General features: G+C 43.1%; 1 protein-coding gene across 1 annotated transcript; it reads right to left on the minus strand.

Annotated features, from left to right (window-relative positions):
- Positions 1-2,545: 2,545 nt before the first annotated feature.
- LOC109425351 (homeotic protein empty spiracles) lies at positions 2,546-31,339 on the minus strand. The gene is made up of 3 exons (XM_019700602.3): positions 29,601-31,339; positions 9,475-9,629; positions 2,546-3,782 (listed from the first exon to the last, which is right to left on the minus strand). Exons 1-3 carry the CDS (start codon positions 30,304-30,306, stop codon positions 3,582-3,584), a joined length of 1,062 nt encoding a protein of 353 aa, XP_019556147.2. The 5' UTR covers positions 30,307-31,339; the 3' UTR covers positions 2,546-3,581.
- Positions 31,340-72,089: the final 40,750 nt, after the last annotated feature.

A 72,089-nucleotide genomic window follows, 5' to 3' on the forward strand; every position in this document is an offset into this window, starting at 1 on the left:
AGTTTTAGAAGTACCGTCAGTGTACCAGTAGCCGCTCATGACCCAATAGCCGCTCACTGTTGCAAAAATCAAGTTTTCACGCATAAATACCCCGTTTTCGTCGCTGATATTCTTGGACAATATAAATAAAATGAGAGCAAAGCCATTTTATGCGATATTTACCAAATAACTTAACTTTTAAAAACAAAACTGTAGAATTTTTTGAGCGGCTATTGGACTGCTGTAGGAAATTTTATGTGTTCCAATAACCGCTCACGCAAAAAAAAAATACGTGAAAATTGTAAAAAAAAACTGTCGATTTTAGTACACAGTGTATTCAATCACTATTATACACTCCCGCTGAACAGGAAAAAATAATTGTAACAACATAAGAGTTGCAAAAATTATTCACTTTTCCGCAAAAGTCTATTTAAAAGATGGCATACATTTGTCACTGAGCGGAATTAGGACCACTTTGGTCTCACACAAATTGTAATAAAATCATACTTTTATGAAAAGTTCTACATAAGTCTTGTTTTGTATCTGATTGTACTTAGATTAAACTAACTTAAAATGCAAAAACATTACAAATTGGCTTACATTTAACAGATGATGTTTTTCTGCAAAACTGGCCTTAGATGAGCGGAATCTGGTACCCTGATGGTATTTTCGGAGTGTTGTCGAAAGTTTCAGTGGTTCGCATATGCGTTTTAGTGGATCAGAGGCGTTTCATGGACTTTCAGAGGTTTTTCATAAGTTTCAAGAATTGTTAACTGGTATCCCAAGTAACCAAAAGTTTAGATAAAAGGGTACTTTATAAGCTAATTTTGGAACTTGAAAGTTCACATAAGCACGCTGGATAGCCTTCTAAGCAGCTTCAGACAGAACTTTGACAAAATTCATGCAAAAACAAAATTGTGTTTTTCAGAATCACAACCCCACCCCCTGTTGGTGGGAAATTGCTTCTGATAATTATATTTTCACACATGTCGCTGCCATGTAGATTTGAACTGGATCCTCCTGCGTGATAGCCTGCCGACTTACCGCTGCGCTGCTGAAGACACTTGACAAAGTCAAGCTAACTTCACTACTGTACAAATGTGCAAAACTAGCTGCCGTCAGAAAATCCATTCAAGCTAGACTTTACCTGCTGCACTCTCAATAGCAATTGTAATACTGTGGTAGAGCGTAGGGTTCTCACGCAGCGACTATCGGTTCGAATCCGATGGGCGGCAATTCTTTTTTTTTGCTCAAGCCTAGAATTCATTGATTTGATAAATTCATATTTGTCTTTTTTTCGTTTATGCTTAAACAGTTGTTTTCTGTAAAAGAAATAAATTTGATTTTCATTGAAACACAATGCTATTGAACTGAACTTCTATGAACTTGAAAGTTCCGATAAAGTTCCGAGTAGTATATTAAGCAGCTTTAAAGTTCCGCGAAGTTCAGATAAAGTTCCGAATGGAACTTTCTGGCTGCTTAAGAGGCTAACAATGAGCCTTTCCGGAACTTGTGACCGAAGTTCCAGCAAGGCTCATGGTTAGCCTCTTAAGCAGCCAGAAAGTTCCATTTGGAACTTTATCTGAACTTCTCGGAACTTGAAAGTGCATTTTGTCAAGGGAAGCGGAACTTTTGGTTACTTGGGATCGAAGGTGTATTAAAAGGGTTCCGGAGGGTTTATCTACTTGGTGTAACGTCCCCACTGGGACAAAGCCTGCTACTCAGTTTAGTGTTCTATGAACACGTTTAAAGTTATTAACCACCGTCAGCACCACGCTTATGCTGAGTACAAAAAACGAGATTTTTTAAACGTGTACAAAATACAACAGCGCGGACGCTCGAGGGTTAACTGTGAGCTTCCTCTGTCAATGATCATTCTACATGTGTACATCGTGCGGCATGAAGATACTCTATGCCCAAGAAAGTTAAGGAAATACCCATTGCGGAAAGTTCCCTGACCGACCGGTAATCGAATCCTAGAGTGCTTTCATGTGAGCTTCAGGGGGATTTCAGAGACATTTTAAAGCGTTTCATAAATCTTTCAAGTGATATTAGAAGGGATTTAAGATGTTACCGACTGATTACGCCTGTAGGTCATATGGTCTATAATATTGTATGTTGCTTTCATAACAAAACGCGCTGCCAACTTCCAGTCGGCATTTCTGAATCATCGCAACGAATCAAGCACCACCTCTGCTGCTGTTTGTGTTAGTGAGATCAGTGAAACGTCAGACTCCCGCCTGCTGATTAGCTGCGACGACTCTGGCGACGGTTTCATCCGCGACGGATTCAAATCGTCGCGTTCGATAGGGGGGAAACCGTCAATACTTAAGTTTTTGGAGATTCTTTAGCAAACGTTGAACTCACTACTTAACAGCACATATGTAGTTGCATGAGGCTGTACCAGCATGAATTTCATTCAAACACACAAGTTATGCATATAGATTTGATGGCAGATGCTCAGAAGAACTTGAACCTGATAAGTTTCCAAATATGTAAAGTGAGTAACTATTTAAAGATTCTCATTCGGGACACTACAAGCAACACTACAAGGATTGTCATCGAATATATCAAAAAGCTCACATTCATTGTGGAATACTGTGTTTATTTTAATGTCACTATTCTTTCTTCAATGAGAACTCTACAAGTAGACAGTAGAAGGTAGACGTAATTGCTTTACAAACGATGTTCACTTCCATGGACCATTTACACAGTCATTACAGCGCGCGCCACTTACACGATACGATCAACTTAAATCTACATCAACACATTTTCCGCGTAGCCGATTAACAGCATCCAGAATGCATTCAGCGAGTCTCTATCCGTTCGGTGACGTTTACATAAATTAAAACAAGACTGCATCTCAGGTTTTTTTTCAGACGTACCTATGTCGTTGTGGAAGTGTTCTGGGTGGTTTGCGGAACAGACCGCGATCCCGATCGTTGTACAAAATGAGCAGAATAAAAATTAAATTACAGTAAATTTAAGCCTCCTGTTATTATATAGCTATTAAGTACTCATTATATACACATTTAATACAGATTTTCTATCGCTCACTTGCGTTACACTCATTACGGTTAATGCCTGTCTCGCTATCCATCTCTTTCATTCGCACATGTCATAACCGCTCGGGAACTGCAAACCGAGCGGTTCGCTCACAATGATAAAATAAAATCTCTTTCTTGCATTCCTACTTGAATTGAAACAGGGTTAAACAAAAATGCCTACATATAGCTAAAGAAGACAATCACTGGTACAAATTGCAGCTCCTGGAACGGGTTCCCTTTCTCGAACCAAATGCTATTCGCTTTCTTCTTCGCTCCTTCACTCTGGTGCAGCACAGCCGAGTAACTCGCTTAATTGAACGATTTACAGATCAACAACAGCGGCGTCAGCAATCTACATGGGGGGACACGCACTTTACTCATCAATCATGATTCTCCGCGGCTGCGTGATTTCTGCCTCCGATCCAGTAGACTCTATCGAGAAGTCGCAGTCGTCTGAGAATCGCCCGGTTGGGGTTTAGTCTATTTGGCACAGCTTGCTACGTTGGACGTTGACCAATTCGGGGCATAGGAAGACAGCAGCGTCTTGTTGCTCCCTCACCCATTGTGGTGCATGTTCTCCTCGTCGCTCGGGCAGTCGTCCATATCGATGAACTCGTCCTCGTCGTCTTCCGGGCAGCTTCCGCCCGAAGCCGGACTCGAGGTCGAACGGTTCTGATCGCTGGATTCGCCCGACTTGCCCTCCTCCTGTTGCATGCGCTTGTGCTTGGTGCGCCTATTCTGGAACCAGACTTTGACCTGCAAGGAGAAGGAGGGGGAAACGGTCGTTAGAATTTTATCAAATGCTGGGGGAAGGGTCTTCAACCCCTCGAGTCAATATTTGTACAACAAAGTGGTGACAATTTCGTCGGTAACGAGTCGGGGTCGTCAGTTTTTTTTAGTCCGTCGCCAAGCTTTATGATTGGCATCATGATTTATCGCCCGAAATTGAAAAGGGGACGAACGTGCCGAAATTGGGAAGTTCTTGGGTGTCTCTTCCTCGTGGCGGATTAACCGCTTGGGCAATAAATTTAGGCGCAGGAAATTATACCCGGTAAAAATCACAATCGGATCCGGCCATCTTGATCGTTTATCAAACGCCATAATTGTAACTGTTTCGAGTTTGATGACGGAATCGCGGCAATCATTAAATCGTGTGGCGGCCCTGAGATGGGAGATTGATGCAGGGCCTCCGAGAGGAAAGCAGGGCCCAGTCGTTTGATGTTTATCATCCCCCCATCAATTACGGGAGAGCGCCATCATGGGAAGAAATCGTGTTCAGAATGTTGACGCGAGTAAGAAACATCAAGTCGAAGGAGGCGACCCTGTTGTTGTTGGTGGTGGTGGTGACAGCAGAAGTGGTTGAAGCAGCCACTTGTCATCCAAATACTACCCCACAGTAAAAAAGCGAGCCAACATCTCTGACCCCCATTGTGCGTTGAACCCCATTTTGACAGCAAAATTTGTAAACAGTAAACTTTTCTGGACCAACACTTGAAAAGCGCGTAATATTTTCCACAACAAAAAAGAAAATTTTCGAAAATACTAGAGAAATTATGAAAAAATCTAATTCTCTTAGCTGAAATATGTTACAATAAATAAAAACGTGTTCAAATTAGGCCGCAATTGGGGATGTAAAGAACTTTTTTTGTTAAAGAAAAAATATCACTCGTAAACTGCACCTAAATCAAATGTTTGACCTGAAACAGATGATGACTTCAAAAACATGGCCGCATCGCAGCTGGTTGGGTTGAAGCAAGCCGCCATTTGTCGTAATCATGTCACACGGGTGTCAGCACGCTTGTTGGCGGCAACCAGCGGTTGTTACACATTTGAACAAAAACGAGACCGATAGCAGCCGAAATTAGGCGAAGCGAGCGTGACAAGCATGGCAGCTAAGGTGTAGGTATGACTGGTGTGTCATAATTCGTTTGATTTCACTCGGCTGACTGAATGGAACAAACGCTTGAGTGCGCTTGGAGGAAACGTTGTAATTACATATCACCATCGGCCATTTCAAAAAACACGAACAAAGACATGTCTTAGGTGGATATTTAATGTTTTCAATAAAGTCGATCAGTAGCAAGTACGCTTTCACATCGACCTCTAAAAACTAGGTCAACGGGATGTAGAGAGCGAAATTATCAGATTAAAAAATGGCTTAGAGGAAAAAAACGCCCTTTCTGCTACAATACTGCGTCGAGAAACATCTGGAACATTCCGCGACAAAGGGTCACGAATACTCGGCAAGAGATGAAAGGTCAGGCCAGAAACCCTTAGCTAACCCTACGTCTCCACTAGACAGGTCTTGCCATTTTGCTGCCAGAAAGATAAAACGTAACAGAAATGATCAACACCGCTGTTTTCCATGCAAACAGCGAGAGAACATTTCTGTCATAACACATCTGTCCAGCAAAATGGCAAGACATTTCTGTCTAGTGGAGACGTCGGGTAAAGCAAAAGGCTGTTGCACCACACCGCAGAACAGGTGAATGACGGCATACGGTCGAGAGATCTAGGGGCAGCGGGCAGGTGACCTAGAAAAAGGCAGACGAAAACAGGCGAAAGGTTCAACTCCAGAAGCATGACGAACAAGGATGAAGCGAACGTTGTGAAGACCAGTGAGGAAGGTCTTGATGTTCGGTACACCATAAGAAGGCTCAAAAGAACAAAGAGCTTGAAGAGAAGCTCCGGGCGACCGGAGGTGTTCCTCCTATGTGTCGACTCAGTAAAGGGACCTTCCAAAGGACAAATGGCGGTTATCCAGTTTCCAAGGATGCGGCTGACAATGCATTACGAATTGGTAAAGTGACAGTCGATTGGTCAGTGTCGATCGTCGAGTCTTATTTAGCAATCGGTGGTGGTGTGCTTCAGATACCAGGATTTTGGCCGTCTGGTACGAAACTGCAATGGATTAGATAGATACAAACTGTGCAGGAGGTTGGCTGTCGTCCACAAGGCGCGAATGGATCAAAATAAATGATAGTGCATGATACGTGGAAGCAGGGGATAAAACAACCTTTTAACTGGTGGCCCAAAGCGTCCAGCTTGAACAGGCGATGTACGGTAAATCACAGTAGAGGTAAATCTCTACCACTACTGGGATACCGCGTAGCAACTGCTAAGGCAACTACGAACGGAGAAAAGTGCGACGTAGCAATCATCTCGGATCTGTATTCGCACACCATCCGGAGATGGTAACATGGTAGCGGATGAAGTCGCAAGAGCAGCAATATGAACGGTTGGAAACCACTTACAGAAAGTGGCGACAGAGGGCTCCATGACTGCCAAGGTCAACGGCTTCTACATACATGCTTAACTGATACAAACCTCCACGTTGAACGATAGATCGGTTCAATCAAGTTCCTACTCGATCAAATAATGGAGAAACTTAGTGATAGGAGGCCAGTCGTCATTGCCGGAAGTAGATTGGGCAAGCCGTTCCACGAGCCCCATAGGTTCGAACCTGCCGGAAGCACATTCAAGGTTGAACGTAGTCCCAATCAACGAAGGCTTCACAAGCAACTACAGAAGCAATGGCAGGGAGACTATCATGGATGTAACGTTCTGCAGCCCTACATCAGCGAGAAGCACGAATCGAAGAGTATGTAAATACTATCCACTGAAAGTTATCACAAAGCGATTCAATACAGTGTAGCAGTACAGGTATAAGCGGATGCACGCGTGGATAAAACCGCTGAATTCGGGAGAACTGGTTTCTACTCCGGTTCGAGCTTGGGATGCAACTATGCCGAGGAAGGTACAGTCGCGGCACTTCCACCATCCAATTTTACTGGCCAGGTCGAAACTGCCTACGATCTAGGATAAGGAAAGGATGATAAATAAAGGGTAGCACTCAGAGCTCTGTTTAGGGCGACAATAATTGCTTTTAAAAAAGGAATCAAGAAAAACTATCCAAAAGGGTGCCTTCAGATTTGCGATGTCAATGATAAGAGGCCCAGCTACACAATCCGTGAAGTGCCCTAAATTCCTCAAAACGAGTAAATAGTTGACCTCCGGGGGTGGGAGGGAGGCTCGATAAAAGGGGGTTTCAAGGGGTTTCATGGGTGTTTTAAGGGGTTGTTTCAGGGGACTTGAAGTGTCTTCTTATGATATTCTGTCTAGATTTGTAGGCGTGTTCATGGGATTACGGGGAATTTAGGGACATTTAAATAGTATGAAGGGGGTTTCAGGGACGTTTCAAGGGGCATTAAGGGTAATTCAAGGGATCTCAAGAGCCTTTAAAGGGCTTCGGAAGGGGTTTGAGGTGCGTTTCAAGGTAATTCAGAGTCATTTAACCTTCCGTAACTCGCGCGGTTGACTACCTACGTCAGCACCACGCTAATGCTGAGTACAAAAAGCGAGATTTTTTCATCGTGTTGTACAAAATACAACAGCGCGATCGCTCGTGGGTTAAGAGAGTTTCAGGGTGATTCAGGAACATTTTAGGGCCTTCCTAGTGGTTTTAGGGGCGATTGATAGCATTTCAGGGGCGTTTCGTGGGGTCTATGGACTCTTCTAAAGGCGTCCAAAGGGGTTTCAGAGGCATTTCAAATTGATTATGATGATTTCAAGGGCATTTCAATGGGATTACAGAGGTTTTAGGGACGTTTCGAGGCATTTTAGGTCAGGGTCGTGTCAAGAGGTTTCAAGAACACCTTTTAATCAAAGGGGTTTTCAGGGGCGTTTCAAAAGGTAATGTGATGGGGTCTCTAAAAATGCTCTGAAACTTCCAGAACTACCTCTAAGATCCCCCTGAAGCCCCTCGTGATGGGGTCCCTAAAAATACGCTGAAACTTCCTAAAATACCTCCAAGATCCCCCTGAAGCCCACTTGGACCCAATGTAATGCACATGAGAGGCTCCGAAACCTCCAAAAACTCCTCCGTAAGGCCTCTGAATCTCGCCGAAAATGCTTCGAAACTTCCTGAAATGCCCCTAAAACCCCCTTAAACCCCCTCGGACCCCATGTAACGCATCTGAGAGGCTCCGAGACCCCCGAAAACTCCTCTGTAACGCTTCCGGAATGCCTCTAAAACCCACCGAAAATGCTCTGAAACTTCCAGAAATACCTCTGAGATCCCCTTAGAACCCGCTCGGGCCCAATGTAACGCACCTGAGACGGTTCGAAATCCCCGAAAACTCCTCCGTAACGCCTCTGAATCACGCCGAAAATGCTCTGAAAACTCCTGAACCTGAAACTCGGAAACCCCCGAAAACGTACCTGTAACGCATACAACATCCGTCGAAAATCCTGTGAAACCCTCGGCAATGCTTTCGAAAACCCCCTCAGACCGTCGAAAACACCCCCTAAGATCTCCTGGTACCCCGCTGAAACCCCTTGGAACCCCCTGAAATGTTGCAATAGGCTTATTTTTCGGAAGCTAACGATCACTCTTTTCTCTGGTGGTAAGTATAAGAACCCTATGAAAAGAGTGACTCCGTAAAAAAGTGCCATGGCGCAGCATAGGCAAAGTGCACTTTTTTCACTTTTCATATTGAATTCCGCATCGTAGAGAACCAAACGAGCACTTTTTTTAAAAGAAAATTTAATTCTCAATCAGATGCGCTTAGATCCGGTAGGTACTATTTATGTGAATAATTTGAGGAGCTTTAGCTATGCCTCCGGCGGACAATCTTCCGATTTTTTTTGTTAGCTGACTAATCCGGTGTCTGTCGTCGTGGGCATCGGGAATGATGATATTAAAAGCCATAGCCAATGGAAGATATGTACAAACAACCGGTGCAAAATATGAGTAAATTTTGAAGACAAAAAAATGTTTTTTTTTTATGTGAACAAACGATTTTTTTCTTATCTTACTCAGCGCCTCTACAATGGGGGGCCATTCGAATTCTTCTATAGTTTCCGTCACCAAATATTCTAATGCACAATATTGGTTCAGAGTAGCTTTCCCTTTTTTCCATTTGACGAAAAGTTTTCCCCGACTGGAGCGGGAGTCGAACCCGCACTCCGAGGCTTACAAAACGCCTAGACGACTGACGCGCTAACCGCACGGCCACGAAGTCCACTGCGTCCATTATTTAGGAATACAGGTCGGAGGGAGCGGACCTGGTGTGGGGGTTAGAACACAAGACTGTCACGCTGAGGACCTGAGATCGAATCCCACTCCCGACATACTCACATAATGTGAGTTCTTCCTTCGGAAGGGAAGTAAAGCGTGGGTCCCGAGATGAACAAACCTAGGGTTTAAAATCTCGTTAATACTGACAAAAAAAAATATGTATTGTGGTATGGAAGATTGGGCAGACACAAATTTTGATGTTCTCCCCCCTCATGGACTTCTGTCCAAATTCGTATTTTGAGTGCACATACAGCCTTTCAGTACACTTCGGACTATGTAATTTGAAACAACAAGGAACTCCAGTCGCCATCTTGTTCACATCGGACACCCATGAAAAAAAAAACATAATCAAACTTAACAGCTAATTACCTGCGTTTCCGAGAGGTTCAGATTCTGGGCCAGCTGTTTGCGCTCGGCTCCGACCACGTAGTGGTTGCTCTCGAAGGCGTGTTCCAGTTTGAGCAGCTGCGAGGGCGAGAAGGCCGTCCGGACGCGTTTCGATTTGCGGAACGGGATGAGGTAGTCTGTAAAGGATAAAGATGAGAAAGAAAAAAAATTAACGTTTCAGTTCAGTGGCTGTCTGTCACCTGCGAAAACGACGACGACGGGAATCTCCGCACTCTCGAAAATGACCCACATGTGCGCGAACTGCGGGGAGCGAACGAAAGTGAAGAACGACCGATCCGGTCGCCGCCCGGCGGTGGTAATTAGGGTTTAGTGCGAATTGGCCGCAAATTTGGTGGAAAATCGAGGGAAACTGGCACTACTTGATGGACCGCGGTGAAACGATGTAATCGCTGGTTAAATGTAACATTTGCAGTTGAGTCGGTTTTCAGCAGCGAGCGCGCACTCGTTTCCTTCCTCACGGTTCTCTCTCTCTCGCGCGTTCGGGCCTAAGCCACTTGTAATTAAATAATTATATATCATTACGGCAAATATATTACGGCTCTACTACATCGAACAACAGAAACAACAACAACGCGAACGCGGCTATGAACAACGGGCCCAGTGCCAACATCGTCGGATCGGTGCAGTGTTGGTAAACTGAACTGCACCGAGTTTTTCACTGCGAGATTCAGCGAGTGATGTAAGTTGGTGTCTACCCGAGTAGCAATGGAAAAATGGAGTGACAACACGTTTTGTTGTCAGTTCTTTTTGGAGGCTAACTTTTAAATACTCACATGCTTTGAGAGGAATTTTTTTGCAGAAATGAAATTTTGCAAAATATTTATGAACAGCTGAATTTTTACAGTTAAAATAAAAAAATATAATCCATTTTTGGCTGAAACGAAACACTGATTTCGTTTCACTGTTCTGCTCGGGCACTCTCTGTTGTAAGTATGCAGCCCGACAAGTGTATTCCTAAGTAGTCGTCACAAGTTAATTCCAAGCCCCGCATAAGCACACAGAGCGGCCCGCGTTGGAGGCCGGCAATCGGCCAAGGTGTGTGCAGCGGGCAAGAAACAAGCGAAAGCACCCTCCTTGTTAAGGGCAATAATACTACAACACGTTATAAGGCAATGATGTCGGTCGATGCCTACAAACACACTACACCCCCCTAAATGGCGACCGTATGCGCAGAGGTTGCACCCACCCATTGTCGTCATCCTTCGCCCCGGCGTGCACAAACGGACGGACACCGTGAAAAACGGATTCCAAAGTAGCCTGCGTAAATGATTTTTTAATGGAAGTTCATTTTCTTGATAATTTACAACTTTCATGGATCGTCCGCGTTCAATCAATTTTAAGCATCATCGTCGTCGTCGTTGTTGTCGGTCGGTGCCGTGATCAGTTAGTGGTGGTACTATCGGGGCGATAGCGATGAAGCGATGAAGTGTGAACACACTCTACAACGCCGCTTCACGCCGGTAGGCCTGCAAGGGCTGAATCAATTCACAAGTGCCGTAGAATGGGGCGATTTTGATCAAACTTGAACTGGTTGAAAGACATTAAAAACCCTGTTGCTTTAATATGATATTTTGAACCGGTGTAAAGTAAGGCGGTTAGAAAACGAAACAGTGTTACCCCCTTCTACGGTGGAGGCGTACCAAGGTGGTTTACGTCTACAACCAAGGAGCACGATAAGCTTCCTAATGCAGTGAGGAAAGGAGGCTCGAGTCCAATTAAATGGCAATCAACACATCTCCTGATTTCTGACCAACAAACTCCAAGTTCCAAGTTCTGCCGCAGATCTATGTCTACCAACCACTAATCCGCTGACTAGCTGACCTTTCGCGCTCCGTTTTTCCTCCACCGTTAGCCCCCGCACATGGGGGAGAAGTTCACACTAATTACGTTTTAATTAAGTCGACGCAAATTAACACGTTTGCGCTTTCGGCCGACAACACTGACTGCCGCATGTAGTTTGGAGCTTTGCAAAATAAAAAAAACTCACTCTAAGCAACGTCATCAACCTACAGCCACGCTGCTCGAGCCATGTGAAAATGGCAAAAGTTAATTCAATTAAAATAATCGTATCATCTGGCTGGGGCTGTGTAGGGTGGAGTTAGTACAAAAGAGTGATGAATCGCGGCAGCACTATAGTCAGTTGGTAACAGTGAGACGTGACAGCTGGAGTGGTGGCGGAGCAGCTGTTTTCTCGGTTGTCTTAACGATTTGTTGTACACAAGATGGTGTTGTTTTTTCAGTGCTAAATGCTGATAAAACGGGATTTTTTTGATAGTTATTCTTTCGTTAATGCTCGTATTTTCCGTCATTTTACTCTCCAAGAACGTTTTGAACAACCTTCACAGTTTATGCGGCAAGCTCAAAGATGCTCTACCGGAACTTGTTACGAAAAAATACTAATGAAACATTACCAATTTTCGTCGGACGCCATGTTACGAATCAAATCAAATCGGCCACATCTGCATCAGCTGAAAATGGAGAAGGAGCCTTCTTGATGTGCGGAACAAACGTAGCGCCGACATTGCGTCCGATCATCATCTCCTATTCGGCGAGATCCGGCTGCGCATTGCTAGAATTCAACTACAGGAGAAGAAAATTGGGCGCCGGTTCAACACCCGTGGTTCCAGTTAACGCTTCGATGAAGAGGTCCTTCGTCGAGAAACTGCTGAACCGTGCTGCGGATGGAAGCGTAGAAAATCAATTGAGCGCCATCAAGAACGCCTTCATCGCCACCGGCGAGAATAATTTGGGTGAGCTACGCAGAGGAGTGAAGAAACGCCAACGCCGCGATTGAGCGAGCAAAAACACGCGGAGCCAAAGCTGTAACCCGCTAGCGCTATTCGGCTCTCGAGAAGGAAGTGAAACGCTCGTGTAGACGGGACAAAAGAGCGGAGGCGAAGGCGACAAAGCCGCAAACAACTGCGACATCCGTACTATCTACGATGTCTCACGTCGCCTTAGTGAGACTAGGATGAATGCAATGATTCCCATTAAAGACACATCTGCACAGTTGTTCATCGATCTGGCTGACCAGCTGAAACGCTGGTTCGAGCACATTGGAAACCTTCTTGAAGCATCGGCCACGCTATCAACACCTCAGCGCTCATCATGATCCGCCAAAGATTCGGCGCATTACCCGTGTCAACACCGAAGCTCCATCAATGCAAGAGATAGAAACAACCATCCGTTGCATGAAATTGAACAGATCCCCGGGGTCGATCGCATTTCAGCCAAGATGCTCAAAGCTGACCCCGTAATATTTGCACAACTGCGGCATCAAATATTCGGCAACACATGGGAAATCGCGACATTTCCAGCCGACTGGATGCAAGGCGTCTTAGTAAAGGTGCCCAAAAAGGGCGACCTGACTGTATGTGATAATTGGCAGGACATCATCCTGATGTGCAACGTCCTCAAAGTCCTCTGCAAAGCGATCCTTAACCGGATACAGGAGAAAATTGACGCAACTCTCCGAAGACAGCAAGCAGGATTCGATCCTGTGTGGACCATATTGACACGCTCCGTATCATCCTGGAGCAAATCAATGAATTCCAAGAGTCTATCTACGTGGTGTTCTTTGATTACGAAAAAGCTATCGACCGTCTTAATCATGAAAATATGTGGGGCACCCTCAGGCGCAAGGGTGTCACTGAGAAAATCATCGGCCTCATTGAAGCACAGTACGAGGCATTCTTGTGCAGAGTACTGCACAACGGTGTCTTATCCGACCCCATCCGGGTCGCCGCTGGAGTGAGGCAACTATCGCCGTATCTGTTCCTCATCGTAATCGACGAGATCCTGGTAGGTGCGATTGATCGTGAACAAAATAGTGGGATACTGTGACAGCCCATTACCATGCACACTTAGAAATTCTGAAATTTGCACGAAACGGAATCACCAAAGAACGTAAACGTTTTCAAGACTGAATCATAATTTGGACTCAATTTTACGCGCATCATGTAAGTGCTGGTTGGTTGCGTTAGATGTCAACAAATTCGTTTCACCAGAAACGTAGAACCAGTATCACGTTCATCAGCCACCTTCTACCTCGGTGAAATAGCCGAGAGGTAAGAGATGTGGCTCACGATCAGGAGATCCAGTGTTTGAATCCTTGCATGGCGTTATTTTACTTTTCTGTGTTTTATCTGTCAAATCGGTTTTAGCGATTGCTAGACGCTAAAAAATAAGTTTTATTTTGGGGTGTCTTGAAAGACGTAAATTTACATGTTTCAACCTCTAAATTTGTGTTTTTGGAGATGCTCGTATATGTCAGGTTCAGGACACTTAAAATTACATGATATTTTCTAGGTGTGTGGAGAAACTAAATGACCTCGAATCGACTGATGACGTTGCTCTCTTAACTCAACGGTGCTCTGATATGCAGAGCATACTCGATGATCTTGCCGATCGCTCCTCAATGGCAGGTCTTGTCATCAACGTCAACAAGACTTATTCACTAGATGTAAACACGGTCAAAACTTCTAGTTTAACGGTAGGTGGGAAGCATTGGAGAATGTTGAAAGCTTCCAATATCTTAGTAGCCAAATGGCGGCCGATGGAGGCACCAGGATCGACATAGGTGCACGGATCTAGAAGGCGAGTTTAAGAAATGTATGAAAAAACAACAAGATTAGTCGACGCACCAAAATCCGATTTTTGACCTAGAACGTGAAAGCTGTGCTGCTGTACGCCAGTGAAACTTGGTGTGTATCAGTGGAGAACACTCAACGGCTGCAGGTTATCTACAAATAATGCCTGCGGTATAAAATTAGGTTCAGAAGCGGAAGGTGAGGTGGGTCGGCCATATTCTACGCATTGGTGGGAACGAAATCTGCAAGCAAGCGTTAGATTGGAATTCAGCAGGACATCGCAGCAAAGGCAGGCCCAGAGGCTCATGACGGAGCAGCCTCATCAACGAAATAAAGCAAGTCGACAGCAAATTTGACCTGGCCACATGCCAAGGTGATGGCGGTAGATCGCCCAGGATGGAGATCTTTCAATTCGGCCTTCTGCACCACCGTGGGTGCTCAGGAATGAAAGTTAAGTATTAAGGTGAAACGTAGCCATGTTTCGAAACATAACACAGAACACTACAAATGTACAATAAAATTAGAACACCACAAATATACACAAACGCTCCTGATTGAAAGTTTAGGGTCACCTCCTCAAAAAAAAAATGTATTTTTTTTAAGTTGTGTTGTAGATAAACTACCCAAGTAACAGAAATGTATAGATGTATGTCATCGACCAACATTTGAGATCACCCACCAATATGGTGTATGTAATCTTCCCAAGCTTGGCATCTTTGGCGTAGGCGTAAAAATGTGGTGCGTGTGAAGCGAACTTGTACAGGCCACGCGCGATTTCTTCCAGTTAGATATACCGTCAGTGAGTTGCTCCATGACCACATATCCCCTCCACCCCCTCGTAAAAGGGACCCAGTGTCCGATGATCGCATGTTTGTTGTGCTATTGTGAATACAAAATATGTCAGGTTAATTACGAGCCCACTACTCTCTTGGTTGGTAAACACGGTGCAGTGCGAAGCGAATCCGTGCGAGGCAGTCGGGCAGCAGCTAAAATGATTGATTTCGCTATGGTCTGTTTGCTTTGCGCGCCGCTTGGTCTTAAAGCGTATGTCGGGCGGCGATGGATGGCTTCGTACGGTTTAGATTCGGTGGGTGGGCGGCGGTGGAGCCTACATTAGAGATACAATTAAAAACGCATAAAATAAGAGTCGAGTGCCGCTGCCACTTTGGCTGACTGACTAACTGCGCGCAGTGGATCCCAGTCAATATGGTAATTGACCCTTTCGGGCGGATTGTGTTAGCATGCGTGCAAACAACAACGGCGCGGTCGGCGGCGCAACGGCGGCGAACACCTTTGTGCGAAACAACATTCATTGCCTACCGATGGATACCTAATCAACGTCAAAGAATCGGACTGGTGTTTGGATTTCCAGATGATTAATGAAGCCATGTAATTCGAGGGGAAATGATCCATATCTGGTAATTAGCTAATAAAGACGAAAAATCGCAGTGTAGACGTTACTGGAGAAATCGAATAAATTACTTAATTTGCTAATTAGATTGTAACAAAGCATAGCTTTGCATTGTTATTCGTAATGAGTATAAGCACATAGTATAAGCCACCCGTTATACGGGTGATAGGGATCAATCTGGGTATGATGCAGCATTTCTCACTCTTGGGAGCGGGCCTGGTGTGATGGTTAGAACACTTGACTATCATGCCGTGGACCTGGGATCGAATCCCACTCCCGACAAATTCACAAAATGTGAGTTTTTCCTTCGGAAGGGAAGTAAAGCGTGGGTCCCGATATGACTAGCCTAGGGCTAAAAAAAAATCTTACTCAGCCGCTAGATGCCCGAACAGACGCTGTTTGAGCCGCACCTTCTTGGTGAACAGACGCCCGGGTCGTACCTCCTCGATCTAGGTGAAGTCAGAAGAACAACAGTGCCCAGGCTGCACTACCAGCTAAGCACACAACTCTTAGCTGGAGGTCTTTGTCGTCATCGATTGACCCGTGGAAGCATGAGGTAGAAACTTGTGAGGACCAGAGCTGTGTTAGACGCTCCAGTTGTCAACTTACCATTTTGCAGTCCTCTCCTAGTCTGAACAAACCTCTACGGTCTACGAAGCATGGAGTGCAGATGGAAGGCGGGACTTGGAGAAGGTGAATGAACCACGAGCTGCATCAGCTGCTGAGAGAACCAACCATCGTCCACACCGCGAAAATCGTGAGGCTACGGTGAGTCATCAGGATGTCGGATAGCAACCCGATAAAAAGCTTTGTGGATCGATCAAGTGGAGAACGATTCGCGGACCTTTCGCAGAGTACGGGGCTGGAGACGCACATCCATAGACCCAGTCGAATGGAGACAACTCACACGTACAACAGAGGACACTTAGGCCTTAGTCTGACCGGTAAAGTAAGTAAGCGTCGACTTATTAAACAGTTTTTCCACACACCATCGGCCGCCATTTTGGTACCAAGATATTTGAAGCTTTCAACCGGAAGTATGTATTGACCGCTGCTCAGAGCTGCTTCACGAATATCTAATAGTTCTAACACTCTCGGGCCCCAGTTATTTACGAGATCGAGAATGTTTGTCAACCACCTGCGTCCGAAAAGTCCGTAAATTTCTATCCCTGGTGGCAGCAACAGCAGCAGTAGCAGATCGGAGCGAGGGTGTCACTTCGCGCAATTACTCCATATTCCAAACAAGCCGCCCACTCGTCTACCGTGTCCGCGCAGAGAACGATCGCACGCTGATCGCGCGCGCGGGTCGGGTACTGAACCTCGGTTGACAGTTTCAATCGGTCGCAAGCAACTAGTAGATAGAGTACCAAACGACGACGATCCCATAATAAAGGGGAGCAAAATTCTCCGCAACGCAATCGTAAAAGCGCTCACACGCACCCATGACTCAAGACTCAAGAGATTCAAACGCCAGTTGGTAGGTAGGTAAGCAGAAGCGAAAATCCATTTTATGGCCAACCAATTTCACACGCCTCGAATGCTGCCGCCGGAATTTTAATGGCCTGTGGTGCTGCTGCTGCTCTTCAAGCAACGCAGCTCCGGTATCTATTGAGGTTTGCCACTACAGTGGGTATATGAACAACCTGATGGCTCTACAGCCGCGCGGTGGCGGCGATGACTTCACCGCAAACACCATCCAGTTCAACCAGAGTCTCATTAGTCGTCGCGTTGTTGGCTTTAATACTGACCGCGTGTAGTTTACTCAATACCCATAACTTAAAGTTTAAACAAGCAGTTCGCTTTTATAGAGTGGCGAAACATAATTGAATTGAATTATCGCTAAATGAAGCAAACACCTTTTTTTTGGTTCGTATTTTGACTTTGTCATGTCGGGCCGCGAAAAATCAGAAATTCTCCTGCTGTTTTGCAGTGAATGAATGTAATTTCTGCTTGATGAGGATTCTAAGCAAATTGGACGATGAACAATTTGTGATACTCTTATAGCTTAATAACCATTTCAACCAGGATGCGAATCTAGATAGATATATTACAAAAAAATCTACATTTATGACTACAAATCAGCAATCTGCGAATTTAGTACACCTTACAGCCTTACGTCTATCAAATGGTGAACCACGAACCAAGGTGAACTAGTGCCACGCACCCATTTCCAGCACTCACTTCGACTTCTGCAAATCATTAGCTTCCAGCGATCTTTTTTGATGTCAGAAGCCTCCAATGCCCAGCAGAAAGGCAGGACATCAAGTTCATCCGATGACGAAGTAGTCGATTCTATTGTTACTCGCTAGGTGGCTCAAGTGAGTCTCAGAAATCCTATAAAATATAAGATTTAATCTTTATTTAGAGAGTTACCCTACATAAAATATGTTTATATTCAGCAAAGTTGATGAGAATGTCAAGAGCCATCCTATGATGAACCACCGTTTACCCCCGTTGGTTTGAACGACACCTCATGCAAACAAACGGGGTTCATTTTTAATTTGTTCTTCTAGCAACCTTGTGGGCGTCGAAAAACACGTTGCTGGCAACCTTGTTTGATGTTTTCTTTTGATTATACGTTCCGATTCACTCCGTTCCATGAGCAGAATGACGTTTGAACCATTTTTTAATTTGAACGATGTGCAGATAAGCGGGAGTCAAATTAAAAAGTGTTCAGATTAGATGAGGCCAAACCAACGGGGGTATACGGTAGATGCTTCTCGGTTTATCGGCTAGGTGGCACCAATAAACCTTGGTCATTTAAAAAAATCTTTATATCAAGACACATCAAGACACGTCTACGACAGAGTTGATTAGGATGACAATGACAGGAGCCATCCGATGATATAGGGTATCGCGCCACTTGGGCGGTGGCTTCTATATTCGTCTGTTTTCCACTATAACTCAGTCAATTTTGAACCAACTGACTTGAAATGTTGTACACGGGTAGATACTATACCTATCTCACCACATTTCAAAAGTTGTGTCAATTGGTTCAAATTTGACTGAGTTATAGTGGAAAACAGACGAATATAGAAGCCACCGCCCAAGTGGCGCGATTCCCTACTAGTTGCACAGACAAACAGACGTAACACTCTTCAAAACGGCACATGCATTTAACAATCAGTTCAAATTTCATTTGATTTGCGCGATCGTTCCACCAGATGCGCTAGTGTTCGATCGCTTTGACGTTTGCCAGTGTACACGTTGCTGAATGATGCAAACGAAAATTACAGGCAATTTTTGTAGTAGTGTGCGTGTCAGCAAAACGTCAAATCCACGTCTATCATGGCCGACAGTGTCGCGCGCGGTTCTACCAACAGGTGGCAGTGTGCTCACAAAAATGACACTGGGCAAAATTTTTTGATGAATTTCCTTTAAGAGTTACGTATGTTTGTCTGTGCTAGTTGATTCTGGTTTTATCGTCTTGGAGGCGCTAACTAATCTTTGAAGTTTATCAATTTCTATACCTCGAGAATCCCATTACATTGAAGAAAAAACGTCTGAAATAACATTTTATCAGAACATCAGAGCTGTCCAATTATTATGATACAGTTGATTTTAGGGTTATCCGTCAAGTGGCGCTAGTGAGTCTTGGAAATTTCAAAATTCTATTGACAATCTAACGCAACGATTAAAAGCGCATGGGGCACTTTTCTAAAACAGTAATTTACGCACCCTAGACTGAATTATCAATGATTCAAATGGTAGAAATATGTGGTTTTTTGCGGATTCTGGTAACGTATTGACCAGAAATATTTTATTATTGCTTCCAAATTTGATTTTTTTCGTTGCCCAACCTCACATTGATCGCCAGGGAAGTTTTTTTTTTCATCTGTATTAACGAGATTTTTAGCCCTAGGCTAGTTCATCTCGGGACCCACGCTTTACTTCCCTTCCGAAGGAACAACTCACTATTTTGTGAGTTTGTCGGGAGTGGATTCGATCCCAGGTCCTCGGCGTGATAGTCAACTGTTCTAACCATCACACCAGGTCCGCTCCTCGCCAGTAAAGTTTTAGATTTTCAGAAAATAGGTGGCTATAAGTGAATCAACGAAATTTAGAACTTCTGTAGAAAATAGAAAAGAAAGGGCTTCACAAACTTAATTGGGGTTTTCAGAACTGTTCGATGAAGAACTTATTGATTCTGGATTTATTGCCGCGTGCTGCCGCTATGGAATGAACAGATAGTGCCACTGTAGCCTTGTATGTTTGACACAGCTTCACTGATATAACAATGCTAATGCCCACATACCGTGGCGCTTTTGTTTATATGTGGCGTATGCTAGAAAAGTTCGCTTCATTTATTACTACATCTTTGTCAATGTCAGGGGTATAACGAAGGGCCAGAATCAGCATCCCAGCATTCGATTCAACATGGCGTCCAATGTTTTTTTTATTGCTTATTTCGAGGCAAAAATACGCTTGATACATTGTCACTGCTTCGCTGCTATGTATAATATCGTGCAAAGTGATAAACAAGGAGAAACAATCATTAAAAGCAACAATTTCGTTTGAAATGTGTAATTTCCGAAATAAGCACTAGCAACACACGAGCCACACACCCGAAAATCAGGAGCAAGTTAGGGTAAACCGACCAGAAAGTGGGTACCAAAACGCGACGTACCAAAAACGATAATGGTTAGGGCGGCGATGTACCGAGTTTGACAGCTGCATCACCCTACTGGTCAATGTTGATCGTGTTGATCCAGAGATCAATCAGACAATAGGCCTTATCAGTTGACAGGTCCGTGTATGCCACTGTTTACAACTGCCGAACAAAGGCGCAAACGCTGAACTGTCATTTTCATTGGAGAACTGTCAAAGGCCCCCAAAATCATCTGATTTTAAACGTCTTCTGAATAGGGCACTGCATGAATTTCTCTCCTTCTCTTTTCCTCTTACAGAAAATTTGTAAACAACTAGGCCAAGAAACGTCAAAATCCCATACACAATCAAAACAATACAGTGCCCGATAGGCCTATATTTTGGATTCATACTCCAGGTGACAGTCTAGGTCGAGAACATAGTAGACGTTGTTGCGTGTAGACGTGTTTCGAGTTGCTGGTCACATTTCTTTCGTGCACGTTTTTTGTTTTGCGATTCTGTTGACGGTTTGGGCGGTGCTACGTCATTCGGATAGTTCTTCCGCGTGTAAAGAGTGTTTGTTCTGTGCGAAGTTTGAGGAAGTATAAAGAATTGTTTTCAAACTTATGTCGAATTCGTTTTTGAACCTGGGTTGGAACTGGATTGGCGGAAAATGTGTAAACAAACAAACGTCAAACAAACTCAAACAAACTTTAGTACAAGCGAAACCGAAGTCGGGTTGGGGTTGAAACTATGATCTCATCCAGTTCCAACCCAGGTTGGAACTGAATCAAAAACGAAAACGACATTAGTTCCACGCTGCTAGAATCGCGAAACGGATGCTATCCGACGTTTCCACTTGATAGAAATGTGTTGCTTTTTTACGGATAGATGTGTCATGACAGAAATGTTCTCTCGTCTTTTGCAAGAAGAACAATGGTGCTGTACATTTCCATTACGTTTTTTCTTTCTGGCAGCAAAGCGTCGAGACATTTCTGTCTAGTGGAGATGTGGGGTTAGCGCTACGCCATACGGAGATGTTTTAGTGTCGAAATTTGTCGTCAAGTTTTGCTTTTCTGTAGTTTTTCGATTGTAAAGTGTTTGTAATGTTTGTTTGGCTTATGCGTTCTGGTGTTTTTTTTACGTTTTTAACGAATACGCTATGCCATCAGAGATCCGCAAGTAGTTTCCAGAATCAAACCTTGTATCGAACAGTGTGGTGACGAGTGTTCTGATGGTGATTAATGGCATACGCGACGGAAGTGGGACGAGAAATAAGCCTGACTGCGCTGTAAAGACGTTCCCATGGTGACTGCAGCGCTACTTTGGATGGTTTTAGGTGAGATTGTTCTTATTATTGTTAGTACAACAAATTGAACTAAATACACGTGTGTCAATTTCGAAGATAATCTTTGAAACAGGAAGTATTATTGCATTTCATACATCCATTTGATGTATGGATGCAATACAGGTATTCTTCGATATAGCGTACCCTCGATATAGCGAATTCGATATAACGTACATTTTGCTTCGATATAACGTACAACATTGAGATTTTTTTTCCCAGGAATAACCCTCAGACAAACTACTCACACGACACGAAATCACTCAAATCAATGTTTTGTTGCAGCATTAGCCTTTTAACCAAAATTAGCGCAATTTGGGGAAAAATTTGGTATACGTTATATCGAAGCAAAATGTACGTTATATCGAAGCACAAAAAACGAAATGAGTTTTTCATGAAAACTCATGTTTTTCATTATTGGTTTTGTGAATTTCACCGAAATCATTAATTGGGGTTAATTTCACGTCGAATACACATCAACTTTAGCATAAAAAAATATTACTCTTCGATATAACGTACAAAGAGAATTATTTTTTGTACGTTATATCGAAGAGTACCTGTAGTGCGGAGCTTGTTGTATCTAAAAGTGATCTCAGGATGTTGGTGTATGAACAGGCATCCTCGAAATGAGTCGTTTGAAGTACAGCAGAGCTATCTCATACAGTCATGAAGTACAGCAGAGCCATCTCATTCCATCTCCAGGACTAAATTTGCTTACATCTGTTGATACAAATGTATAATCAAACAGATGCAGTCAGGTTTCTTCCATAAAAGCACTGCCGGACAGTGAGCGTTGGATTGTAAATACTTTCTGAAATTTTTTGAAGTTTTTTCAACAATTTTTCAGAGAAATTCAGAATGCAAAAAAATTGCTAGAATTCAGGATGGTTTATTTAGTACCTATCTATGTCCCATAAGATCCTACATCGTACATTTTTCCAAGAGTCTCTTTCTGAAGCATTTTACATGGGATCCAGCAATCCTAATCGAAAGTTGGTAATCTCCATGTTTTGCAAACGTTTTGCCAAAGATGTTGTTTGCGGAACTCCTACGCCAGTGATTGGAAGTTAGATACTCAGAAAGATATGAGTGCTACGCTAGATGGATCGAAAACCCGAGGACAGACGAGGTGTCTACCTTGGGATTTGTGGCGATCCTCTCCTCATGATATAGGTTGGTGCTGAAAAACGAATTTAGAGGCAGGTGTCAGTGACTTTATGAAAGAAGACCCGTAAGGGTTCGGTGAAATCGGAGGTCCATAGCCCAAAATCGACAAAGACGGAACTTTACTATATGCACGGCGCTGGAGTGAATCTACGCTGTAGCCATCAACGTTTCAATGTAGGATTGTGGATAACTTCCGTACACTTATAATAAGGCCAACCTATCAACAAGTATCAATAAGTTGTCAGGAGGGTTCTGGATCATTTGGCCGAATGTCATTTTCTGTAATGCCGTTTGGTCGAACGTCGTTTGGTTGAACGTCATTTAGCCGAAAAAGGAATCACCGTTGGTTACCAGCAGTTTGTTAGCCATTTGATAGCCGAAGTTTGAATTCTCTTGATCATTATTCGGCCAACAGCTAGATGTCATTCGGTGAAGTGGCGTTCGAAAAAACGGCATTTGGACAAATGGTCGAACACCGTATGGCAGAAGTAACAGAAGAATAAATCGATCAAAACAATTCTCGTGAAATTACTAGCTCTATCAAAATTTTATACAAACATTTTCAAGCAGAATTCGCAAACTTCTACCGTATGAACTGCACAAAAACCCTGATTAGCCCGTTCGTTCCAGGTGGAACAACGTGTGACGGGACCGAGACGGAAAAATTTCTCGCGGGACCCACATTCTCGGAAGCGTCGGATTGCTCGTTGAACACGCGGTCCGAGCTGCAGCCGGTCGGTCGGTCGGTAGGCTGCATCATCATGCAAGGAAAGACAAGCCAAAAACAGAGGAAGCACCAAACCATATATAAAATCTTATTAATTTATATCATCGCCGCGAGGTGATTTCGAGTTGTTTTAAATATTTTCCTCCGCTCCGTTCTCCTTCGTTCTTCACCCATCAAGGGGTCTCGCCGTCGCAACGCACGTTGCGAGGTCCGAGCCGGGCCGAGGTAGACCGAAGAGGGCGAAACACATTTGTTCACGTTTTCTGCACCACCTCGCTCGCCGCCACCGCCGCCGGAGAGTTGTTGTTCTCCGAGGGCCCTTTTCATCGGCTCGTTCGTCCCCTTGTTAGGGCTCGTCATTTCGTGTAAAATCTCCTAAATTAAAATACTAAATCATATAATTTATGCTGCAGTCAAATATGTTATGAATTGTTAAATCTGCTGAGCCCTGCAGTCAGTTGGTTGGTTGGTGAAGTCCTGAACTGCGAAGATGCGCCTCAAAAGGAGGAAGCGCAGAATAGCGCAAGGAAGAATGTGAGAAAAGTCCGATTTGGAGGTAATAACTACCGAGTGCCAGCGCGCGATTTCGGGATCATGTTCCACGAGGGTTTCCCGGAACCTCGTTCGGGCGAGGAGAGGGGGGGGGGGGGGCGACAAGGTAATTTGCACACCCCTCGGCTACGAGAGTTTGAATATTCGCTCTGTGGCGCATTCTTTCGCGCGCTCGGATTGTTGCTCGATCGTGGTGGTGGAGGCGAAGGATGCTGTGGAGCTGGACGCTGGATGCTGGCGCTGGGTGGATACGAATGAGACAGAGAGACAGGGAGAGAAAACACAAAACCGGAGGTACCGAGGTATAATCACATCTTCACGATTTTCTACGCTTGCCTCCATTATGTCCTAATGTTTATGAGTTTACTTTTTGCGCGATGTGATAATTTACTAACAAGCTTATGATGGACGGTGGTCGGTCAGCGCTTCTGGGATGATAATGGGATGAAGAAGGAGGGTACTTGGCGTGGTTGCCGGCCGAAGCACTGCCCATCACGCGATCATAACTCGGGGTTCGGGGACGACGCAGCTGACTGCGCGATTCGAGCGAAGGTTTCAGCCTTTCAGCGCCGAGGTTCATCGACTCTCGCAATTTGGCGTTGGCAAGATGATGGTCAGGATCGAAGGGCTGTAACAATTACGTTGTTTCGAGCGTAATTACGTACTTAAAATTCTTTCGCATTAGCAACATCTCCTCGATCGAGGTTCGATGCGCGAATTCGGCGAAGATAGCCACGGACGAAAGTGAAACTTGGAAGTGGAGGAAGTATCCGGCCTTGGCGCGTAACTAGTAGTATTCGTCGTTGTGCAGCTCGATCTTCGCGTTGATCAGCGCAGGTTAGCAGAGGCGATGGACCAGTGCATAAATTATCGCTCGATAAGGTCGGAGCCAACACGCATAAATTCGTTCGGGTCCAGGTGAAGTCCTCGGGTTTCGGTAGCATCGGCAAGGGTGTTAAGCTGAAGTTTTCCAGCGAGCAAAAGAGAGGTTAGCCGAACGATCGTTCGATCGAGACAGGTTCGTATGGGTGTGAGTGCGTGTTAGCACATCACAAGTGATAAATTAGCCATGAATGGGCTTTTATTACACACCAGCCAGCCAGTAGGTGACGCGATCGTCGGTAGCAGAGACGCGAACTGCAGACACACTTTTAATTAACTTTGAAAAGCGAAGATCGCGATCGTCGTCGGTTCTCTCGAGGAGATTATGGTGATCACGTTCGCGTCACTCGTGCATACATGTAACCTGGATGACAGAAATTAGTGCTGCGTTGATCGATACAGTGTTGGTGAACAGGGCGAGAAACATCGATGGAAACAGAGGGTGTGAAGGTAATTGGATAGGTACGAAAACTTTGGTAGTGACACAGTGAAGAAGTCAATACCACAAAAAAGAGACGTTTATGCACAGAGAACAGACGTTTAACAAAAATACGTCGAAATCGTGTGTAAAGGATTTAAGTGTACCTCAACGCCACCAACGGAGACTGTCTCACATATAAAGTCGATTTGACCCCACGATGACAGTTTTTGTCGTTAAAATACACTAGCCCACAAAGCGAAACGAGCGCCAAACGGCCAAAAACGGCGAGCACTGGATACAAAAATGACAACACTGCAATGTAAGTAATGGGACGCTAGCGCCACGCAACGGGGGCATAACCACATATTCTGTTTTGACCGTTACAAAGTTTTACACAAGGCAAAAAGCAAAGATAGACGTCTGTTCTCTGTGAAATAACCTCGATTTGGCAACATGATGGCGGTGTTTATCGTTAAAATACACTAGCCCACAAAGCGACATGACGCTCAAATGCCTAAAACGGTGAACCCCAGAAACAAAAATGACAACATGATAATGTAAGTGATGGGATGCTAGCTCCACGCAACGGGAGCATAGCGACATACTCTGATATGACCGTTACAAAGTTTTACACAAAGATGAACGTCGGTTGGCGGTAGTGAGCAAACGTCAAACAGGAGCAAAAGCGATGCGAGCGCCATGAGTGAGCAATTTGCGAACTACGGAATATTTGAATAATCCGTTAAAAAGGGGAAGGATGGGAAGTGAGTAGAGTGAGACGTCTTTTTGTCTGTGGTATGAGTTTCTATGGGAACAGTGAACTACCCCTTCGATTTTATCCGTTCGTGGATTTTGTGAGATACGGTGTTTGGTAAAGTTAGGCTTGATTTACAAAAAGTGTCAACAGTTAAGATCTGAGAGTAGATCACTAAGTTATTTGTTTTTTTTTGTGTATATGAAAGTAATTTTGATAGCTGTTCTCTAACAGGCGTCTTTGCGATTATTCAATGGTTTTTCGTAGCTAAGAGAACGGTCATATTTGCTTAGTGACAGCTTTAGTGTCTGCAGTTTGTTTTTTTTTTTTCAATCAATAGTCAATTGGATATTCTTGGTAATGCTACTTTTACCAATTTTGGATAAAATTTTTGCCAAATGTTTGCAAATTTTTGACTCATTCGAAAATGACAGAATTTAGATTCCATTCCATTCCAACACTTTCGTATTCTGAGAGACTTTCTGTAGGGATGTTCCAAAAATACCTGGTGGAACTTTTGAGAACTCCTGGGTATTCTTCGAAGGATTATGCTGAGCTAAATAAATAGTAAGACATAGTGCGAAATTAGCAGAAAGGCAAATAAAATGGATCTTCGAAAAATCGACAGGCAATTGTAGTTGATAAAGTTTGTAACACATTTTCCTCAGGATATTTTTTTTATTCATTTCAAAGACCTAGAATTATTGAACATATTTGAAGCAGTTCATTACATTTCTTGGAAGACATTACAAGTTTGCACGGAATATATGTATTTGGTATGAATTGAATTTGATGAAAACGAAAAACTACTACAGAATGGCATAAATAACTTAAGGCTAATTTTAATCATTACTCAAGAATTTTTTGCAGAAATTTGACGAATCGTAGCAGGCTGTGCGTGCGAGCAGCTGCATTTTCAAAAATGTCACACGTTTTCTTTGTTCCGCGTTCTATTGAATATGGCCGGCTGAATTGAGAAACGACTGGTGGTGCTATGTTTTCCGCAAATTTTACATCGGAAAGTGTATGCAAATTAATCTTCTGTGTTCAACTTATTTCTCTTACTTGACGATTCAGCGGATCACGTAGAGTTGAATAGGATAATTCGCGATTGACACCATCGGGATGTCGAAATTCGTCTTAATTTTTGCGTGATTTCCGTGTAGTTTTTGGTGATATTGCTGCTGGATATCTGGGAAGTCCACAGTTCCGGCTCCAGTGTACTGGAATGCGTATTATTTTGTGAGTTTGGCGTATTCTTTGGACTACTAACAACACCCGAGTTCTCGTGACAACTTGGCATGAGAGCACGTACAGGTTTCTACATACCTTTCTTGGGTGTTCAACAACATTTCCTCAACATTCCCATCAGAAATTTACTTCACATTCATAGCACCAATGTTGTGGAAAAAAATAATATTTTTTTCCTAAAAATCTTTCATGGGAATGACTTTAATGTTCCATAATTTTTAAACGAACTCAATACAAACGACAAACCCATTCAGATAGACACTATGCATTTAAGATTTAGGATTTTTTGAAGCAGTTCAGTCTCCATTTTGACAGAATTGACCATTCTGTGTCAAAAGTTCTGTGAAAAAAGTTAAATTTAAGGTGTCCCTTGGAAAGTGGCGTATTCAAAGTATTCTATACGTTACTAAGAACAAGTGAAACAATGTAATAAAGAGTTTCTGGAAGTGCATGCTTCTTAGAAGCATCCTTCATGCACTATATAATACCGCATGGTTTTTTTTTCGTTCCGCACTTAGTCGTTACATATAAAATGAATCAAAAATATTCGCCAAACAGAGGTAAGCAATCATGGCGGACCTGAAATTTTCAACTTTCGTTGAGCAAAGCTATTCATCTATCAAAACTACGAACAAGAGCACTTTGCTGCGATAAAGCATTATGTACGCACAACTAACAAGTAACAAGTTCCCGTAAAAAACCGGATAAAGATGAGCCTGAGGAAAGTTTTACATACAAAACGGACTGAAGAAAATAACACTAAGAACAGCAGTGTCAATGCGTCGAACTGTTTGGAACTTGACTTTTTTTTTTCCATACCTTGTTAGTGTTGGTGTATAAACGGGAATCTAAAGGACAAACGCGCTCCAATTAAACAATCTTTCCTAATGTGAAAAATCATCGCTTTCCACATTTTTTATTTGAATATTCTTTGCATACATCGGCTTGCCCGGCTCAATTTTACCTCTAGTTGCTTGCATCGGATGGATCTTCAATTATGTATTGAAATAGCGTGAGGGCGGTGCGGGGGTGCGTATTACCCCAGGTTACCCTATAGCATTGGAACTAAAATTGCACAACATAGATTACAGCAAAAACTGAATAACTTTATTTTCTTTTTTTTTAAACATTCAAGTTTCTAAATACGGTCAGCTGATCAAATCAGCTGAAATTTTGATTAGTTCAAGTAACATTGTTTCGAGCAAAACTAGCCATTTCAGATTATAAATTCAAACACTTTTATTTTCAAATCTACAATGCACCATTATCACTGCATAACGATAGCGCCCCCAAAATGCACGTAAAACTGTCATTCTAAATTGACGATCCCAGCCTCACAAAAGAGCAACCTTCGGTACGAATATGATCACTTTACGATCGCTCGCGCGCACCTATAAAATCAGTCTCTCTCTGTAGTCCGCCACGCAGCACAAGCGATAGAAATCCCATAAAAACAAACCATTCTTTCCCAGAAATCACCAAACAATCAAGCTGTTTTATGACAGTTTTCTTGGGTCGTTCTTCGGCGGCCCTGGCCGGCAATCGAATGCAGCGCGCCCCGGAATGATCAGTTTCCAATTAAGTAACAAGACAGAGACAGAGACTCTCCGAGCACACCGGGCGGGTATCATCCTAATAATCATCGTCGACCCTGGGCTCTTCGGATGCCCTGAAGTAGATGATTCGATAAAAGCCAATTCAAACAGAGTAGCAGGGGATCAAAAAGAAGTTGCACGGTGTTCAAAAGATTCCAGCACAATAGGCTACTTAAACAGGCTCTTGTCCCTGTGTGTTAGAAATTGTGTAGGCAGCCGATTGCCGCTTTTGGCTTTTGGGATGCTAAGGTATTGAGCGTCGTCATCGAGTTGAGTTGAGATGCTAACACCCGATCGAACAAACGCGCTCACAGCATGTGTGCGGCAGGCGAACAACGACGGGATCTTCGGCGAGGAGAATTATGACTCTCGGACCGAAGGAAGAAGCAGAAGCAGACGAACCGACTGCATGGGAACTTTTGGCTCCTACAGAAGACTGCACCGGAATCGTTTTGTGAAAATTTAGCGTGAAACATGTTCCCGGACTGCTGACGACGCGATCAGTAGAGTCCCGGGTTCGAAAATTGAGCTATTAATAATCTACCCACGGTTCAAGAACTTAGAGGCATAAGGAATGAGACCACTTGAGAGTCGGAGCGATTAATTTGTTAAATAGGCTATTAAACTTTTTAGTAGGATCCGAGACCTACCGACGGCGGAACGAAATTAGTCGGTATTAATGGGTCGTCAATCTTCCGGACGTGGATACAATGTGGGATGATGATTTGCGATAGTTGCCGACGGTAGGGGCGGTGACTCGTGGAGGCCAAATCACTCGTTGTAGTTGATAAGAAAGTGGTACTTACTGCCAGGGAATCCGATGGGAAAGACGCCACGGCCATGCCGACTGAGTAGCCACGGGTACAGCGGGTAGCTATCTCGAGGTGGAAGATTTGGGTTGTGCAGGTGAGCGGCAGCCGGATGTGGAGGGAAAGGTTGACCAGCTTGAGCATGTGCTAGGGCGGCTGCTTGGAACTGGGCGGCGAGGAAGTGCTGATTGTGCGCAGCCTGCATCATCTCCGGAGTGTGCATGAAGGGTGGCAGGGTCTTGATGTCCGGATTCTGAGGAGGTTGCTGCTGCGGAGGACTCACGGGGAAGGGTCGTATCAGTCCAGCCGGTAGTCCAGGTACAACTATCGGTCCAGGAGCTCCTAGTGGAGGCATAGGTCCGGATGGAGAAGACGGTGGCGATGGGCTTCGGGGTCGCTTCGCAGAAGGATGATCATCGGGAGTCAGGCGAGCCTGTAGAGCAGGACTGGTAGTGGGATGAGGTTCCAGGCGAGTTTGTGTCTCCGGTATGCTTTGCGGTGATTCCGGAAGCCGAGTGATGCTATAGTTGTGCGGCGGCGAAAGACTCTGCAACCGATTCAACCGAACCGAGTAGGACTGCGGTGGACTTGGCGATCGCTGCGAGTTGTTCACCTTCGTAATCGCATGAGGCGGCGACTTGGGAGTACTATTCCCTACTATAGAGTCAATACTAAATCCTATCCGCGGTTGAAGCGTCGGCATTTTGTAGGTCGAAATTTTGTTACTTTTATTTGCACCGAAAATCACATAAAATTCTCTTCTTGCGTTTCTAGCGCTGAGTACCGCGTAGAACCCAGAGCTTCTAGCAAAACTTTTCAAACACTTCACAATCTGATTAACTCGTTCCAAATCTCTTCACTTGAGTTAGTCAAAAACGCACCGAAATGCTAACTCACTATAACTATATATCTTCACTAAACAACACGTTTGCGTGATCATCAATCACCGGGCCACACCAATTAGCGTGTACGATATTTTATTGTTGTTGTTATTGTTGCACTGCTGTTCGAAAGCACACTTTCTTCAAATGGCTGGATATCCGACGACGGCGCAGAACTTTACACGATACACGGAAGCGACGGCGGAGGTGGCGCGAGAAACAACGGTGAAGGGACCTGAAGTCAAGATCAAGCAACGAGCAACGCACACGGGAACTTTGCTCAACGAACGCTGAACACGGAATGAAAACTGGTAGGGTGACTTTCCACAACCTATCCGCACACTCCGCTATGAATGAGCTAACATGGGTTATGGCACCAATACACTCTTGGTTGAACGAGCTTTAGTTTTGTATTGCATGTGTTCCAACCCCCATTCGCCAAAACAACTGCACAACTTGGCGCATCAGCTTCCTGCTTTGGTATTGGTTAGAGTACACAACAAACAGTAGGCGTGGCTTACGGCTCAATTCGAAAGCTTTTCGCTGTCACCGTTCCGTCTCGTTGAGGTTTTGTTTTTCTTTCAGTGTGAGTTAAGCCGCTTAACACCCTGTCTATGTACACACGTTTCTACCATTAAATTGCACGACTGTAGATGGGGGAAAAGCAAATTAAATGTTTATGGGTCTGCTGCTGTCCTTGTTACTCTTCAGCCGAATTCAACCAGCTCTTTCCGTTTCTTTCGATGTCAATTTAAAAACAACATTACCCTGAATGGACGCTACCAACAACTCCGTCTACCGATGTTGCTCTCGCGCTCGTTTAGCGCTCTTTGTTCGCGTTAATGTACTTTCCATTTGCGCTGCATCACAATTTCTTCTTTTTCCCTCTCCTATCCGTATCTTCTCACTCAGTCAGCTCCGCCGAGGTGAGAGATGGCCCGGTTTCACCTTTTTTTTGTTTCGTTTCTTCAACCATCATCTCGAAACCCGTTTCGGTAGTGGTGGATGTTTACTTTATTTATTATATATTATTAGGAGCTTGTTATAAGTCCATTCGATAATTGGTGTACCCTATTTGTGTTTATTTTCATTATTATTATCTGTGTTTTTATACCCTCCTTGTCCTCGTATCGCCGTCGCGTCGCGCGTTCGTCGTCGCCGTGCTACGCGCGTTTGCTTCGATTCTCACCCTTCTCTCATCGAATCTCATGCGAATCTGTAGATTGCTGTGCACTCTTGTTCGCGCAATGATGAACTTTTTTTTTTCGAGAGAGAGCATCGGTCGGTCTGATTTTTTCCCTTACGGGTTTCTTCATCGCGCGTTCAAGCTCAAGTGAATTATGAATTTCAGTAATAGGATTGTAATAAGAGCAACGCGAGTATTTCCCAAGCAGGTTTGATTAATTATGCGCTGTTATGGCGGTTAAGTGGCAGCTTTGGAGTTTTTCTTCTATCCCGATTTCGACCAGTAGAGGCCGATTATCATTAACCATCGCCGGCTGTTCGGTTCGAGTAAAATGTTGGATCAATTTGTTGAATCCAGGGTGATAGATTGCCCATAACGATTAACGTCGAACAGTCGAGCCGAGGATTCGGACCATGCGTTCTCACGGAACTTGATTTGATAATTTTCGCGGTTTAATTGACGAAGCGGTGACGCAAATGATGTTCTGTTATATCAACCCAATTTCGGAGGTGATATTTATTTGAATGGCTATCTTGACCTTTAATTGTTGAACCGTTTTACTGTGGCCTATTCCATATGATAAGCACTGGTTACTTTGGATGCTTATTTTGTGCTTAAAGTTTTACGATAACGGACGGGAGCGGTAATTACACTAGTTACAGTTTCTCTAGTTAATTGTGCAAATAACTGGAACTCAGACCCTTCTTGGAAATAGTTACTATAACTTTCAGGGTAATAACGGTTGATCAGAGCAATAAAAAAGTAACAACATGTCTTTCGACAAATACTGGGACCTATGTTATACATTTTTTTAAAGATTGCAAAAAAAAATCTTCTTAATGGCAAACAAGGGAGATTTCTCCAAACACATACTTTCAAAACTCAACTTTTATTGTATTTCAACATAAGCAAGGAGCTCGTTATTTGAGTTCTTTATCTGGGAAATTTTGTCAAGTGGTGTCATCGAGGTTACTCTATGTTACGTGTTGAGTAGGCAGCTCTTGAGATAAAAAAAAATAACTCACAGTATAAGCGCCTTTGAAATAACATCTGTTTTTTTTTTCAGTTTTGCACTATCATACATGTAATGAATAAGCTTCTCAGTTGAATTAGTTCCTAGCTAGGATTTTTACGCCCTACTAGATAAAACAAAATCGTTATCATAAATTTAAGAAAATTTTGGCTTTCCTATACTTGAATGAAACATTTCTTTTGTGGTATTGATATTTTATGCGATTTTTCGCTTACTTATTTCAGAATTTCTTTTTTTTTTGCGAAAAGTCTTATTCATGACATTGAAATTACTCCTAAATATATAAAAATAGCCTATATGGTAATGTTCAAGTTCTTGTGCCCTAATATGTGCAAAAATTACTGTGATGTTGGATAATTTTCTTCCGATAACCTCTCAAATATAAGGAAACCTCATTCATTTATTTTGTTCAACATCAAATTCGTTATCCTTTGACAGATACAACATAGAACATTTCGCTCTTAGCACCAAATGAAAGCATAGACCCTTAGCTTTTATTTGGTGGGTGACTTAGGGATACAGACTTTTTTCTAATAATATTGTTCTACCATGGACACCGTGTGTCGTCCTTAATACGAACAGCGAAGAAATGGCAGTCATTTCTTCCGCTGCTTTGACCCCTAGTGCTTACATTTTCTTTCAGGGACTCGTCAAAGTGCTGCTTCCACCTTTCGATCACCTCACGTTTGTCCGTCAGGAGGCTCCCGTCCTTATCCCTTGCAGATTTTGACTCGCGACACGAATCCATAAAAAAAACCATTGCGGGATGCATTGAGCTTCTGGTAGAACTTTTGTTTTTCTTGTGAATGACACAGCTGTTCCATTTTCTCGTACTCCGCTTCTTCTATCAAAGATGCATTCGGATTTTTTTATCAGTGGATTTTTTCAGTTCAGGGATTAATTAAAATAGTTCAGCTTTACAGCTGTACAGCTATTACTCAGAAATTTCTCAAAAAATTGTTTTAAAAAATCTCACATAGATTCCTTCAGAATTCCTCGTCGATTTTTTTCAGTGATCCTCCAAAATTTCGTTTGGAATTTTCTTTATCGAATCATCCAGAAATGTCGCCGAGAATTGCTCTAGGAAAGTTTCACTTTTTTTATCAAGATCTTTCAGAAATCCGTAACATCTAAATCATCCATGGATACCTTCAGAAATGCTTCCAGCGATTCCTTCAGAAAATCAAAAGTTCAGGATTCCTTCGAAAATTTCTCTTTATGATTTCTTTGGAAGTTTTTTCATAGACTTTTTTTAGAGATTATTCCACATTTTTCTTCAGAATTTCTTCCAGGGATTCCTTTAAAAACTGCCCCAAAGATTCCTTCAAAATATTTTATGGAATTTCTCCATAAATTTCTCTTTATGGGTTCCACCAGGTATTACTTTAGATTTTTTTGGTATTTGTTCAGATTACCCTTCGATTTTTTTCCAGGGCTTTCTTCGGAATTTTTCACAAGATTTTTTTAGTTTTGACTTATGTGTATTTAAAATTTAAGCTAATCCTACACTTGTTTTCTACAGGAATTTCTTTAGAAATTATTTCGAAGATTGTTTCATAATTTTTTTCAGAACTTTCTTCAGAAAATTTTCCAGAGATTTCTTAGAAGCCCACCAGGGATTTGATCAGGTAATGGTCTAGGATTCTCTTCTGAAGTTCCCAGAAATTTCTATTGGAATTCAACCAACAAATCATATAGAAAATTCTTCATAAATTTTACAGAAGTTTCTTCAGTTATATCTATAGAGATTTTTCTAGAGATCTTTAATGAAACTTATATCCAGGTCAATGTTGGTAAATACTCAAATTATTCTGAACTTATGATTGAGTGTTTTTCACGTGCGATTTTTGACTCGCCAACATAGGAATTAATTCAGAAGACCAGATTGCTCCAGGTATATTTTTAGAAAATCCTCCAAGAATTCTATTATTGGGTTTCTCTAGGAATTTTCCTTAACATTCCTTGATAAAATTTTCTAAGAATTTCACCAAGCGTCACCTGAAGTTTTTCACCAGTTATAGCTCTAGCAAGTTCTTCAAAAATTTCTTCTAAAGTTCCTTTCCTTTTTTTCAAGAGGAATATTCTGAGATTTCTACATGGACTCTGCTGGAGATTTTTTTTTCTGAAACTCCTTCCGGGTTTCTTTCAGAAATCCCTTCTTTGATTCCTCCTGAAATTCTTTCAGGAATTTCTCCAAAATTATCTCCAGAGTCAATAGGGGAGCTTTTCAGAAATTCCTTTAGAATTTCTTTAAAATACCTCCGGATATTTTCCCAAGGGTTCCTCCAATATTTTTTTTAAGAAAGTCTTTTACAGATTTTTGCAGAAGTTCCTGCAAAGATTGTTTTTAGAAATTGTTCCTGTGCTTCCACCAGAAACATCGCTTGTGGTTCTTTCAACGATTCCTGTAAAACAAATGTCGATTTCAGCGATACGTAATAAATGGATGCTGCCTTGTAGCTTTCGAATGATAAGTTCAGGGTGTTTACCGGTAACTATCACTAAAATGTGACCGATGCAAACAAAAATTTGGACGCCCTTAGGTAGTGTCTGAAATGCTCCGTTCATTGAGACCAATTTCTGGTTCCCGATAATCACCTGGAAGGTGAGACCGGTCAGAAGGTTCTTCAGCAATGCGAACATGTTCCCTGTCATACCCCACGTTAATAAATTGCTTAAGGACGTATGTTTTTTTTTTTTTTATAAACTTTTACCAGGTTAACTTCAGCTACTTCAGCATGTTTCTCCAGTGCACTTGATTTATGAAAATGTTGGCTAACGAGGCAAAGTAGTTTCCTGTGCTGAAAGCATGCTGCCGTCGATCGATTCGTCTATGTGTATCAGGGTACTCCATTAACTTTCGATTGACTCCCTAGTTTTTTTTTCCTGTGTTGGGGACTTGATACTATTGCGATCATTAATTTGATCTCAGTGGGGTTACACCTCTGTCAAACGCGGTACATAGCCGCTCTCACCTTCATCGTTTTTGGTACGAAGCGTTTTGGTACGCACTTTCTGGTCGGTTTACCCTAACTTGCTCCTGATTTTCGGGTGTGCGGCTTGTGTGTTGCTAGTGCTTATTTCGGAAATTACAAACATTTCAAACTAAATTGTTGCTTATTTTATGATTGTTTCTCTTTCTTTACCACTTTGTACGATATTATATGTCACAGCGAAGCAGTGTCGATGTTTCATGTGCATTTTTCCATGAATTAAGCAATCAAAACAAAAACATTGGACGCCATGTTGACCCGAGCAGAAGAAAATAACAGTCGCATAACAAAATGCGACATTTTGGCAAAATAACTGAGTAATTAAATCAGTTATTTTATTGTTATTAACATAATATATTCTGTTATAAACTCGCGTGTCATAAGCGGCAAAATAACAAATATCATAACAAAAAAATGTTCCTGGAAGCCAAATTTAATAACATGTTTTGTTTGTGTCAATAACAACTCAATAACAATGAATTTAGAAAATATTTCAATAACAAATTTTGATCTTTAAAAGTTATTGATAACAAACCAAAAGCATTTTTTTTTTGGATAGAGTTATCCTAATTTCGAATTATTATAACATATGAGTCTAACTATTTCCGAGGAACTACTAATCCACCAAGTATTACAACATTCTGAGATTTTCTATGGCATGGATACGACTATATGTAACTGGATACAAAAAATGATAAAAAGAACAGGACATAATTTTCGAAGTGTTCATAAAATAATAAGCTGACAAGAATAATAATTAGAATTATTTGATAATATGTACGGAATGCTGTAAAGAACGTAAATCTTCAATGTTGTAGTTACAATTTAAAAACTTGTTATTGTTGTGATATTGTTTATCCAATATTTGTACACTCTCAATATCACAATAATAACTTAGTTTGCTCCATAACAAAACATGTTATTTAAATGTTGTTTAATGAGTGCCTATCAATAGCTGGATAATAACAAATAATAACAGATTGTCCAACAAAACATGTTATGGAAAAGTTATTCCTTGATAAGTTAATAATAACAAAACAAGATATAAAAACAGGTTGTGTTATTTTGTAGTTATTATTTTGCTATTCTCTTCTGCTCGGGGAATCGGATGCTGGGTGGCTTATTCTAGCCCTTCGTCATCCATCCCCCTGTTTGATCTATTGATACCAGGGGGGCAGCGAAAGCCAAAATCCCCGTAGCTCACAACAAAAACACGTCCAAAATTGTTTGTGCTGTAAATCGATGCATTACACAATTTCTTACTGATTTATTTGCTATCTTCGCGTTGTCGTGTAATTTCGAACGATTGCACGCTAAAATTTTGATAACCTTTTGCTAGTTTTACACGTTTTACTTAAGTAATAACTTATGGTAATGACTAATTCGCAAATGTCGTTCACATCCCAGATCTGTCAGGGTGCCCAAAAGTGTCAATTTCCCAAACATGTCAAATTCATGTGGACTACGGCTCATCGATTCGTGGTTGACGTCCGCGCTGCCCCGCTGATTGATACTCTCTGTTGATAGTGTCTAAGAGTGCCGTTCACCTATTCGTAGGTAGGAATTTTAGCATTGGATATCCCACTTGATCTAGGCCATCTGACTTTCCCTTGGCTCTTGCAGAGCGTATTCGAGTTCCTTCAACGTAAAGGAACAGTTCCACACCGACGGTGTCATGACTACTTTGACAATTAGCTAGGGATTTGAGGGACTGGAAAGTTATTTCCTTGTGTCCTACTGTGAAGGTATTCAGATGCCGGAGTTTGCCCGCCAATAAGGTTGGGGTGCAACTTCCGCACTGATGGAGTCTCGATTATCCAAGGCCTCTACTGTTGTACTTCTTGGTTGGTGATCTTGGTTGGGTGATCTCATGCTCTTGTAATGTTTTTAGTTCAAGCTAAGTTGACTCGTTTTCATTATTCACAACGGTAACTTAGGGATTGGGTGTGAAAAAAGTTCTATCAGATTCTATGAGGCCATAACAGTCTTCCTAACCGAAACTGGTCTGGATAGTAGTATCGACTCTCTTCAGCTATTTGGAACAATAGTAACAAAATTAGTTTTGGAGAGTGCTTATCGTCATAGCATAGCGATTTCTAGTTCTATTGTGAATGTTGAACATGGTGATCTACTCCAATAAGTCTGCGTTTCCGCGGCTGTAAATAAGATGATAATTGTGGTCAGATTCTGAACACGGCTTCGAAACCTTACTATGATTGATCGAAAACACGAGGAGCCAAAGCCGTAGCCCTTCGGCACTATACCCAAACCTCCAAGTGATTAATGAGTCGGGATTCCTTTTACATAAACGGATTTAGTTAATTACCTAAATTAAATTTAAGATTGCAAAGAAGTTAAAGAAGGACGTCACAGGTAGATTCAGGACGATTTCGGGGGTTTCGGAGGGTCTCAGGTGAGCTCAACGGTGCTCTGATATGCAGAGGAAGCTCGATGATCTTGTCAGTCGCTCCTCGGCGGCAGGTTTTACCATCAAAGTCAACAAGACCAAATCATTGGATGTAAACACGGTCAACCCTTACAGCTTTATGGTAGTTGGGTAATCAGAGAATGTTGAAAGCTTCCAATATCTTGGTAGCCAAATGGCGGCCTAAAGCGGCACCAAGATTGACATAGATACACGGAAGGTGGAAGAAGGCGAGGGCTGGTTTTGCAAGTTTAAATAATGTATAGTGAAATCTGTGCTGTTATACGCCAGTGAAATCTGGTGTGTATCAGTGGAGAGCACTCAACGGCTGCAGGTCTTCATCAATAGATGCCTGCGGTATATAATTCATGCTTGGTGGCCTCACAATTGGATTTTTAACGTGGAGCTCCATCGTCGATGTCATCAAAGGCCGATAGCGACAGAAATTCGGGAGTGAAAGTGGAGATAGGTCGGCCACACTCGACGCAAAGGCGGAAACGAAATCTGCAAGCATCGACAAGCAGGACATCACAGCAGAGGCAGATCTAGAGGCTCATGGCAGCGAAGCCTCAACAACGAAATCAAGCAAGTCGATAGAAATTTGACCTGGCCACAGGTCCTTGGCAATAGTCCAGGATGGAGATCTTTCAATTCTGCCCTCTCCGTGGGTGCCCAGGACTGAAAGTAAGTACTTAAGTAAGTCAGGTGTGTTACATGGGCTCCAAGGGGGTTTCAGGGGACCTTTCAGGAAGTTTCAGAGGATTTTCAGCGAGTTTCAGAGGCTTTACCGGGGCGTTTTAGAGGACTTACAGGAGGTTCGAGACGTTACCGACGAGGTTCCAGTGGTTCTCTTGTACGTTACAGAGCGTCCGAGGAATTTAAGAGGATTTTCGGCTGTTTTTCATAGCCGTATCGGGGGATTCCAAAGGGTCTCAGAGGCATTACAGGGGTTTGAGGGTGTTCATGGGAGGCTACAGTTTTTGAAACTACGTTTCGGAGCGCTGCTCACAGCTGAGCTTCAGGAAGATTTCAGAGGCGACCCTGGTGGGTTCTTGATCTTCAACGAAATCTTGGGTTACTATGGCAAGGAGCACCTAAATAACTTCCTACTGACTGATTAGTGATGACTTTGCTTTCTTAGCTCAACAGCACTCTAATATGCACAGTTGGCTCGTTGATCTTGCCAATCGCTCCACAGCGGCAGGTTAAAAAAAAACAGTCAGTAACTCAAATGTGAAATCCGTGCTGCTGTACGCCAGTGAAACCTGGTGTGTATCAGTCGCGAACACTCAAGGACAGCAGGTTTTCGTCAATAGATGCATGCGGTATATAATTCGTGCATGGTGGCCACACAATTTTATCTCCAGTAGTGTGGAGTGACAGAAATTCGGGAGCAAAGGCGGCGGTGGGTAGGCCACAATTTACGCAGGGGCGGAAACGAAATCTGCAAGCAAGCCTTAGATTGAAATCCAGCAAGACATTGCAGTAGAATCCAGCTCGGAGGAATGGTAGCGCAGCCTCAACAAGGAACTAAAGATTCGACCAGCACTTAGTTGATTTCGCCCTTTGTAGCAATTGATAACTTTTTGAAATTTCAGAAACGTTCAGACGGATTCTCTACAAGGAGGTCGAAACATGTTTATTAGAAGAATGGAATATTTTTCAAATGAAGAAACTATTTTCAGAACACTAATGCTTGAACAACTTCATCCATTCAACCATACCAAAAGAAGATGCCACAGTTTATCGCCCGCCACAGTCGTCCTTTTTGCATGAATAATCAAGCTGTTGGAGCACTAATTACTACTAGTCTTATCAATTGTTAAATTACACCATCTACGGCATGAAAAATGACCCACAAAGATGAGCGTGACTCCACCCCGGAGAAATACATCATAAATGTTAATTATTTTTCTCACTTTTGACCACTGCTGTTGACTGCAGCAAACACGAACCTGCTCGACTGACTGTGCTCGGTCTGTGGGCCCTGCGCTGGTTGGCTGGTTGGCGACGGGGCGGCTGCAATTCAACGCGCAAACGCGCCCAGCATGAGGACGACGAATTGCCCGCATATCATCAGCATGTGCCTGTCTGCCTGCCCGGGTTTGGCTCGACTCTATTCCTGCCCAATGGCAGCAGCAGCAATAACAGCAGCGCACACACAAAGGAGAGCAAAGCCATCAGCAAAAGTGCGAGATAAATTAAGCAGTTTAATGGTGCAAGATTTATATTTATGTGCAATGTCTGACATAACTACCGAACCGCGTGTGCTCATCGTCGCCCTACTTCATTCGGGTCCGTTTCCAGTAGTGCGGGGTTGCATTAGCTGTTACTATTGGCGTATCAGTGTTGCAGAGCTAGGATCATGCCTGAAATACCGTGCACCGTAGGGAAATTGGATACTCCGGAACCTATATTTGGAATTCTTCTTGAGAATGGTAAATTTTTATCATTCATTTTTATTCGAATTGACATCAGGCAGACCTAAAGCGCCATCAAATCATGACGAAACCTTTTCCTTCCTACCGTCACTTTTTTTTTTTTGTCTGCATGAGCATATCTCTTCCTTCTCGAGAGTCGGACAGCGCTGGCAGGCTAAGGCTGTGGCTCCTAGTGATTTCGCTCGCTCTATCACGACTTTGGCGTTCCTCCGTTGTTCTACCTTTCTTCAGCTGTCTTCTTCAATCCGTGGTATTCTCTGGGTACATAGCTCTTCCAAATTATTCTCGCCGGTGGCCATGAAGGTATTCCACAGAATCCGTCCCTATTTTCTGGCTAATGCTACCTTCTTTCAGTTGCTGAACACTTTTCCCCCACTTTACGGTACTATACTAACTACTACAAAGCTGCTCCTGCTACTGCCATCTTTCAGTTGCCTGTTTTGCAATGGGTCATTTGTAACTCTAGGAGGGCAGTGATATCCATCTCCACACCGTAACTTCGAATGCATGATGATGATTATTGGAACGAAAAGGGCAACGCCAATGGGTTTTGCATTCGCACTACATTGTAGCGATGAAGTTATTGAAGCACTAGCTAATGTTTGTTGATTCCTCTCGGTCCTCAGATGACCCAGAGTAGCGGAATGGTACATAACTAGCGAAATTGTTGATGGTTGACGAAGGGTGGGGGGGGCAGCACAGTGCGAATTAACGCGTTGAGCTCATCATGGCTGCTTGCGCACAGGAACCGGGTTAATTTGTCAGCTCACTCGCAGAGAAAGCTGACGTGTTGGGTTAATTAAAGTCGGCGATGAATGAACGGCAATGCTGAATGTTAAATGTAATGTGAATTTGTTATTCATAGTACCTATCACGAATCCCAACTGTAAATCAGGGTAATGGGTGTATTGTAAGCCACCTAGACAGTTTTATTCGATTTATCATATAATGCCAACAAAATTTTGTTAAATAAACTGTAACTGATACACACAAAATATTCAACTATGCAAATTGAGCTGAAAACACACGTTCAAGAAATCGACTAAAATGTTTCCGGTGAATAGCCCGTGAGACATTTTGTCATGCCTTGTGAGAATACTATAACAATTCTCTCATATTTCACAAATACTTCCAATAAGTTTATAAGGATATAAAGAAAGACGTCAAACGAATTTACATATCTCGCTCAGTAGTCCTGTTCAACGACGCAGGTTGAACTTGCTCGAAGTTGCTGCATCTTGCTCTTACCCATTTGTCATCAAACGGGTAAGAGCGGGATGCAGCAACTTCGAGCTAATTCAACCTACGTCGTTGAACAGGACTAGTATGATCAGGTATCAGTAGGTCGGCTCCAGAGGCACGTTCTCCTCCATTTGGGAAATTTGTGTTTAGTATCATACTGTGGAGGTCAACCCACTAAAAACTCATTCTCTCTCTCTCTCTCTCTCTTCCTTACCTTCGCGGTACGCCCGTTAGGGATGCCTTCGAGAAGGGGTGGACCGTACATGAGTACATACTCTCTGTTGGTAGGCGTTCCACCAGCTATCGCCTTGAGCTGTTCTCTCTCCCCTGGAAGATTGGGCCAGTACTGTGGACAACCCGTTGGACTCAAGCTCCCGGATGGGGAGGGGGCAACTCAACTTGCTGTTGGTCGGCCCGCCATTTTCCCTGCAGTTCAAGTACGATTCAGGAGACCATGTAACGGTCCTGCTAGTCCGCTCCCAAACACGTCTTTTCCACAATGATGTCTGGAGTGATATCTGTACTGATATTTCTCCTGCATACCCGACTTTGCTCCACAAAGCTTTGAACATTCAAAAACGGCCAATGCTCCGCAGTCTTTTTGCAGTCTGCGCATTCCGCACATACGGAGCAGAGCTGCTCTCTGTCACTATCAATGGTAGGAAAACCGCCGATTTTGATAGGCTGACCGGCTGACAGTGATCCACACGCAAAAACGCCTTCGCTCAAAAATGTGTTCGGCCTGCACATTTTTAGTAAACATCCATGCCGCACATGACTGTGTTGGAGACACACATTTTTTTGAAATTGCTCGTACGCTCATATGAGCATGTATTTTGCAATAATTTTAAATCTCCAAAATATCAGTTCAGTTGCTATGATAGTGCTCTGGAGTGCGAGTCAGTATGAAGCCGTTGCTGGTCATTATCATTTTGATATTGATCGGCCTACAGTGATAGTGACGGTGGTGCAAAATCAGTAGTCAACTGACATGACTGATATTACGCAGTGCCAGTTTAGCCGCTCTGTATGCCTTACTTCATTCGATTCTACCATCATCGGTGCGGGCTCTTTGCATCCTCCTTCTGGCTTTTAGATAGTATGCGTTGAGTTCTTCAATTTCTGGACACCACCAGCATACCGGTTTGCGTCCGTTTCTGGGTAGGGATCGCCTTGGCATTGCAGCGTCACATGCTCGGCTTAAGGTTCCGATTAGATCACCGCTGGACAGATCGCCGGTGTTACCCTCCATAAGTAATCGCTCCACAAATGTCGGCTTATCGAAGTGCGAGGTCAACCATCCCCGATGACGGTCGATGACGTTCGGCTGTGGACGTCTTCATTCGTGTTGCACCCTGTATCGAATCGCCTGATGGTTACTGTGTGTGTATCCATCGTCGACCCTCCACTCTGAGCAATGATTCAGACCCGGGCCGTTAACATCGCGCCCGAGTTCAACGTGTCATCGTCGTAGATCATCCCAACGAGCACGTGAGTCACCGAGTCGCTGAGCAAGTTACGCCCGCTCGGTAGGTGGATTGATCCCGCACGCCGCGCGGATTGCATTCCCGTTTCATCCGACGGTCTCGCGATTCGATAGGCCAAGCATGCGCGCTGTCGAACAATAGACCCAAGCCACGCCGTCAGACAATAGCGACCACCGTCGACCGCCTTGCAGTCGGCGCAGCCACCGAGCCGTACTGGCAATAGAATGCGGTAACCGTGAGTAAATGTAAAACCATATGTGCACATGTGACGTCATATTCTGGGGAACACGTTTTTAGCAAAGGTAGAGAGCACGCACGCAATAGTAGGGACGTAGGCCTATAGTTAAGCAGACAGTGATACTTCCATGGAGAATGATAGGTAGGAATAAAAGCTCTAAATGTTGAATTTGCGTTGTACCCTATCGAACGAAGCCCCTACCTACCGAGTACGTAATGTTCTCTAGTCTATGGTTCATACGAGCGATCTCCTTTGCCGCGTACGTAGTTCATTGATGGTTTTTTATTTTGAGTTAAATGATGAGCTTTCTAATCGGTGTCGCCATCTTCGGGCGGGTGATGAAGTCTTCCGGTGATGAAGGAATTTTATAGTGGAAAGCTACTCTCAGTACGAGCAGTTAGGGTTGCGTGAGTATTGTTGACCTCTGGTGTTTCGGAGTCTAGTAAGACGGACGCCAGGAAAGTGGAGTTGGCGGGATTGTTTTTCGAACCTTGAATCGAGGTTCTACAATGGACCAGCTTAGGTGGGTCTCAGACCGGGCAAACTATTAAAACGAGTGGGAGGTCCTCTAACGAGGTGGCGCTTAAGCCTCTCATTTTACTAAAACAATCTGGTCAGCCCATGGTGGCGATAGTTATTTGCGGTTATTTCCAGCCAGCCACGAACTTGAAAGCTCGTGCGGCTGCATTTGGCGCCCAACCGTAAGTTCGAACCTAGGAACACATGAATAAATTATAGGATTTTCAAATTGATTATGGAAATGAGTCATTGAAGGTGTTTTTTCGGAGTTAAGGCTTATTCTGGAGTTGATGCTTATTTAGGAAATTAATTGTTTCGGAATCATTGATTTTTTTTGTTTAAATTACAGTTTCTTTTTTCTCATTTGTTACACTACTTTTCTTGCTTAGGATATATTTATTAGGATATTCAAATTATTGCGTTTAATACTATTTAAGAAGATTCTTCATATTTTTTCTTTCAATTTTTCTTACTTTATTTTTGTATATATTTTATAGATAAGCTTACATATATTTGAATTTGAATTTTGGATTTGTTTGTATAAATAATGGATTTGTTGAAAGTGAACATGAATTCGAGATTTCCTTATGCAGGTCATTTGACCATGGATGAAATTGATTATGAACTTAAATTACGTAATTATACTGAAGATTTGGGAAAGGAATTAAACTTTAAACAAAGGCTACTGAGGAGGTTATTTGATGAAGATGAAAACGAAAAACGCGATTACAGAACATCTTTGAGCATCGACCAGGAATTTGAATTAGTTGCTGAACGTGTGAATACGATCAGAGGTTGTTTGGCAAAAGAATTTGATATTAGGCTTCTATCTCGTCTCAAACATTACTACCTGCGGGTGCAACGTTGTACCGCAGGAGACGAAGAAGCAAAGAAAATGAAGGAATTGTTACTTGGCAATATTGCAACCCTACTTTCAAATCAAAACACATTGCAGTCGAAAATGCCTGCAGATTCAAATAACTTTGAATCTGTAGAAGAATCTGAGTCAGACCAGCAGGCATCAGAACAGGCAAAACAGGACAGTAGATTGATGACCCAAGTACCATCTGTGGTACCATCACTGGGTCAATCTTATACTCAACATGCATCGGGTAGACCCAATCAGAACGTAGAAAATTTGGGAGCCCGTAAGAAAAATGGGAGTAAGTCTGCAGAACCAACAATACCAGGGAGAAATGAAGAAAACAAAGAAGGTAGACGAACGAGTAGTAGTTTTCAAAAAGAAACTAGAGGGTTTGAACAAAAAGTGACTGAAGAACCAGTAGGCTGGCAGGAAAAAATTACCAAATTAGAGATTCAAATCAACAAATTAACTGAGATGTTCATGACATCGATCCCCAGTTTACAACACGAACGACAAATGGGAAATGAGGGATTTTACCAGCCACTGCAAACTGGTTCGAACCAATTTGAGTTGGGTAATGCTGGGTTCCATAGGTCAAACAGATTTGAAAGGACTTCAAATTTAAATTTCGAACCTCGGGATATAGGGAATTTACGTACTCCTCCGAATAATACAGGAGCTAGTGGTATTAACAATGTCAGATATGATGATAGTAGCAGCGGAGAGGACACGTCAAGGGAATTCCCAAACCTAGGTGTGCGGACAGCGCACAGAGAAGATAGGGTCCAGTACGACAGAAAGATGGAAAAGTGGAATTTATTTTTCACAGGAGATTCAAGGTCGACCTCTTTAGAAGACTTTATTTTCAAGGTAAAAGTATTAGCAAGCATGAACGGCATACCGAACGACAAGTTGCTCAACAACATACACCTGCTGCTAAGAGGGGAGGCATCAAATTGGTTCTTTACCTACTACCAACCCTCTTGGACCTGGGAAATCTTTGAAACCAGGATAAGGTTTAGATTCGGTAACCCAAACCAAGATCAGGGCAATCGCCAACGGATCTATGACCGAAAGCAACAAAAGGGTGAGACCTTTATTGCATTCGTCACCGAAATTGAGAGGATGAACAAACTACTTAGCAAACCACTGTCGAGTAGAAGAAAATTCGAAATTGTGTGGGAAAACATGAGGCAACATTATCGCTCGAAACTTGCCTGTTTTTCAATAACAGATCTAGATCAACTTATCCAGGCCAATTATCGAATTGATGCTAGCGACCCTTCGCTGCATCCAGTAGGTCCGAAACTCGCGATTCATAACATTGAGGGTGAAGAAGAGGGAGAATCAGACGAGGAAGAGATCAATGCGATAGACAGAAGACCAAACAGAAATCATAGTCAAGGAGGTAGTAGAGGTAACCAAAATTCAAGGAGGGAGGAACGGGAAACGTCTAGAGTACCAATGTGTTGGAATTGTCAACAGCAAGGCCACTTCTGGCGAAACTGTAGAGAAGCCAAAACTACATTCTGCTATGTTTGTGGTAACCCTGGCAAGATTTCCTCGTCGTGTGATAAACACCCCAGACGATCTCCACAAAATCAGACAGGGGAGACTCCTTCGGGTTCGGGAAACTAGGTAGGGGATGCGGTAAAGGGAACACTGCCATCCCTAAGAAGCAACCTGTTTCGAATCCAAGTTCCGTTCCCTATGTTGATCCTCTAGAAAATATTTTAGAGATTAAAATCCAAACCAACAGTTGTCCTCACATAACAGTTCGTATTTTTGACGAAAATATTGAAGCTTTGTTAGACTCGGGTGCTGGCATAAGTGTAACCAACTCCAAACAACTCTTTGAGCAACATGGGCTAGAGGTTCCATTTCCCGACCATTTTGGTTGTCCCGGGATTCGGGATAAAATTTGTTGCTTGTCCCGGGAAATCCCGGGATCCCGGGAAATTTTTCAATCTGCTTAAAAACACATTTTTGCGATCAGAAATATGTTATATGTATTCATCATATCAAATGTATCATGTATCATGTATCATGTATCAAATAAATGGTTCACTTTAAGTAACTGGTCTTATCAATTTGAATTCGTTCTCTGAAAATACGACTTCAAGAAGCAAATGTTTTTGATGATTTCATCGAACAGTGAGGGTCGCTTTTTAGAACGGATATATCCGGAGTTCGATTTTAAGATTCGGGGTCAACTTACCATGTAGCTCAAAAAGTGACAACTCTTTCGCAATTACTTTCGAAAATTCAATCATTTCCGAATCAGTCTAAGACGGGTTGCCATATTACTTTATAGCCGATTCCAGTTCTTCGCGCATGCTCGATGGTGTTATGCATACAAGACAATCCAGCATTCAACTCGGCAGCATCATTATCGGTCTGTCTTTGGCAGTCTCGCAACAATCGAACTCCCAGTTTCTTGATGAACTTAATCATTTGCGTTTTCGATGAGCTTTCCAGTTCTGCTGGCACTTGCGTTGACGATGGAAGACCTTGAAGGAACTTTAGTTATTATTTCCTTTTGGCGCCGATTGTTGATTCTTTTCATGTTTGCATGGAAGAGGTCGTTTCCAACATTGGAGTTACTTTTTGTAAGCTTCGTATACAAGAAACTCAAGCTGCCTTCCGTAGTCAATAATATAGCATCTCGTCTTCCCCATGCTTCCGAAGCGAGTCTGATTGGCTGAAGAGCTTCCTGATGATTTTTTGCAGCTTCAAAATCATTGTCCATGTCCAACATAAGTCTAGAAAGGCCTATGTCGAAAAATTTCTCTTTGATGCTATCAAAACCGTAAATGAAGTGCTCCAGCATTGTTTCAGTCGAGTTTCAACGAGTTTTGGTGTCCACACACAGTTGAAATGGTTCATGTAACATTTTCGTGATTTTTTGTTGAAGGCGATATTTGAGAAAAAAATTACGACTCTTCGAATACGTTTCAGAGATTCTCCAAATTCAAATCAAAGCGAAAAATATGTGTAAGAAATGTGCGTCCCGGGAATCCCGGGATTTTCGGGACGGTGAAAAATGTTATCCCGGGATTCGGGAAATCCCGAATTTTTCAAGATCCCGGGATTTTTTGTCCCGGGATATCCCGGGTTGGAACCTCTAACATGGGCTGAAAATTCTACCGTCGCCCATTAAGATTTGCACAGCAGATAAAACAAAGTATTCCTGTGTTGGTTATACAAACTTGCCCATAACATTCAGAGGAATCACTAAGACGATTTCAGTAGTTATTGTACCAGAAATATCTCGAAAGCTTATCCTGGGCGTAAACTTCTGGAAAGCTTTTGAAATCAAGCCAATGATGCAAGGCATGAATGGTTTGGAAGAAATTGCTGAAATTGGTCAGATTGAGACTACGACTGAGTTGTTCCATTTTTTTATACACCCGATTGAGACACTACCAGCAATCGGACTTTCCTCGCCAGATAGAACACTTGACATACCAGAACTTGACTTGCCCGAGACTTCAAAAGTTACGGCAGAAACAATGGAAATTGAGCACGAACTAAATGAAGATGATCGGAAGGAACTTGAAAAGATCATTAAAACTTTTCCATGTACAACAGAAAATCGCTTAGGCCGCACAACATTGCTAGAACATGAGATTATTCTTAGGGAAGATGCGAAACCTAGACGGCAGCCTATATACAAATGCTCACCAACGATACAAGCGGAGATGGATCGAGAAATTGAACGCTATAAAAAACTCGATGCCATAGAGGAATGTTCAAGCGAATGGGCCAATCCTTTAGTTCCCGTTCGAAAATCGAACGGCAAACTGAGAGTGTGTTTGGACTCGCGCAGAATTAATGCTTTAACTAAAAAAGACTCTTATCCCATGCGGGATATGAGAGGCATATTTCACCGCTTGGGCAGTGCAAAATTTTTCTCTGTAATCGATTTAAAGGATGCCTATTTCCAGATTCCTCTCAAGGAGGAATCACGCGATTATACGGCATTTAGAACGGCTACAGGGTTATACAGGTTTAAAGTATGCCCGTTTGGTTTAACCAATGCTCCATTCAGTATGTGCAGGCTGATGGATAAAGTAATTGGTTTCGATTTGGAACCCTATGTATTCGTCTATTTAGACGACATAGTGGTAGCCACCAAAACATTAGCAGAGCATTTGAGGTTACTGAAACTAGTAGCTGAACGCCTGCGGAAGGCAAATCTAACTATTTCCTTAGACAAGTCAAGATTCTGTCGCAAACAAGTAAGCTACCTAGGCTACTTGTTAACAGGAAAAGGCGTGGCAATTGACAGTTCCAGGATCGAGCCGATCCTAAACTATACGAGGCCCAAAAGTGTGAAAGACATTAGGCGTCTTTTAGGGTTGGCAGGATTCTATCAAAAATTTATTCAAAATTACAGTAAAATCGCTGCACCAATTTCTGACCTTTTGAAGAAAAACCCGAAGAAATTCGTATGGACAGAAGCAGCAGAGGAGGCATTTCAGAATTTGAAGTCGGCTTTGATATCTGCGCCAATATTAACCAATCCAGATTTTTCTTGTCCATTCATTATTGAATCTGACGCATCGGACAATGCTGTTGGCGCAGCATTGGTTCAGAAAATTGATGGAGTGACAAGAGTAGTAGCATATTTTAGTAAGAAGTTGAGTAGCACTCAACGGAAATATGCTAGTGTAGAAAAGGAGTGTCTAGGTGTACTGATGGCTATTGAACACTTTCGTCACTTCGTAGAGGGGACAAAATTCAAAGTCGTTACAGATGCCCGTAGTCTACTTTGGCTCTTTACGATTGGCATCGAATCGGGCAACTCAAAGCTACTTAGATGGGCTCTCAAGCTCCAGTCCTATGACATAGAGTTAGAATACAGGAAAGGTAAACTGAATGTAACTGCGGACTGTTTATCCAGATCCTTAGATGCCATTTCCACAATGGACCCCGATTATGAGGATTTGATCAAACAAATCTCGAGAGACCCTCAAAGTTTCCCAGACTTCCGAGTCATAGATAATCGTGTATATAAATTGGTGAAAAACCAAGGAAAGGTCGAAGACACTCGCTTTCTATGGAAGCAATATCTCCCATCCTTTGAGCGAGAAGGGGCGATAAAAGCTACTCATGATAAAGCTCATTTAGGATTCGATAAAACTTTGGCATCAATTAGAGAAAGATTCTATTGGCCACGGATGAGTTCTGAAATTAAGACCTATTGTCGCAAATGCTTAACTTGTCAAACAAGCAAAGCGAGTAACACCAACACGACAGCACCGATGTTGACCCAGAAAAAGACCGCCGAATACCCCTGGCAGTTCCTGACAATGGACTATGTTGGACCTTTACCAGTCTCTGGGAAAGGTAGAAGCACGTGTTTACTCGTCATAACCGACATTTTCAGTAAATTCATACTAGTCCAACCTTTTAGACAGGCTACCGCCGATTCGTTGGTACCTTTTGTTGAGAACATGGTGTTCCAGTTATTCGGTGTCCCAGAAGTCATTTTGACGGACAATGGGACCCAATTCCTTGCCAAATCCTTCCAAGACCTGCTAGAACACTACAACGTAACACATTGGCGGACCCCTAATTACCACCCGCAAGTAAATGACGCGGAACGAGTAAACCGAGTTTTGACGACCGCCATTCGCGCGTCCATCAAGAAGGACCATAAAGATTGGGCGAACAACGTACAAACGATTGCTTGCGCAATCAGAAACTCAGTACACGAAGCAACCCACTATTCACCCTATTTCGTTATGTTTGGGAGAAATATGGTTTCAGACGGGAGAGAATACCGTCACCTAAGGGATAATGTAGAGGGCAACGGAACTGCCAATGTAGAGGAGGAAAAACTGTACGCGGACATAAGGGAAAACCTCAAGAAAGCCTTTGAAAAACATTCAAGGTACTACAACTTGAGAGCCAATAGTAACTGTCCCACGTTCACGCTGGGAGAGAAGCTATTGAAGAAGAACACAGAGCTCTCAGATAAAGGGAAAGGCTATTGCGCTAAACTCGCTCCAAAATATATTCCTGCAGTGGTAAAAAGGAAAGTTGGGGAACACTGTTATGAGTTGGAAGACGAGAAAGGAAAGCGTCTTGGGGTGTACAACTGTCGTTACCTCAAAAAGCTTAACTCGTCTTCATAATTAGATATGCGTTAAAGCTATGCAACCTTATTAAGGCAACGATGCACGTTTGATTGCACGAAAATACATGTTTGGTATCTCACCTTGCTCCTTGTGAACGAGATGAGACGTTGGTTGATTCAGCTATGGTACCTTTTTTCAAAGGGAACTAGACTCTAACTGTAGAGTACGAAAACCAACCAAGTTGCATAGCAAACAACCTCCTCGAAGATCGAGTCGAGCTATTTTTTACAAAGCTATGAATACTCGTAGAGTGGACCACGCAGCTAACCCCTGCATCAAAATACAACCGGCCATTCTTGAAGTGCTCCTCAATGAGTTGAGCCGTCCCACAACAACATTCAATCTACTGGTGACGAACTTCAAGAATGTGCATTGGTAAAGGGGATTACTCCGAAGTTTGAGTAGGAGGAATCACGGGAAGCAGAATCCAGAATGATGGACTCTGCACAGTTCCTACTGTAGGTTTATTTTGTCTCCATTGATGACGGGACTAAATACCACAACTGCGCAGCGCATCCAGCATAGGAGAGAACTGGTTTATCGGCCATCTGGGCAAGGCTTAGGATATGGCCCTTCACTCCGCATTTCCTGCAGAGTTTTCAACCGTCAGGGCATTAAATTTTACACATCCACGACTTGTTTCCTTGCTCGAAGCATTTTAAGCACGCCTCTGGCGACTCGTAGTAACTGCGCAGACTAATTCACCTCTCCTACAGGGAGCTTTTTTTTTCCTTCTAAACCATAGGGGGATAATCTGCTCAACAGACACCCTAACATAACAGAAGGTTAGGGTAGTGTAGGTCTGACATGCCGTCTTCTACAACAAAAGTAAAATCCAGGACTACTCTCTCCTCGTACCCACTAAACCATTCCTATGGTCGCGAAACCCTACGTCTCTCCGGAACCACCAAGAAGGTATTGCTTCAGAGAGGGGCTAGTGCACATCGCACCCACAAGGTTAGCTGCGTAGCCTGCAGCAACGAACATCGATGACTCGCTTTAGAGAGTCCATCACGGTAGCATGCTGGCGCTTAGCCAGTTTCCCGAGTGGTCCTCGCCACTCCCTTTGTCCTCGGAAGGCGGGCAGAGTCAACCCCGCCCGCGCCCTACTGCTGAGCGGACATCAAGAACTGATGCCCACATGCAACCCGATCTGACCTGCCCGCAAAGGAAGGGTATCACTACCCTTCAGGCCCTATCAGATGCATCCGTAAGTTGCTGACGGCGGGGTCTCCACCTGCCCCGACCCTTGCCGGGGACCCCTTTCCAACCGCGGGCTTGGATCCAACCCAGTAGACCGACGCCACGACAGCACCGCTACCGGGACTTCCTCTCCGCGGCCACTTAATCGCTGTAAGGGTCGATCTCGACCGCAGGGCACCGGTATGACCTACGAAGCCGACTCTGAACCCCTGGACCACCTCTTGTACTGCATCTGGACTAGCCATTCTCCGAGTCCACGCGCCACCTCCTCTGTAGCTCCCAGACGATGTGGGTAATAGCCGTTGAAACGGCGTTCCAGCCAAACTCATCCCTACACATCCTCTGGACCAAGTTGTTCGGAGTTGTGTCCTCTCCGCATGTGGCAAGCATGCGGTCACGCATTGTGCAAAAACGCGGGCACACGAACAAAACGTGTTCCGCCGTTTCCTCTAAACCATTGCACACTGGGCATTCGGGAGAATCCGCGTGCCCGAAACGGTGTAGATACTGTCGGAAGCAACCATGACCTGTAAGGACCTGTGTCAGGTGGAATGTAACTTCCCCATGGCGCCTATTAATCCAACTATCTACCCTCGGTATCAACCTATGGGTCCACCTTCCTTTGTTGGAACTGTCCCACGTGCGCTGCCATTTGACCATAGAGGCCATCCTGGCAGTCCTGCGTATGCCTCTTGTGCCGCGCATTTCGAAGCACTCCATGTCCTCACTGATAAGAATGCTGATAGGCACCATACCAGTAATGACGCAGAGAGCGTCGTGTGACACGGTACGGTACGCGCTCGCAACCCTCAGGCACATAAGCCTGTAAGTACTTTCCAGCTTCCGTCGGTAGCATTTAGTACTTAGCGCAGTGCCCCACGCCGGGCCGCCATACCTAAGTATGGACGTAGCAACACTAGCCAGAAGCTTGCGCTTACTGGCGTACACCGCAGAGCTATTGGACATCATCCGGGACAGTGGCGCAATAGCTGTGGAGGCTCTTTTACAGGCATAATCGACGTGGCTACCGAAGGTAAGCTTATCGTCGATCATCACGCCCAAGTGTTTGACGGAGCGCTTTGACAGGATAGTACACTCTCCTACACTGATCTCCGTCTGCTGCTCCGACTTCAGGTTGTTAACAACCGTCACCTCTGTCTTGTGGTGAGCTAGCTCCAGTTTCCTGGACCGCATCCACGCCTCCACAACCTTGATCGAGTGGTTGGTAGTCAACTTTACCTCCTCGATCGTTTCACCGTAGACTTCGAGCGTAATGTCGTCGGCAAATCCGACAATCACCACTCCCACTGGATACTCTAACCTCAACACCTCGTCGTACATGACATTCCATAACACCGGACCCAGGAAGGAACCTTGCGGGACTCCTGAGGCTATGTGAAAGCACTTTCGATCCACCTCCGTGTCGTAGACTAGTACACGATTCTGAAAGTAACTTCCGAGAATCTTGTACAGGTACTCCGTTATCCCCAGACGCAAGAGCGCATCGGCAATAGCAGACCAGCTGGCGCTATTAAACGCATTCCTTACATCCAGAGTCACTACCGCGCAAAAGCGAATTCCCCTCCTCTTAGGCTCGAGTGCTTTCTCGGCGGTTTTTGTAACCGACAAGATAGCGTCTACGGTGGACCTCCCCTTCCGGAAGCCATACTGGTTGCTCGAAAGACCATTTACGCCCACAGTGAACCGCAACATTCTATTGAGGATGATCTTTTCGAGCACCTTCCCCGCCGTGTCAATCAAGCATATTGGTCTATATGCCGACGGATCTCCGGGTGGTTTCCCCGCCTTTGGCAATAGTACCAGGCTCTGCCTCTTCCAAGCTTCTGGGAAAACTCCCTCGTCCAGGCATTTCTGCATAGCAGACCTGAACATCTCGGGAGCCTCTGCAATAGCTACTTTTAAGGCCAGGTTCGGAACTCCGTCCGGACCTGGGGCCTTACCTACGCTAAGGGACTTAGCTATCCCCGCAAGTTCCACATCGGTGACCTTCTCCTCATCGCCAGCCCCAGTCCCCGGCTGTCCTACGAAAGGAGGCCAAGGACTAGGATCATGACGCGGAAAAAGTCCTCCAATGATCCCCTCCAACATCTCTGGAGATTGCTCTGTAGGAGCCATCACCCCTCTCGTCTTGACCTTAACGATCCTGTAAGCGTCACCCCACGGGTTCGTATTGGCACTCTGACAGAGACCCTCGAAGCAGGCCTTTTTGCTTGCTCTTATCTCGGTCTTGAGCGCGGCTTTTGCAGCGGCGAACACCACCCGCCGTTCGTTTCGCTCTTCCTCTGGACGTGCTCGCTGCATCCGCCGCCTAGCCCGTAGGCAGGCGCGGCGCAGGTCCGCAATCGCGTCGGTCCACCAGTAAGCCGGTGGCCTCCCATTTCTAGGGTGGACTCGCCTAGGCATGGTCGCATCACACGCACGTGAGAGCACCGCTACCAGCTCGTCGCCGTCTAAACCGATTAAGTTTCGCTCACGGCGGAGCGCTTCCCTAAATACCTCTTCGTCGAAGTATGATGTCTTCTACCTACGAGGGCTTGGCCTTGGCCTAGCCGCCTCTTCTTCTATCCGCTGTCTGCTGTTGTTGTAGTCGATACTGTAGCGAACCGCCAGGTGGTCGCTATGAGTGTAGCCATCATCTACTCTCCAGTTCGAACTACTTGTTAGGCCAGGACTACAAAAGGTCACGTCAATAATTGACTCCGCTCCGTTTCGACTAAAGGTACTCTTGGTACCGACATTAGCCAAGTCGACATCTAAGATGGCCAGTGTTTCTAGCAGGATCTGACCCCGTTGGTTCGTGAAACGGCTTCCCCATTCCACGGCCCAGGCATTAAAGTCGCCCGCTATTACCACCGGCCTTCGCCCTGTTAGCACGGTCGTTAATCGTTCCAGCATTTGCGTGAACTGCTCGATCGGCCACCGCGGAGGCGCATAACAGCTGCAGAAGAAGACCCCGTTTACTTTGGCGACCACGAAGCCCTCATAGGTAGTAGACACCAACTCCTGAACGGGGTATTTACCCGTCGTCCATATCGCCGCCATTTTTCTGGTCCCATCCGCGACCCAGTTGCCGTTGCCGGCGGGTACTCGGTATGGGTCCAATATGATGGCGATATCCGTCTGCCACTCAGAAACTGTACTGTAGCCACACTCGTTATCACGAATTAAGTAAATATTTAGTTGTTTTTTGTAGTTTTAATTTTTTACTGCTATGTGAATCCCTTCAAAGGAACTAAGTTCCACTGAGATTTCACCAGGGGGCTCGATATGTGAGCTCTTTGGTGTGGGGGTCAGTGGAGGGTAAAAAAAAAAAAACTGCCTGACAAAGCAGTTGCTGAGCCGCATCACAGTGGTTCAGGTTCAGCTGCGTTACCTGCACTGTGATTTGTTGTTCACTGCGGCTTTCTTGAAGGCCGGGCACCTTGGACCACCCATCGGATGTCTGTTGTTCGAGGATTTCCCGGTACAGATCATGCAGATGGGCGGACTCGTGCAGCTTTGGGCCTTATGATCTTCAGCGCCGCATCGCCTGCACAGTTTGCGCCTGTCGGGGCCTTTGCAGTCCCACGACTTGTGTCCTGGTTCCAGACACCTAAAGCAAACCTCTGGTGGCTCGTGGAATGTCAGAGGACATACGCACCAGCCCACCTTTATCCGCCCTCCTACAGGGAGCTTGATCGTGGCGATCTGCGTGCCTGCCGGGCCTTTCCTCAGACGGATCGATGCACTTGGTGCATCAACCAACCTCTGCGTCGGTGATCTCGTCCACGTTTTTACACTGAAGAGTTGCCTCCGCCGTCAGGGCTCTCGCCTAGTACCTCTTGGGCTTGTGCCTTGTAGGAGGTGTTCTTCTTGTCCGCCTCCATCTACAGCAGTAGCTTCATCCCACCGGTCCTGGTGCGCCGGATGCTTTTTACATCCGCTCCCTGTGGTGAGGCACCATTCTCGCACCGCATGGTATCCGTCTCGGTTTTGAAGACCAGCGCGTCACTCTTTTCGCGCTTGCGAGGTGGCATCGCTTTTCTCACTTCTTTTCTCTTTCCGACCGTAATCCAAGGGTTCTTTTCCCGTGGTCCGATTGGCGACCGTTCCTCTTAGGTTCTCTTCTGCTGGAGGTTCGACTGTATGGTTCCAACAATTAATTAAAACCGGCTACTCAGTCTTGAACTAACAAACGTTGTTTATTACTTGTCGAAACGTTGGGCAAGTAACAAACATTGTTAGTTCAAGACTGAGTAGCCGGTTTTAATTAATTGTTCCTCTTAGGGTTGGCCTCTTGGGACTTGGTTTTCTTGCCCCTTTCGCGTTTCGCAACCGACTTGGCAGCTTGGTTACTCGCGCAGGCCGTCCTCTTCTTTCTCTCCTCTGTAGGTTTCGATCATGCAGCTCGAGCCGTGGTGCGGTTTGACCTCTCTGCTACGGCTCCGGTGAGGTGCATGGTTTCGTGTTGCGTCGTAGCGTTTCCAGCAAAGAGGAAGCTGTACATTTGGGTGCACCACTCCTCTTTGTTCGCATCAGCCGCATTCCGCTCTTCGACCAGGATATCATACTCCTTCTTGGCCAGAGCCAGCCATTAGCGGAGCTTCGGCCCGCCAGAAACAGGGCCTTGCTGATATTATTCCGCCCGCTCCTGTAGCCGATCAGTTCGTCCAGCTGTTCGGTAACTACCAACATCTTTGATAGTACACTCCTGTTGCGGTTCAGCGCCCGCTTGAGGTCCGCGCCAGTGCATCCTCGACCGGCGCTGCGCCATCCTCAGTGGCCTCTGCTGTACTAGTAGCCGTCTCCATTCCACTCGGTCCATGGCTGTTTGTGTCCAGTTCCGCACTCTGCGTAGGGTCCGCAGATCGTCCTCCACTTGGTCGACCCACCTAGCTCGCTGCGCTCCACGACTTCTTGTACTGGTCGGATGACTCTCGAGAGCCATTTTAGTCGGGTTGCTATCCGACATCCTGATGACGTGACCCGTCCACCGTAACCTGCCGATTTTCGCGGTATGGACGATGATTGGTTCTCTTAGCAGCTGATGCAACTCGTGGTTCATTCGCCTTCTCCAAGTCCTGTCTTCCATCTGCACTCCGCCATAGATGGTACGCAACACCTTCCGTTTGAAAATTCCAAAAGCGCGTTCGTCCTCTGCACGTAGGGTTCATGCTTCGTGTCCATAGAGGACTACCAGTCTAATCAGCGTTTTGTAGATAGTTAACTTCGTGTTACGGCGAACTTTATTCGATCGTAGAGTTCCGCGGAGTCCAAAGTAAGTACGATTTCCTGCCACAATGCGTCTCTGAATTTCTCTGCTGGTGTCGTTGTCAGCGATCACCAGTGAGCTCAAGCACACGAATTCTTCAACTGCCTCGATTTCATCACCGTCGATATAAATTCGGGGAGGCAGGCGAGGTGATTCCTCCCTGGAGCCCTTTGCCATCATGTACTTTGTCTTCGACACATTAACGACTAATCCGATTCGCCTGGCTTTGCTCTTTAGTCGGATGTACGTTTCCGCCATCGTCTCAAATTTACGAGCAATAATATCAATATCATCAGCGAAACCAAGCAGCTGAACGGACTTCATGAAAATCGTTCCACTCGTGTTTATCCCCGCTCTCGTAATTACACCCTCTAAAGCAGTGTTGAACAGCAAGCACGAAAGACCATCGCCTTGCCGTTGCCCTCTGCGAGATTCGAAGGGACTCGAGAGTGTCCCCGATACTCGAACTACGTACATCACTCGATCCATCGTCGCCTTGATCAATCGTATAAGTTTATCCGGGAATCCGTATTTGGGCATAATCTGCCATAGATGTTTTCGATCGATTGTATCATAGGCCGATTTGAAATCGATGAACAATTGATGTGTGGGCACGTTGTATTCGCGGCATTCCTGTAATACCTGGCGTATGGCGAACATCTGGTCCGTTGTAGCACGTTCACCCATAAATCCAGCCTGATATTGCCCCACGAACTCTCTTGCAATCGATGATAGACGGCAGCATAAAATTTAAGAGAGTATCTTGTAGACACCCGGGTAGACGTGAATATCATAATCATATCTTAAAACGATCAAATTTTGATGTCATATCTTAATATGATATTGATGAGATATTCAAAAAGTTGCCAAATATCTGCTCAATATCTCATCGTGATATGATTTCAAAATTAGTACTTAATTTGATCTTTGGAAAGCCTAGTGCAACCCGCTGTAAATTTCGAAATTTTCCAACATTGCGCATAAAAACCATTTTAAGTTTTCAACTTTCATTATGTGCCGTCCCCAAATAACGTAACGCTTCAGGAGATAGGGGTTCAATAAATTCCGTAACGCTCCAGGGGAATAGGAATTACAGCCCGTAACGCTAGGCTGTACAAAAAAGTTGGAGTTATCATACAAAGGCACATTATGGATTCCGCCAGATCCTAATGAACCAACCACCGAGTTCAAAAATATCGAATTTAGCGTTACATAATAAATAGATGTTCCCTTGTGTACACCACAAACGAGCACTGGGACAAAAAGGAAGTAGAAGTGGCCTTCATTTTCAATAAGCGGTTTTATGGATGCGGCAATTGAACAAAAAAAAAAACAGAGTAATCGGCACAAAAAATGCATATTATCGATATTTGCATTTCTTTAAAAAGGCATAAAAATATATTACTGATTTATTTGATAGATTTCTTAATCCCAGTTTATAATTATTTTATTTCACTGTGAGTAAACCAGCAGAGGCTTTCCAATTGAGCCCGATGGCAACATGAGCTGGACCTCGATGTCAAGCTTGCATTTGTGGTACGAATCCAATAAATGAATCACCGGACAATTTGGAAACTTTATCGGCCCGCTAAGCAAAATAAAGCATTTCGAAAAAACGACCGTTTGATTCTAGATTCAACAAAACATACCGCTGCAGACGACAAGCTTTTTGAGTTTCAACCAACGAATTGCGTAGCGATTCTGCCTCGGGTATACGAACAGACGAAAGTCGTGACGACTACGATCTTCTAAACTGCCGTGTGCAGCATAGTTGTCCCATGTTAATAGGGATTCCCATAGAACATGGGACAACTATGCCGCACACGGCAGTAAATGTTTCCAAAGCTTTTCTGGGCGACAGTTCACAATAGAGCGCGTTCAGTGAAGTACATACTAGATTTTTAGCTGTTTTTATGGCTATAAGGTAAATTCTCCGTTTCTGCAACGAAATTATGCAGGAGACGTGGGTATTATGATTCCTTGCCTTATTTAGTGCTGTTGGAATAAAACTTTGGAAAACTTTGTTGCAAGAAATGGAGAAAACAGTAACACTGAACTGAATGATATGGAACCGCTCTGTTACCTTAAGTTTTGCTGAAACACCATTAGGTTAGGCAAGGAATCAGACAGGAGCCAGGCTTTTTGCGTCATTTCGTTGCAGAGATTGAGAATTTACCTTCTCACCATACACAAATTCAGCTCATTACTACAATCTAGTACTTCACTGATTGCGGCCTATTGTTGGAAATTCGTCCTGTTTTAGGCGCAAAATAAACCAAATATGTTTCTACGCATATCGTTTTTCAAGTTGGGATCGCTAGCTTTGTTAACAATTCAGAGAAAGAGCATAAAATGTGAAATCTCAACACATCTAGTGAAAAGTGCTCTCTTAGTTTTGGAAAATAAGCAATTCCTAATTGAGCCTCAATTCATTTTTATTTTCCATACCAGCACGTCAGTTTGCAAATTTTGGGTGTAAACTGTATTAATATTCTGCAATAGAACATTTATTATTTAGAAATCTTAAAAATACTGCTCAAGATCAAAATTAGCTCTTCACATTTCCATCTGCAACATCCAGAAATCGAAAGATCTGAAAATTACTGCTCAAGATCAAAATCAGATCTTTGAAACATTCATCTATAACATTCGAAAATTGTAAGAACTGAAAACTACTATTCAAGATCATAATTAGTTCTTTCACACACTCATCTACAACATGGCGCGACCAAACCAACACAACTACCATTAACCGCAAACACCTTGGAAAACGTAGAACTTGATGCTCTTGTTACCTCCTATTTTCAGATATGAGTCGTAGTGCAGTGGTAATGTCACTGCTCATAAATCACAAGGTCATAAGTTCGATTCTGGTCGCGGCCATTTTTCTTTTTTTTTTACTATAATCCATCTGTCAGATCATTTTATGATATTGGTTAGATGTGCTACAGCCCAGATCTCCCCAGATATTGGTATGATCTTATAACATCAAAATGTGATATTATTATGTTCTTCCCCATACTAATTTTTGATCTTATTTTTGATCTTTTATCTCTTATGTCAAACAAACCAAAAGCTAATTATGATCTTGAGTACTTCACTGAGGAATATCAAATAATGATATTGTTCTGATTTTTACTTCTACTCGGGCAGCGCTCAGCTTTGTAGATGGGATACACGATACCTTCCATCCACTACTCCGGTAATACTTCCTCCTCCCAAATCTTGGTTATGACCCAGTGTAGTGTTCTCACCAGTGCTTCTCCCTCCAGCGTATTTTAGAAGCTCGCTTGGTAGTTGATCTGCTCCAGCGGCTTTGTTGTTTTCAACCGTCCAACCTCCAATCTCTTGGAGGTGAGAGGCCAGAAGTCTTTCGTCCTGTGCACATACTCCTACACGCAAAAAAATCTGTTCCGATATGCGTGCACTCCCAATCACGGCAACGGGATCAAACGGGAACTATACATAGCAACGATAACAATAATAAGAAATGTACACCGTGAACTAGATTTCACGTTTTCTAGAACGCCCATATTGACAGCTGGAACTAGTTCCAGTTCACGGTGTATATTTGCTTGTTCTCATATTTGCGTTTGTTTGTTCACGTTTATCAGAACGGTTTTCTGAGCGTGTAGATCTGTTAGGGGCATCTGGGGTAATACGCACTGTCGAGGCAAAACGCACCCCCTTTGTTTTTCAGGGATTATCGGTTTTAGAGCTTTGAAACCTTATCAGTCTAATAGAACGTCTTAATAAATGAGCATCTGGAAAATTTTACATATCTGCGTTACGTAATTTGTCAGAAAAATGGATAAAATTGAAAAGCACGATTCTGATGTAATTTTCCCGATCGTTTGTCGAATGATTTGATGGTGAAAACCGACCAAACATCTAACGCTGTTGTGTTTATTCAGTTCATTGAGGGCAATGCTAAGCAGAGGAAAAATAACTTAAACAGTAATCTACGTAAATTATATGTTTTAAACTATTTTATTTTTTGCTATTGATTGGGGCAATATGCACTCCCTTGGTTGGGGCAAAACGCACCTATAGAAAACAAGCTGTAATAATATCTATGAGTGCTCTGTAAGTAATCGCAAACTAAATTGAGCTATTGTTTGTCTTAAAACCTTATAAAACATGCATTTTGTCTAAGAAGTAAAAAAAAATCTAAACTCGACGGTGCATCTTGCCTCAATGTTGTGGTGCGTCTTGCCCCATTGTTGTAGTGCATTTTACCCCGAGCAAGGGTGCATACTGCCCCGCATAAACATACAAAGCCGTAATGTTAGTCTTTACAAAAAACGTTATTTTCAAGAGCTGAACTGTATTAAGGCTGAAATTTTGTTTGGTTTCTCTTAGAATGAAAGTATATGCAATGAATGCATGCATTAAACCAATAAATTATTGCCTTTTTATATGCATTTGGACGCATCTTCCTTAAGTGGTGCGTATTACCCCAGAATCCCCTACCACGCCACCTTCGGTACTTGCAACGTCGCCATTGAGGTGCTCATCGTAATGGTGCCGCCATCTCTCGACCCCCTCACGCTCGCTCGTGAGAGGATTCCCGTGATCATCCCGGCACATGTCGGCTTGTGGCACAAAGCCTCTGCGCGAGCGGTTCAGCTTCTCGTAGAACTTTCGTGTGTCCCTAGCGTGGTACAGCTCTGCCATCGCTTCGCGATCTCGTTCTTACTGCTGGCGCTTCTTCATCCGGAAGACTGAGTTCTGCCTGTTCCGCGCCTGTTTGTAACGTGCCTCATTCGCTCTCGTACGGTTTTGCAGCATTCTCGCCCATGCTGCATTCTTCTCGTGTTTTAACTGTTCCATGTTTTAACGTACCAGTCGTTTCTTTGATTCGGAGTCGCGAAGCCTAGTGCTGTAGCCGAGGCACTAGGGGAAAGTGGGGCAATATGCCATTTTTCAAACTTTCATCGTTTTCAATGATATATAGCCTCATTTGTTAGGCTTTCAAAGTGGTAACAGCAACTAGACAATATTTGCTCGATGCTTCAGCAAAAATATTCACTGAATTATTGCATTTTCATCGATTTTTAGCGATTTCAAAAACTGGTTCGTAAAACGGAAGTGGTGCAAAAAGGCCACCTGCCATGGGGTAAGATGCCACTTCATGAAAACATTCAAAAATTACGTCCATCAGCTTTCTGGCATTTTCGACTCACTTTCATTCCTCAGTCGCGTTTTTTCATTTACTCAATACATGGAGTGTCACCCCTTTCCCCGCCAAACGATGGTCGTCATATTTGAATGACCCCTAACATGGATAGCGTAGACATCAACAACCATGCGCCTCCATGGGTGCCTCAATCTCCTTGGAAACACTTGGCTGGTAATAAAATCACCTAAAAACCTTAATTGCAAGCACGAAAAACCGGAAGTTGCCAATTTTCATTGGGAAAACAAAAGATTTTCCGTGGGTTTGGCGGCCTAGCTTCTAGAAGAATGATTAATGCAAACATATCTTGACACCATTCACCTACAGCAATGATCAAGTCCCATTCAGGAATGATTTTATGAGTTGGGCCATTTTACCCCATCTTGGCATTTTGGGCTCTGTTCCCCTACCTATGGCGGATCGGATGTCCCTCCAGCCATCTTCAAGTGTAGCTGCGCCAAGCTGCTCTTCCGTTGGTATAGCCACTGCTAGCGCCCCCTCGTGCTCCTCCTGTGGAATGTCCTGCCATCTGCTCGCTGGTGGGTACACCAGCCCCTCCTAATGGCGATCTCGCCAGTCCTCGCGCGAAAGGGTTCAACGCCGTTCCCTCTGTCGTTCTGGTTTCGATCACTTGATTTTAGGATTAGGATTAACATGTAGGATAGTTGCCCAAACTGGGTACAAGTCAGGAACGCACTTTGAGGCCACGCAACGGTTTTATGGGACGAAAGATAGCGCCAACATTAGCTCATCCGTCGCTTCAAGTCAGCGTCACTATGACCTTAAGAAGAAGAAGAAGAAGTAAAAGAAGAAGAAGAAGGAGAAGAAGAATAAGAAGAAGAAGAAGAAGAAGAAGAAGAAGAAGAAGAAGAAGAAGAAGAAGAAGAAGAAGAAGAAGAAGAAGAAGAAGAAGAAGTCCGAGGACGTAATGGCCAAGAACATCATGGCGCATTTTTTGTGGCTTAACGTTCAATAATGCAGCTGCATATAGGGATATAGCAACGCATCCAAGCATTTGGACCTTGATTTGGACATAATTTCGCATTAAATTCCGCCATAAAAACCTGAAAATTATAATCCCGGACGTTATGATGCGGCCCTAGTATGGAGTCTCTGGCAAGGTACGGATATGAGGAGCGGTTATGCCACATAGGATACTGGCAACAAGCCTATGACATTCCTTGCTTAGCCTCTGTATTAGTCCCTCTCCGAACCAATACCTTCAGGTGGTCCGGGGGGACGATGGTTTTATCAATGGAAACGGTTTAGGGTTATTTTTTATTTTTTTATTTTTTTTTTGTCTGTATTAACGAGATTTTTATCCCTAGGCTAGTTCATCTCGGGACCCACGCTTTACTTCCCTTCCGAAGGAAGAACTCACATTTTGCGAGTTTGTCGGGAGTGGGATTCGATCCCAGGTCCTCGGCGTGATAGTCAAGTGTTCTAACCATCACACCAGGTCCGCTCCACGGTTTAGGGTTAGTCAGAAGCAACACCCACTCAGCCATCAAGCCTGCCTATCATACGACCAAGAAAAAGAAAATGAAAATTGCTTGATTACATTTGAAAATCACACAGAGTTCAGAGGTTATCCTAAATATGAAGATATCTATATCCTGAAACTGTTTATGAATAAAAGTTATAAGGTCACTTTAAGCAACGATTTATGAGTTTGACTGTTTTGTTCTAAACTCTTTGGCGTCCAAAACGCATAATGCAATGATGTTTTTACAATGACTTTGCGTGAACTTTGTAGAAGAGCTATAATTTTAGGAGTGAAATTAAATACGAGTTATCCAGCTCATAAATTTACGAGCAAACTCGTAAACCATGCAATTGTCTTCAGTTACAACAGCTGCGTGTTCCACATAGTTTTTGGTACTTTTCATAACAACCCCAAATAAAGCGCAATCAATCTCAATCGTTTCCCAGAAACGCATCTCGGCCTTAGGCCCCCTGTTCCATTCATCAGACCAGCGCAGCGCAGCGCGGACCGACGGAACAATCGTGATTACGGAAATGTGTTTATTTTTTCCAAAGGATATTATTTGCGCCCGTTCGTTGTTTCACTTACGAGTTCACTTATTACTGCACCCGTTGGAGCATGTAGAGCGTAGAGGTACTCTCGGGCGTCCGCTGCGGAACACGATGATGGGTCGTCAAATCTACCACCAAACCGAATCGGAGCCGCGCTTGATTTATCTGAACAGACCACTTATTACCGCGTACATGCCCCCTTTTAACATGAAAACAAATCATTGGACAATGAGTTTTGCCACTTATCTCTCTCCGCGCACTCGCTTCCAATCCCAATGGGCACATGAGAGACACGGGAGGAACCCATCTCGAGGCGAGGCGCGAATGAGCGCACAAGAAACACAAAACCATTTATTAATTAAAACATCATGGATATAAACTCTGCCTTATTTACAAATAAATCAACGCGTTAACATGAAATATTTATGAAGAAAACTGAAAACCAGCATGAGATGCTCCGCTGCTGTCCGGTGCTTTGGTCGACCGTTTTTTCTCGGCTGGTTCGCCACGGAGAACGGAACGGAACCATCAATTCGTTCCGAGTCTCGTCGTTCCTCCGATCGGTCGGTGGTGGAAGCGTGCATGAGCATTTAGTTGGAGGTAGCTCTCTATAGCTAGCAGCCACACTCCTCACAACACACGGATGATGGTTTGGTTATGCTAACAAAACGCAACAAATGGCGTAGGCGTAGGGGGCGCAGTGGAAAGATGATACCGATATAAATGCTTCACGATTGCTCGCTGCTTACGTTTCGAAGGATGTTGACTCGTCGGTGCATGCTGGTCTCTGGGGTAGAAGATCGTGTTCGTTGCGGTCAATCTTGGTTTGATCCACGATGAGCCGATTTTGGCATTCTCAGTTGATCATGTTGATTTGGGGCTGAGTTTGTTTTTCTGCATTGCACAATGGTCGGGAAAACATGATTTGGCCAGAATTAAGGGACCGTTCGAATATCACTTCACAGCTGGTCGCGTTCGGTATTTTTTACCGAAATCTCAACTGCTGAGCGTTCGGTAACAGGTGTTAGCGAATTTTTTGTAAAAATATACCAAATATCGGTAAAATTTCATCACTTATCTGGCAAACTCTAACGAAGTTCGGTAATAATTGCAAGCTTTACCGATTTTTCAAATTTAACGGTTGAGATTTCGGTAAAACATTACTGAAGTCGGTGATTTTTTTTAAGTGTGTTGTATAAAAACCATGATTTTTGGCATTCCCTGCTTCCCATGGCTAAGTGTTGAGATGCCATGATTGATGAGATGACTAGACACCTAGTAATTTGAAAACTTATCAGAAAATAACTGTGTTGTAAACAACAGCTTTTTTTTATTATACCTCCCGTTCCCTTTTTTAAGGTTGAATGAGTCGCCGTGAAACATCAGTATTCCCGCAAAAAACTTGTATATGTGCATTGGAAATGAATTCACTATTGTCCACAATTGTCCAAAATACAATGATTTGTACGAGTTTTGTACGAGAAAACGAGATTACGATGTTTGTATGATAAGGATTATGTCAATGCCGACTTCTTGAACAGACGTTCATTTTTGTGATTACAATAACCAATGTAAAGTATGGAGTACCTCTTTTTATAATAATTTAAAAAATCCAAACAAAACACGATTATTGATATATCTAAAATTTTTGATAATTTTGAGCTGGATAAGTTATCGATACACACTTACAAAAAACCACCGACTTCAGTAATGTTTTACCGAAATCTCAACCGTTAAATTTGTTTTACAGGAAAAATTCGGTAAACGATAAAATTTAGCCAAAATATGGTATTTTTTACAGAATTTCGTTAAAACCCTTCACTTTCGTTCATTACACTTCACACTCTTCATTTTTCATTGCGCATTCCTTTGTGCACTTCTCACTCTTTATTGCTAACTTCTCTTCATTCGCTTTGTTTTTTTTTTTTATTTTTCACTGCACACTACTCATTTCTCACTGCACCACACTCCTTACTGCTGCTTCTTTACTGTTCACTCTTCACTGATCCTTCCTCACTGCTCATCTCTTACTTTACACTGGTCATTCTTCATTTCTCACTTTTCTACCACAATTTCTCTCTCTTCCTTAATCTTTTCTAGCTACTCACTTTTAACTCCCCAAACGTCTTACGTCTTACTACTCATTTTTCCACTCTATTTATTTTTAATATATCATTCTTCATTACTTACTTCCAGCTTCCAAGTATTTGCTGCTCATTTCTGACTCACTGCTGCTCACATCTCACTTCTGGCCCTTTGCTGCTCACTTTTGACTCTTTACTCTTCAATGCTCACTCCTCACTGCTTACATCTCACTCACTTCTCATTCTTCTTTCTTCACACTTCACTACTCATTCCTCATTGCTCACCAATCGTTGATCACAATTTCACTGCTCATTCCATACAGTTTATTTCTCCCTCTTAACTGCTGACTCCACACTCCTCGCTTGTCATTGCTCACTTCTCATTCTTTGATGGTCTTCACTACTTGCTTCTCACTGCTTCACACTTATTGCTGCCCATGTTTTATTCCTTACTCTTTACTGAGTACTTGTCACTTCTAGCTTTTCCGTGCGTTTTATTCAATTATCACTTAGCTTAGCAGTCTTCATTTTTCACTGGTTACTTCTCACAGCTTACTCCAACTGTGTCCACGTTAGTAAACAGGAAGGGGGAGGATGGAGGAGGTGTTGAGAATTCCACGTTAACTGTTTCATTCTACTACTACATCTAGCGATTTTCGACTGGGATGAGTACTTTGGATTTGCTTTGGTTTGCCTTGCAGTCTCAATAAGTTGGCCTACGAATGTATTGGCTCAAACGCTTCGATCCCAATTAAATAAATCTTCAAACAGGGATCTAATTATATTTGATATACAAACAGGGATATGAAACATTTATTATCAATAGTGATTTTACATACATGTTATATAAAACAGTTGTGAGCAGGCCTGCTAAGTACACTAGTTTACAAAACAAAACGAAAGTCGTGAACTTCTGTCAACGACCAAAATTTTTGAAGCACAATTTAGCGCTGATTTAGAAACCGTGCTTCAAAAAAATTTAAGTAGAACAGTTTTTGAGTTTTAGCTCAATATTGAATTCTACGACTTTTAAAAATATGGAATTTACTAAAATTCAAATATCTTGCGTTTTATTCAACCAGTTTCAAATCTTTTTCCATAAATGTAAAGTTGAATATAATACCATTCGATCATTTGAATGCATTGGCGTATCTAGGATTTTTTCCTAGGGGGTGCCTAGGGGGTGCCAGTTTCAGTGGCTTTCGGGTTGTTTATGAAACCGATCCACCCTCAATTTCTTAGCACAATGATATACTGCGGGAAAAAATTAACCCGCAAATTGAAACGCATTATATTTTAAAGAACAGCTTTTTTTTTGAAAATTCGAACCGTTGTACTGATTTAACACTATCCCGCCATGTGAAGTTTGAAAACACGATTGCGTATAATACATGGAATTTGTATTTTTAGTTTGAACTTAACAATCATCGCAACAATCCCTTTGTTTTGTAGATTGGAAACAATCAGGTCCGTAAGAATACATTTTCAGAGCAATTATTAGAAGTGTAATCTCTGAAACTATGAAACAACCCCAAATTTGCGTTTTATTTGTATTTATCGTGAAATCCCCTTTGCTTTATTGCATGATAACAACCCTTATAAAAATAGTTTTTTTTTTATCTGTATTAACGAGATTTTTAGCCCTATGCTAGTTCATCTCGGGACCCACGCGAGGCACAAATCACCCATTAAGTAGTAGGAGAACGTGCCGTCTGAGCCATAATACTGATACCTGAACACCCTGAACACTACCACGTGGACATGAAAATACTTTTACAGAGAAATTGTGAGTATGATTCTTAAAACTACAAATTTTGAACTCGATTATCCTGAGTTCCGTTCTGAAGCTTCACGAACATATTATCAATTTAGTTGGAACCTGAAATTTGATGCGAGCAAACTTCGATTTTTTTCTTCGGGAATCTGATGCTCGCACCACATTCCGATTTCGACTGGATTGATAGTACATCTGGTGAACGAAATACTGTACATATAAAGCTGAAATTTTGACTTACGTAAAACCAACATTGTAGTAATCAGTCAAAATTCCAGCTTCGTAAATTTCGAATAGACAAGAACTTTGTGTTTTCGTCAAAACATTTTTTGGTAATTCCTCAAGGAATATTCCAGGCAATTGTTTTGCAATTTATTTCATTTAAGACTTCTCATGTAAATCTTTGTAATTCCTTTGGATTTGGTAAATTTCTTCAGTAATATCTTTGGTTTCCTTTCGCCAATTTCTTTAAAAATTTATTTGATAATATGTTTGTAATTTGATACTGTCATCGGCAATTCCATTAGAAGTTCTTTTATACATCGTTTCTACAATTTTAGTGAAAATTCTTGAGACACTTTTTTCTACATTTCATCAGTAATTGTGGAAGGAATTCCTGCAGCAGATGGTTTCGGAATACCTTAAGCTATTCCGATGTTACTTGCATAGAAAAATTATTTGGGAATTCCATTAGCAATTCCTTTGGAAATTTTGGAATCTTCGATTGTTACTTTGGGTATTCTTCGGTAATTTCTTTGGAAATTGATTCGGCATGTTTCTTAGAGATTTCCTTCGGGAATTTATTTTATGAAAAAAATCTTTGTTATTCTTTAAAATTCTTTCACGATGATTCTACAGCAATTACTCTTGATTATTATTATTATTATTATTATTATTTATTAAAGACACTTTACCACGTTTGGTAGTGGCATTCGTGTCTTATTTTACTCTTGATGATTTCGGAAAATTTTTTGAGAATTTCTTCGAATTTTTTTTTTGTGAATGTTAGTGAAAACTTTTATAAAATGTATTTCGGCAATTTATTTTGAGATTGGATTTCACCAATTTATTTAAAAAGCCTTATTATTTTCTTCACGTGTTCCTCTGGAAATTCTTATATGAATTGACCAATTTTTGTACCATAGACCAACGTTGCATACCATCGCATCGAATCTTTTTAACGTAATTAGGTAAATTCTTGAATATTTACGTTAGTTTACTTCCAATTAGTGAAACAGGCATTGCCTAGAGTGTGTAATAGGGTCAACATATTATTTCTAGTGCCATTAATTCATGAGTTATGATCAAAATTGTCAAGGCGGCTTGCAAATTAGGCCAAGGAATGGTACATATACCCTAATATTGGAAAGATCTCACCAATTGTTGTGGGGGTTTTGTGGTTCAATGCCGATCATCTAATTGTTTTGATTAATGTTCTTCTCTGTAAAGAACAACACAATATTCAGCAAAGAACAACACAATACTGAACACTAAACACCCGCGCATCTATTGTTTTGATTTTCACTCGAGACAATAGCGAACACGATCGAATATGCTGCCATACTCACCCCTTACAGGAGTGATGCATGCACAGCAAAGAACAACACAATACTCACTCTAACTGTCGGGATGTTATCATGTACCAAAATTCAACATACCCGACAGTTAGAGTTAGACAAAACATTAGACAAATAACGACACAAGTATTTACCCCCTGAGGAAGACGCCCACCAAGCGTCGAAACGTTGGGATAATAACAAACATCGTTAGCTTATTAAAGACTGCGTAGCCGGAAAAACTCTGAATTAACCCTACAGTCGTTCAATTACCAGTTCTAGCAAATAATATAAATACAATAAAATCATGAAGGAATAAAAAAATAAACACGATAAAATTGCCTGAAAAAAATTGCGAAAGAACTGAAAAAAGAAGTACTGAAATAATTTCAGAGGAATAGCCAATGAAATTATAGAAAAAAAGTCCAAAAAATTGCAGATCAAATTCCAATGGAACTACCGTAGAAATTTTCAAAAAATCCAATCTTTTTCGTCATACCCTTATAGAAATGACCGTACTGTAGTCTAGTGAATACAAAGTCGTTCGAATCCCACCAGAACGCGTTTTTTATACTAATTCATCTCTCAATTTACTAGTTCTTCCCTTACATTCCTATAGGATTTAACTAGAGGTTTGTCTAGTAATACCTTTTAGGATTTATCTAAAAATTCCAACTATTCCCTAAATTTGTTTAGGGATTTCTCTAGAGATTTCTTTTGGGATTCCTCCAGCTGGAATTCATTGACGAAGGCCAAGAGGTGTTCCAGGAGCAGAGCTGGCCACGCTTGCTATTAACCGTTAACACATTTCGGACGAACATTTGCCTCTATTTCCGCAAAGGTCACTTAAAAGTTCCCTATCAATACTCTCCAATCTGCAAGTGAGGTGTACATTTCTAGCGCAATTTAACGGTTGACGGTTAACGACAACTATACGTTAACCGTTAAATTGAGTTTGCCACTCAATAACTCGAAAACTTCAAGTTCAAATTGATCTTTTGAAATGCTTTAATGGTTAACGGCAAGCGTGCCCACCACTTTCCTGGAGTAATACCATGATTAATTTCTAGAGTAATCCATGAATAAAAACTCTGGAGGATTTCCTGGATGAATCCCTGGAAGAATCAAAGATATTTCTGGAAGTATCCGAGCCTAGAAGAATCCCAGCAAGCATGCCAGGAGAAATCCCTAGATGGATTGCTGCAAGTATCACAGTAAAAATTCATGAATTATAACTTAGGCTAATTCTTCACAACCTCCTAGAGAAACGCCAAGGAGTTCCTGGAGAAATCCCATGAGAAATTTATGAGAGAATCCTTGGATAAACGTCTTGGATAAAAATTACCGGAGAGCTTCTGAAGAAATCACAGGAAAAATATCAGGAGGTATTCTTAGAGGGATTCTGGGATGTACCATTGTAGAAATCACAGCAGAAAACCTATAGTAGGAGTTGTTGGAAGAAACTAAATATACAGGAATTTCTAGAGAAACCCGACCAGGAATGCCTGTGGGAATCCAAAGAAAATAATCCTTGGAATATCTGGAGAAGTTCCTGCAAGAACCGGTAGAGGTATTCTTGAAAAATCTATAGAGAAGGCCCTGAAGGAATCGCAGAAGGAATTTCTGAAGGAATCTCAGAAAGCTTTCCCGGAAGAATGCCAGCCATAATGCTAGGATAAATTCGTATAGGAATCACTAGAAGAATTTCAGTACGTATCATAGTACGAATTTCTGAAGGAGTTGCTGAAAGAACCGCAGGAGGAGTTGTTTGAGGTATTCTTCGAGGAAGGCCAAAAAGGAGTTTCTGCAGGAATCTCATGAGGAATTTCTGGAGGAATCTTTGGATAAAATCTCTGGAAGAATTCCTGGATGAACCCTTGGAGAAATCTCTGGTTGAACAACCGAAGGAATTACTGCAAGAATTC

Source organism: Aedes albopictus, chromosome 1, assembly GCF_035046485.1.
Source record: "Aedes albopictus strain Foshan chromosome 1, AalbF5, whole genome shotgun sequence".
NCBI classification, from domain to species: Eukaryota; Metazoa; Arthropoda; class Insecta; order Diptera; family Culicidae; genus Aedes; species Aedes albopictus.

Coding starts and splice junctions, on each gene's coding strand:
- LOC109425351 (XM_019700602.3), bottom strand. CDS start 30,306: ATGCCGACGCTTCAACCGCGGATAGGATTTAGTATTGACTCTATAGTA. Junction 9,630..29,600: donor TCCCATCGGATTCCCTGGCA/GTAAGTACCACT, acceptor TATCCTTTACAG/ACTACCTCATCCCGTTCCGC. Junction 3,783..9,474: donor TGAACCTCTCGGAAACGCAG/GTAATTAGCTGT, acceptor TTCTCCTTGCAG/GTCAAAGTCTGGTTCCAGAA.